Raw genomic sequence first — 72089 nt, 5'->3', positions numbered from 1 at the left:
TGCAGTGTTATTGCTTTCTATTGCACAGTTGATGTTAGGCTTTATCCATTGGGTCTACTACCCAAGATACAATGTTCAGCTCGCCAGTTTTTTCTTGCAGCTGACGACATTTCTTGGCAAGTAACACTGAGATGGGCGTAATACCATCGTCCTTCTTTCCACTTTAAGGATTCTTGATGGTAGAGACTGGAGTTTGGGATACTTTTCTCTTATTCCCTGCTGCTTGCATTACATGTTTTGAACAAGGCACTGTTGCCGGTTTGTGCTTTCACCAAGAAAAGTTTGAAGAATGTCGCAGTGTAGAACAGGTTTTCGTAGCGCATCTATTTTACGCGAATTTTTCCAGTCTGGTGACTTCATCGGACATAAATTCGTCGTCGCATTTGTTTTCTGCGTAATCAGAATATCTACACCACTGGTCATTAAAATTGCTTCACCACGAAGGTGACGTGCTACAGACTCGAAATTTAACCGACAGGAAGAAGCTGCTGTGATATGCAAATGATTAACTTTTCAGAGCATTCACACAAGGTTGGCGCCGGTGGCGACACCTAAAAAGTGCTGACGTGAGAAAAATTTCCAACCGATTTCTCATACACAAACAGCAGTTGACCGGCGTTGCCTGGTGAAACGTTTTGTGATGCCTCGTGTAAGGAGGAGAAATGCGCACCATCACGTTTCCGACTTTGATAAAGGTCGGATTGTAGCCTATCGCGATTGCGGTTTATCGTATCGCGACATTGCTGCTCGCGTTGGTCGAGATCCAATGACTGTTAGCAGAATATGGAATCAGTGGGTTCAGGAGGGCAATACGGAACGCCATGCTGGATCCCAAAGGCCTCATATCACTAGCAGTCGAGATGACAGGCATCTTATCCACATGGATGTAACGGATCGTGCAGCCACGTCTCGATCCCTGAGTCAACAGATGGGGACATTTGCAAGACAACAACCATCTGGACGAACAGTTCGACGACGTTTGCAGCAGCATGGTCTATCAGCTCGGAGACCATGGCTACGGTTACCCCTGACGCAGCGTCACGGACAGGAGTGCCTGCGATGGTGTACTCAACGACGAACCTGGGTGCACGAATGGCACAAAGTCATTCTTTTTGGATGAATCCATGTTCGGTTTACAGCATCCTGATGGTCTCATCTGTGTTTGGCGACATCGCGGTGAACGCACATTGGAAGCGTGTATTCGTAATCGTCATACTGGTGTATCACCCGGCGTGATGGTATTGGGTGCCATTGGTTACACGTCTCGGCCATCTCTTGTTCGCATTGACTGCACTTTGAACAGTGGACGTTACATTTCATTTGTTTTACGACCCTTGGCTCTACCCTTCATTCGATCCCTGCGAAACCCTACATTTCAGCAGGATAATGCACGATCGGGTGTTGCAGGTCCTGTACGGGCCTCTCTGGATACAGAAAATGTTTGACTGCTTCTCTGGTCAGCACATTCTTGAGATCTCTCACCAATTGAAAACGTCTGGCAATGGTGGCCGAGCAACTGGTTCGTCACAATACGCCAGTCACTACTCTTGATGAACTGTGGTATCGTGTTGAAGTTGCATGGGCAGCTGTACCTGTACACGCCATCCAAGCTCTGTTTGACTCAATGCCCAGGCGTATCAAGGCCGTTATTACGGCCAAAGGTGGTTGTTCTGAGAACTGATTTCTCAGGATCTATGCACCCAAATTGCGTGAAAATGTAATCACCTGTCAGTTCTAGTATAATATATTTGTCCAATGAATACCTGTTTATCATCTTCATTTCTTCTTGGTGTAGCAATTTTAATGGCTAGTAGTGTAGTTCCTCCGTGACTGACTTGTTGTTTACAGTGGCTAATGCTTGCTGCCATCTCCACATCCCCATCCACTTCCAGAATCGCACTCTGTTGTTCCTGTTGCTGTACGTTGGCAGTGGGGATTAGAGCAGCTTCCTCCATTGATTTACTTAGATAGTTTGCTACGCCGCTCTCCATTCCATTCCCTTGCTCTGCGGCGGTCGTTTCTGCAACCCTCCCTGTCATCCCCGCCCTCTCTTGACACATTCGCAGTCTGGTCTTCCTCATCATGTCTGTTGTCAGTGACGCCACTACCACCCTGTCGGTTGATTTACTTGCATTATCACATTTAATGCTCACATTTCGGTTCTCTTGCTCGTCGTAGAAGTTATTTATAACATTCACCTGTCTCCGACCTCCAGGTCCTGATGTACCCATAATCCTATAATGGGACCACTCCGCCCTGACAGGAGAGTTGCATATGCCACTACTGCAGGTGGTTTTTCTCCAATACGCAGTTGCACAGGGCGTCTACATTCACCATTTCCCTTAATTATTCAGTGGAATTGCATACGGAGTACGAGCTGGACTGGCTTTCTTACACAACATACGCCCTATGACTGCGTACAGTCATATAAGGTGATATGTGCATTTGTAATTCAACTTCAGTTAATCACCTTCCATTGAGCTTCACATGCCAAAAGGTTTCGGACCACACGTCTTCTCTGATACTGTAAACTGTCCCATGTAAACTAACCGCTTCTGTGATCTTTCCGAGGCAACCTTTGAAAGGTAAATTACAGACACTCGCAGATCACAAGCCAAGAAGTATGTACTGTGCTAACAGAGCCGTTATTATGTGCAAATTTTACGCTACAATTGGTGGTCCTGCCTGTTCGTTTACAAACGTAGCTATTTTTACAGTACAGATGCACGCTATTCACAGTATTGTTGGTATGAATACGTAACACTTCCACATCAAGCAACTTTACATAATTACTCAAAAAATGTTCAAATGTGTGTGAGATATTATGGGACTTGACTGCTAAGGTCATCAGTCCCTAAGCTCACACACTACTTAACCTAAATTATCCTAAGGACAAACACACACACCCATGCCCGAGGGAGGACTCGAACCTCCGCTGGGACCAGCCGCACAGTCCATGACTGCAGCGCCACAGACCGCTCGGCTAATAGCGCGTGGGCGTAATTACTCATCCGATTCCAAGTAAAGAGAGGGATAGTCCTTTTTGTGCTCTATTCATAGCTAAATATCGAGATGTCTCTAGTTGAGAAAGGCATGATGCGCTTCAGTTGACACTTCCCTGCGGTGCAAAAGACACTCCACAGTAAACAAGCGGTCCTCTACACAGAGCCTCAGCAGATTTCCGCCACTCGGCTACGGAAGCCAACATGTTTCCCACAACAAACTTTAAAATCACAGAAAGAGGGAACACTAGTTGCCGATTGTTTAGCATATAAGACTATTCCGCTATAGGCTAATGTCTACAGGAAAGTATAGTGAAAATATGTACCACAACCACATTAACTGTTGTGGGTTGGCAGGAGAACCAACGCCGGTATGAGAGGAAGCCGAAAGGCACGCGTTTTAGCTCACGCAGGCTGGCGTGAGGTCTGGAACAGGACAAGGAAATTAGACTGTAGAAAAAACTGACGTAGCTGGTGGAATACTTAACTTTAATCCATAAATTGTGAACGTCGCTCTTGACGGTACATGTTTTACATATCAATAGTAACTGGTAATGGCGCCTTGCTAGGTCGTAGCAAATGACGTAGCTGAAGGCTATGCTAACTGTCGTCTCGGCAAATGAGAGCGTATTTTGTCAGTGAACCATCGCCAGCAAAGTCGGTTGTACAACTGGGGCGAGTGCTAGCAAGTCTCTCTAGACCTGCCGTGTGGCGGCGCTCGGTCTGCAATCACTGATAGTGGCGACACGCGGGTCCGACGTATACTAACGGACCGCGGCCGATTTAAAGGCTACCACCTAGCAAGTGTGGTGTCTGGCGGTGACACCACATTAACCATCTTCTACAAGTGTAGAGAATAATTGTAGACAGTGGTGTGTGAATGCAGTAATTACAAAATAGAATAACTGCATTCTGTGTAATCTAATATTAGCTTTACAGTTGAAAGCAGTTTTGGAAGTAAACTCATCTCCAGTCGTATATACGTTGTGAACTGATCACCTGAGAATTGTAAAAAATGCATATTTACTTTGTGGCATGTAAAACATTATAATTGTTAGAGTACTGCAAAGTGAAGGGGAAATGAGGGGAAAAAGAAGCAATAACTATCTCGTCACCAAACTGTTCAAGAATTCTCAGTGATATCAGGAACATCAGACACAGAACGGAAAGTGTTAAGTGTTATGGTATAGATATAGAATGTTGATAAGAACGAAATGAAAATAACACATGTGAAAATCTGGGACATGGTAAAGTCAAAATTTAATAGCAGAACGGAAACAAGAAAAAAAACAGAAAGCGAAGAAAGCAGAGGAGTAGGATTTAATAAAGAAATTAGTTTAGGGCTGGAGAGATAACTCCTAATTACATATGTAGTACAGTGGGAAAGGCAATGATAACTGATTAAACACTACAGATATTCGGTGATAGATGAAAAATGGGAGTTATGGGGGGGGGGGGGGGCATTGGTAAGGTAATCTGAATATAAAATAATTGGAATTTCACGGAAAGAGAAGGTGATAGCAGAGAGCAGTACGTAAAGAAATCTTAAAAGACGTTTCAGGAGGAACTACTGTTGGCTGAAAAATGAAAGATAATTCGTGGGAAACAAAGAGAAAATGTGAGACCCACGGCGAAAGTGAAGAAAGGGTCATATTCGAGGAATCTTCTGAAAAGATGGCTCGTTGCTAATCTGCTCACTTCCTCTTTGTCCTGGTTTTTATCCTGCGTTGTTCTGGATTTGGCAATGTTAGTGGTAGAAGGTACACGGGTGCTCTTCCTGTTGCCAACCCTTCCCCACCCCCAGGCTATAATTTGTGTATCCCATCTGTCTGTAAAACTGTGAGAGAACATTTCTTCAAAATGTCTTTGAATCGTGCTACATGATGCATGTGGCTCCCAGACCGGTATTAATCTATTCTCATGTCATTCGTCGGCCGGCCGGATTCGATGGCGAGTTGGCTCTCGTCTCCAAGTCTCGGCTCGGAAGCACCATTTGCTTCTGAAATATGTGTGTAGTTTTCGACATCTCTACGGATGGTTGTAACTGAAATGCAGCTACTCAGGAAAATTTAGTGTGGGCTGTAATTATAGTATAACACTGCACCTTGATAGATATGCTAATACGTTAATACAGAAGCGATTTACGCCGGAAACAATTAGTTCGAGTTTTGTCCACCATGGGAAAATCCGGCGCAGTACACTGTCTGTATGACGGTATGACATCCACGCAGTCATCTGACAAGCCGTAACGTGAGTGACCAACATGGCTAGCGAGAAGAGAACCGTGCGCTGTTAGTGAAACTGTTTTATATGGATTTCAGCAATTACAGTTCTGCATATCGCCGACTGAAAAGTTTGAGGAGAGGCCCGATGTCCTTAAATGGTTTCCAGAAGATTATAATGAAATTAGGGAACACCTAGCATCTGGAAGAGGAAGGCGTTTTGATCTTATTGACGATTTTGCGGTTCCTACAGCTGATCATGCAGCACGTGTGCTCGTATTCGTACAGTGTTACGAGAACTGTCCATCCCATGGTCAACGGTACAGAACTTCTTTACCGGCTATTTTACACTGGTACCGTACGATATCCAGACGGTACATCATATGAAACCTCACGATCCACAGTAACGCTATGAATCTGCACTTCGGTTTCTGGCAGGGATCGGAGTTGACGACATGTGGCCGTGGATCGCAGTTGATGACACGTGGCTGGGGAATATTCTATGGAATTAAGAGGCCCTTTTTACACTACAGAGCGCCGTGAGTACATAAAACTGCCAAATCTGAGGTAATGTTAAACCCGGTTTGTGCACCAAGCACCACAGCACTCGCCGTATGTAGCTGTGTGGTGTGGGTTCACGAGGACCACCACTCATGGTCCATTCCTCTTTGAAACGAATGCACGCAGGGGACCTATTAGTGTACCGTGACGTTTGCGCGTCATCGAGACATAATTGCACAGCGTGTGATTCCTGCTCTGAAAAAGCGCAACTGTGTGGAAAATACTGTTTTCATGGAAGATGAGGCAACACCTCATGTCCCTCGCCCAGCGAAATAGCTGCTTAATGCAACTATCCACGAACGTGTTATCTCCCGATGTTTTCCATATAATGACTTGCAGGATCACCTGGTCTGAATTCATGTGGGTTTTGGTGCTGGGTATATTTAAAACAACGCGTTTGCCAGGGATACATGGAGCCTTTACCTGATCTGAAGGCCAGTAAATAGGAACACATTGCTCAGATTTCACCGAGACTACTGCTAACATCTGCTGATTGCGTAGTTTTACGGATGCAGCATCTCGTCGACGTGTCCATTACTCATACACAACAAATTGTGGAAGCAACGGTTAATAATAAAATTAGCGTCATGCCTTTGTCACTCGTTTGAACTTTTCTGTCCACGTCTTGTTCCTAATGTATTGCATGTGGAAACATTTCTATACGTCGTCCTAGCATTCATAGCGCCAGATTTGCACGTGGTGGTCAAAATGGGAACTAATTTCTTTTCAGCGTAAATCGGCTCCATATTAAGGTATTACATTATCCACCATGTTTCGCTGCCATAAGATAAATACAGCCCATACTGGACCGGGATGAGTAGCTGCACTTTGATTGTAGCCACTGGGATGAATAACAAAGCAGAAACACATGCGAGGTTTAACAAAAAAGAAAAGAAAAAAAAGTGCGATAATGCCGATGAAGTTATAAATTTCGGATTGAATACTAAAATCCCTAAATGCATTCACAATAATATTCAAAGAAGTGTATACCGGTGCTGGAGATAAATTACGAAATGTTAAACGCCTGTAGTATCCAAACGTTATCTAGCGAATAGACACGTGTGAAATCCCTCGGAGCTACACTGGAATGCCGGTATGACACAGAATTGATGAGAGATACGGAATGCGGGCTTGCCGAAGTGGTAAGCTAATGGAGATTCCAACTATGTGCGTCCTGTGTTGGCAGGTGACTGATGGCTGCCATTTATCAGGCCAATAAATGAAACGCGCCTCTAAAGAAATTTATCCACTTCTGGGCTATAAAGAAAGGAAAGTTTTCCGTGCACTTTGTGAGGCCATTCGCAAATGAGAAACTGTCTACGGCTCCCTCGGGAACTGATTGTTTGTTCCCTTTCCAGGAGCACCGACTTCAACCCAGAAATTTACTGCTAGTAATCCACGTCGAAAACAAGCTACATTTTATCTCACTATGCTTTTATCGATATATTTATTCCTGTCCTGCTTAAAAAGCAACACATGTCTATGGAACACTAAGTGCCAAGTTAAGCCAATGCGTTGTTACTGAAACAACACGTACTGTCCAAGCAGAAATATTGTTTAGGAATTAATAAGAAGGATAGAATCTTGTGATTCAGCTGAGTATTTTGTGGAATTCTAAGGCAAATCCTAGTGCGTATTCCACCAGAACCGATACCAGTCACTCGCTGCCATAGCGCTAAATCTTGAAAATAAAATTGTGTCGAAGGCTCATATGCAATGCGAGAGAAGAGTACAATGTTAATGCCTCATCAACATTTAAATCCTTGTCAGGAATGCGACATTGCACGGTTACCATGGGGCCCATGAAATACCACGGTACAGTAATTCAAGCCACCACCGAAAACCCGCCATGTTTCAGTATTGCTACGTAAACGTGGCCAGAAGTTTCGAACAATGTGAAAAAACGCCCTTCCGACCGAATGAGATCCTTCCATTGTTCCATAGTCCAGTTTTTATGCTCTTGTCACCACGTTTTCCTCTTAGGGGAAGTTTGCATTACTGATAACTGGTTTTGGAATTCCAGATCGCCCTTCAACTCCCCGCTATTGGAGCTAATGTTGTTTCTTTTTTTTTTTTCAGTGACGGCTGCAGCTGTTAGCTTCGTACTTTTCCCCCCTAATTTTCGACGCACGCAACACACACTTTCGTGCGCGCTGTGACTTGACGGATGACGGTTTACGACTTTCCCTGGCTGGGGTATAAATCTTCGAAACGGTACCGTCGGAGACAGCAAATGTTTCGGTCATCTTGCTCACGGAAGCCCACTCCATACGAGCACCAACAATTTGCCCAAATTCGAATTTACTTAGCTCCGACATAATGCAGTGCCGGCCGGGGTGTCTGAGCGGTTCTAGGCGCTACAGTATGGAACAGCGCGACCGCTACGGTCGTAGGTTCGAATCCTGCCTCGGGCATGGATGTGTGTGACGTCTTTAGGTTAGTTAGGTTTAAGTAGTTCTAAGTTCTGGGGGACTGATGAGATCAGAAGTTAAGTTCCATAGTGCTCAGAGACATTTGAACCATAATGCTGTCACAGCTACACAGATCACTATGATATATATTTGCAACGTGTTGAGAACATTTCAGTGGTGTCGTTTTTGTCAAATACGACAGCTCCACATTCAGGCTTGGCTGGCATCTGTGTTTTTGTTCAAACTCCCATTTCTCACGGGGTTTCCATGTTTTTGTCGAATTCCTGTACTCCGAACTGTGATTCCTTCTGCCCTGCTAACAGCCCACGTGGTATTTGGGTGCAAAAGGCCTTCACCCTTTAGTGGGACATTGACGGTACAGCCTGCTCTATCTTTTAGAGTAAGGAATGGAAAGTAATTTTCTGGCAGATTAAAACTGTGTGACGAACCGAGACTAGAACTCGGGACCTTTACCCTTCGCGGGCAAGTGCTCTACCATCTGAGCTACCCAAGCATTACTCACGACCCGTCCCCACAGCTTCAATCCTGACAGTACCTCGTCTCCTACTTTCCAAACTTCACAGAAGTTCTTCTGCGAACCTTGCAGAACTAGCACTCATGGAAGAAAGGGTATTATGGAGACATAGCATAGCCACAGCCTGGGGGATGTTTCCAAAATGAGATTTTCACTCTGCATCGGAGTGTGCGCTGGTACGAAACTTTGGAAAGTAGGACACGAAGTACTGACAGAATTGAAGCTGTGAGGACGGGACGTGAGTCGTGCTTGAGTAGCTCAGATGGTGGAGCACTTGCCCGCCAAAATAAAGGTCCCGAGTTCGAGTCTCGGTCCGGCACACGGTTTTAATCTGCCAGAAAGTTTCATATGAGCGCACACTTTCGCGGCAGAGTGAATATCTCATTCTGGAATGGAAAGTAGTTTGAAGAAAGAGAAAAGGGATTTGAAGTTATGTCGTCCTGCATTCCATGAGAAGTCCCACGAGATTATAGAGCAGAATGGAATGAAGAGACAAGGAATCTTGCTGCTGTTACAGTAACTGCCATGAAACATTTCTAAACCGATGAATACTGGACAGAATGTTGTTATGGGTCAGTACAGTTCGCTCACATGTAGTATATCTATTTATTTAGTTACTTATTTTCTCTCTTTATCTTTGCATTTCCTTACGCTAACAAGCATTGGTCCCCACTCAAGACTAGGTTCTGTTAAGTGGTTTCTTTTCCTTTCATGAAACCTACGTGACTCGTGCCGGCCAAGCAATAGAAAAAGGAACATTCTAGTGTTGGCAAAAACTGTAACGCCTAGTGGAAACCAAGAGGAGATGGTGTGTTCAGAGAGCGACAGATATCAGCAAGTTAACTTATTGTAAAACAGCGAAATAAATATTACACTTAAAATGAGTAAACTGTGAGGTAACGATTAATATTTTAATGCAAATTGGTGAAATAAAATGAAGAATTATAAAAAATGTGTATACATCGCTGTTGGCTGTTAACGTAGAATGGCGTAATGTTGTAAATGTTTTGCCGTTCTCTGATGATGAAGGAGGTACATAATTATTGGTAATAAATGTGTTTTTAAAAATATAAAATGAGTAATTAAAAGGTGATGTTTTAAATGAAATACACTCCTTCTTTATAATGTCTCTTATACTATTGAAGAACACAGCGTAAGAAGTATAAGAGAGCGTTACTAAAATTAATTTCTCTCACACTCTTGTAGATATCATTTCAAACATTGGTAATTATATCCATTCGGTGTCAGTCATAAGGATAAATTTATTCGGATAAAGATAGTGTTACATAAGTGCTCAGTTTTGCTTTCTTGTGGAAGTTATGTCTTTGTGCTTTACCAGAAAACAAATAAAAGAATGAATTACTCCTCCACATTTCACACTTGTGATAAAGGATACATTTGAATGTAGTAAATTACTTCAGCGGTAAGATTTTCTTTTCGTTTTGCTGGCCAGAGCCTTGCACAAAAATCTATAGAAACAAGTATTTCTTGATTTAACTTTACTAAGACTAATTAGATACTTTGGCCTGGAGCTGGGCTAAAAAAATGTCAGACCACAGAGTTTGGTCTCATATTAATAGAAATGTTACAAATATTAATCATAGCAAGGGATTAGTTAGATTGGAATATCATTATAACAAATATTAATCGTAACTAGTAATTAGTTATATTGGTAAATCAAGTAAGAATTCAGTGAAGTAAATGTACTGACCCAGTGAGACACAAAAAGTATAGAAATTATTTTTCTTTCTTTATATTGAAACTGTTACTGAGCACGATGTAGGGTGACCACTTTTAGCTTCGATAATACTCTGTTGCTTGTCTTCTAGGCGACAAGTGTTAGAATATTAAATTTGCAGTGCAGTTTGCGAGTAATATAGACACCATGGCGGAAAACCTTATCTTAACTTCCTGGTTAACATACGATTAGAAATTCGGTAAAAGGGTCAAAACTAAAACGCGTAAGGGGAAAAAACCACTCGGAGACATGAGGACTATTCTCAACCACTTGCATCTTCAGAAACGCAAAAAAATTTAAACTACCTACAAAGTGAAAAAGTTGTAGGCTTCAACAGAGTATTCCCAGAAATACTCAAATCCTGTGGACATGTTTCCTTACTTAGTTGCATATTATAATCAAAGCTGACTGCGGCCAGTCTTCAAAAAGATTATAATTACTGGGCTGCTGACACCTGTGAAAGATTTAGGCCTTTCACAAAACTGCTGTCAATCATACACCTGTGCCAAATACAAATTACTGGTAAGGTTGCTCCTAAAGAAAATAGCATCGACAGCTGAAGTGATAATACCACCATAATAAGGTATATTCAACACTAATGTTGATTGCAGTAACCAGTTCCTTTCCTTAGGTATGTATCTGGAGCTGACTTTGAGAAGGTAGAGAAAAGTATTGTTGTCTTTGCTAATTTGCCAGCAGCACATGACACAGTCTGGAGAGGACACCTAATGGGACTCGTCAAGGAATTTCCCTGGAGAAACATAGTCTGCTTATTGGATAATATGCTTAATGATTGCATGTTTTATGTTTACTCAAACTAAATGGACAGTAAATTCCTAAAACTATAAAACAGGCACCCTTAAGGTTCAGTTCTCAATCATACACTGTTCAATGTATATATCCTCGACCTGCCAGAAACTCTCTCTCAAAATTGTATCGTCCATGATATCTAAAATAGGGGTCCAACGGAACATTGTCCCACAAACAGAATATGTAGTGAAAGAGCACCTGACTTTATTAGACGAAATTCATGTAATCGAAGCCAAAGTCGAACCCCCTTAAAAGACAGAAGTTGCACCATTTCATCCGAACAACAAATGTTCATATTACTGATCACAGGTTATATCCAGAGACAATGTACTATTACGCAACAACATAAAGTACCTTGGCGTCTCCCTGTATAGAGCACTTACTTAATGGTACCAGCTTTGGAAAACACTTCCAAAAGTGAATAGCAACATTGATTTACGGAGAAAGCCAACTGCAACTTGCGGGATAGCCGATACAAACACTTTGAGAACAACAGCGTTGGGTTCACTTTATTTATCAGCTGAATATTGTTCAGCGTTGTGGGTCCACACATCCCACAATCATTTCCTGAATGTTGTTTAGTCTCAACAGGCCATGCTCAACTTATCTAGCAGGCCTTTGTCTACTTCGACTGGTGGCTCCATGCTAAGCAATATCACCTCACCTTAGAATGCAGCAAGCTCTCACTCGTTTGTGGACAAAAATACGAAGAATCAATCTCTTGTCCTACACAATATCATGCAGCAGGTTTCTACAATCCGACTGAAATGCTATCAGGTAGCCCCGACGACCGACGTGAGACTTCAATTTTTTGGCTCCCTCGAAATCTGAAGTGATATCTTCACGCCATCAATTCTTCTTTCTTGTCGAATATCCAACTAGAAATATCCCTTTTATCAATCTTCCAAGTGTCACTTAGTCTAAATGGAGTGGTGTCAGAGAGAACAGCTTCTTCTCTCCACAGTGAGGCATGATGAGGCTGTCCAAGTTGTGACTGTAGCTAATTGGTGCAGACGGTGTCACATATTGTTCAGGGCTGCCCCTTACGTGCTTTCACAGATCGCTGGAAGAACTACATCAAGTTGGTACCAGATCAGTTGATTAGTTCGAAAATGTGGAGAGTCTTCTTAAATTTTTCCTTTTCTTTATCTAACTACTAATTGAGTACGTGGCGTAGCCAGGTATGAATTTATTAGAATCGCCTATCAGTTCATCTCCTTCAACCCTTTTCTTTCTCCTCCTCGCATGACTATTCGTCCATTTCCGCCTACCCCTTTCTCTGTTCGTCTCCTCCATTCACCACTTTCTCTCCACCTACCCCTGCCTCTCTTTCTGCTCATTTCCTCCTACTTTTCTCTCTATCCATCTCTTCCTATCCCTCTCTATATCCATCTGCTCCTCTCCCCCTCTCCCTCCATCTATATGCTCCTTCCCCATCTGTCTATCAGTCTCATTACCTATTGTCCATCTCCTCCTCTCCCCTTTCTTTGTATATTTCCTCCTCCGATCTCTCTCTGACCACTTCCTCCTCCCAATCTACCTGTTCATTGTCTCCTCTGCCCTCTCTCTCCCTCTGTCTTCTTCTTCCGCTATCGCTGTTCAGCTCCAAATCCCTCCTCTTTCTGTCCATCTCCTGTCCTTACTATGTCTGTTTCCTTCTCCCCCTATTTCTGCACATCTCCTCCTCCCCCTATATCTGTCCATCCTTTCCTCTCCATGTCTTTGTCCATCCCCTCCTTTTCCCTTTCTCTGTCCATCTCCTCCTGCCAGTCTCTCTGTCCATTTCCTCTACTCCTTTCTTTGGCCAGCCCCTACCTTATTATCTGTGTCCATCTTCTTCTACCCACTCACTGTCTATCTCACTCCTCCTCCTCCCTTCTCTCTCCATGTTATCACCCCTTCCACAGTAGGAGGCTTGTGGTTCTTACCCAAACAGTATTTCTGCATTGTAACTAATATTTTTAACCAAATTTGTTGGAATTCGTTCCAAGAGTTTAGTATCAGCCTTTTACCCATGCCTTTATCCGTGTACACACATGTCAAATATATTTCATATACATTTAACATCTTTTGCAGTGTTTGCACACATATTTTACCTCTACCTCTAATGAATATCGCCCTGCAGTTCCATTTTCTCGCAGCACAATATCTGACGTCATTTGTCCTGAAGTAGGTGCTATACAGTGATATAATTTTGCAGGTACATCTAATGGCAATTGTGGTTACTGTCTACTGAATTTGTTGTGAATAGAGCTCGTAGCAAAAAAAATAAAGACCCAGATTTTTTTCATGCATTTCAGTATTTATGAAGTCATACCTCCTGAACCGAATGTCATACAATGATATATTTTTCTGGATTCATTGAGCGGCATACGTGGAACTGTCTGCAAAACGTGTTGCGGATAGAGTTAGTAGTAGAAAAGAAATAAAATGGGAAGGACATGCATAATGCGACAGTTTTTGACGCATCTCAGTATTTGACGTCACATCTCCTGAACTATCTGTCGTACAGTTATACCAATTTGTTGATACATTTTGTAGTATATGTGAAAATTGTCTGCAAAATTCGTAACTTATACAGTTAGTGGCAAAGAAATAAAAAATTAAAACGTTAAGCATCATGTGGCAGCGCAAATGCAATAAGCAATCAACTTTTCTTCTTTCATCATTTTTAGGTTTCTTAAAGATTTGAAACTGTTTGTGAAGTTTGTTCCAAGTCACTAAGTCCTCTCATTGTTGACTACTGGATGGATAAAGTACGTGTATTTGTGCGTCGTGGACTGCACTGCATTTTAACCCCCGTCCTCACCCCTCTGGTAGGTAGGTTGTTAGTATCCCCACAGCGATTCTTTCCAGACAGTAAGTAATATGTTTACCAAATGTGAATGAATTCGATCCATTGATTTAGGAGGAGATGTGGTACATACATACATGTGTACATACATACATACAGTCATACATATGCACATCCATTTTTATAACATGTATGGATTCGACCAATATTGTTTATCGTATGTGTAAACGACCTTCAGTATAATATACAACAAGGAGAAACAGGTCTTTTTCCTGATGGCACTAGTAATGTAATCAATCCAAACATACAGATAGCAACAGGATTATTACTAAATGGTTTTCTGGTAATGGTTTCATTTTAAATTTTGAAAATACATAACACAATCTGTTCTGCTTATCTAGAGGCGCTACAACAACGAAAAATGAAACACATATTAAGGAAAGTTGAAATTCTAATGAGAGAAGACACTTCATATTTTAGGTGCACATATTGGTGAGAATTTAAACAGTAAAAAACACATTTTTTGACTCCGAATAGATCAAGTACATTGTTCTCATGTTCTCAGAGAGGTAAATTTGATAACTCAGAGTAGACGAAAAATTCCTGACCTTTTGCTATGAACATTTGTCTTACCTGTAGAAAACTACGAAGGAGAATAATGGAACTTTTGCTACAGTAGAAAAGTCAGAAATGAGAATTATGAAGCACAAATTGAAGTAATTTCTGTTAATCTCCTGAGATTCTCCCGATCAAAATCCAAAACAGTTTTGTGGTAAGTGAGAGTTACTTAAAGTGCACTTATACAGTGCCTGTGACAAATAACTGCCGTAAGTACATGACGTGAGGAATACTATTCAGAATCGTCGTCATATTGAACTGATCTGATTCATAATATCACTTCTGGAGGGCAGACTTGGATTTGGGGAAGACCATGGAGAGCATAAACTGTGCTGAGGCCAAATCAAATGAACGTAGGTGGTAATCGAACATTGTGGCACCTCTTTTGGCCGAAACCAGACGCACAAAAAACAACTGCAGGCCTGAAATCAAGACAATGAATAAAAACACACCATAAAGGAAAACATCACATGCTGGGTTTTAATATAGATAAATGTGTTTGTCAAAATATCATTTGCAGAATAAATTATATACTGATGAAAAGTAATCAATTCTCGATGTTAAAGAATTTGCGTGTACCTTTCCTTACGATTACTGAAAACGACCTTGGCTATATTATTACACATTTATTGTGTCACGACCGATTTCGTCCGTTGAACATCTTCAGGTTGTCAAGTTGTGTAAAATTATGACACAAATCGTCCTGATGTCATATGTTAAGTTGGAGACGAAACCTAAAAACAATGATCATAAACCTCGTACGAAATGCTCTGCTGTAAATCTGAATTGTTTACTTACAAAAACGTAGAAGTTACAAATCAATAAAATTAACAGAGTTTAATTTTCCGTTGATTTTACGGTAGAACGAATGCAGAATGGAATTTGGAAAACGAAGAAAAAGTGAATTGCTGTAAAATGAAGTTATTACTAATCAGATACAACCAATAAGCAGTGGTTTCATTTAGGCTTTATTCTGAAGATCACCTACCACTCTCAGTTCTTCACACACGACGGCTTGTGTTTCTTTCCCTCCAGTATTCCTCCATCCTTTCGCACTGTTCTTTTCCCTCTCCTCGGTTTATTTCGAAGACGTTTTCTTTTATTTCCTGCCTTGTAATACTTGGAGCAGAACTTTACTTCCATTAGACCGATGAACAAGGTACTCGTATTTTCGTAAAGCAAAATTATTGCGCTATAAGAGACAAGATATTAACACAAAAACTTAGACTGAGAAGTCGTATCATTACCTGAATGTGCTCCTTAGTTCCGCACGTGCTCTGCTTAACTGTTGAAGAAGCAGTTACAAAGATCCTTGCTTACCCAGACGACACCATCCGCACGTACTTAACACCACTTGTAACTTTCTTTTAGCTATGTTTTTCTGCGATTACCTGCCATGTGAACAACATAGTGATGTAATGTTTTGAGTGTTTGGGCAGAACAGACGACAGTGAAAGTAGGTAATACCAAAAAAAGTTTTGTAGGTAGTTCATTCTTGAATATTGCCTTATTTAGAGTGCTAATGATAGTGTCTCAGTGCTACATAAGAGCACTCTGGAATTATTTGTTTATTTCGCTACCGGTCGTAGTTCAAGTTTTCACACCAATTCGGTAACGTTTCCTGTGAATTGTTCTGAACTGAGATATATTTGGTCGTAGCAGGCCATGAAAGATTTCGTATAACCAAAAGGTTTTACATTTACCGTAGAGGAAATTTTTCAGTGTCTGCAGCCGGGGAAACGAAGAAGGCATACGCATTGATGAAACAATCTGTAACACCTTCATGTCACTGAGGACACGGAACTGTTTCCATCTAATTAAGACAGTCTTCCACAGAAGAAGTAAAAGTAAAATGGAGAAAATTTAAAATCACAGTAGGCGTTAAAAATAACTGTTGTAAAACTAAAGTATTGTGCAAAGCGCACTTCGAAAAGAAAATTCTACAACTGCACAAATAACAATGAACTAGTAGAATGACCTGAGGAGTTTGTGTACTTAAGACAATTGAAGACTAAGAATCGACGAAAACTGGACATATTTGTCTCAGGAAGTTGTCCGCCATCCTGTTTAGTACCAAACAGGCTTATTATATGGCTTCCGATCGCTGTTTTTATTACAGAGTGACTGGTGTCGTGCAATGTAGCTGTATTTCATTAGGTGAAACAATAAAAATAAGTTACAAATTGGATCTAATTCTGTGTTTACAGTATTACAAATCATAAATATCTAATTACAGTACAAAATTTGTATAATGTACCATATTTCGTAGTTAAAGAGTAACCTGTCTTAAGGGAACTATCTGTTCACTGTCATATACTAAAGCGGTTGGTGCATTAGACTTATAAAAGAAATTCGATTGGTGTGAAGTGCCTGTACCGTTAAAGGATGCCCCCTACAGGTCCTAAAGGATTTAAAATGTAATATTGAAATAATTTATGCATAAACCATTCCAAAGCATTATACATAAATGTTTTCTAAGAGATACGACACTTAATGTACATTTTGTATTGTAACTAGGTAACGTTTTTGATAGCTTTGTAATATTGTAAACACAGGATTAGATCCCCACTGTAATTTATTTTTCTTTCACAGATATGATGATCGACAACATTGTCCACAACTAAAAATTTTGAAATAAAAACAGTAATCAACGGACAGAAAATTAACCTGTTTATTACGAAATGATCATTAGCAGAAGAGTTCAAATTGCAACAAGTGTTTATAACTAACTAATTTGATTTTTCAAACCTAAGGATCCATTGTGTCTAAAAACAAGTGTTTACTTGTTGCTTTTATTACCAGGTATTACTAACACCAACGAGGCATGAGTTTTTAATGGGAAAATCATTTAAAAAGTGAGGAACGGAGAGATGTATTTTGTTAACTATTAGGAGGGACAGGGAAACAAATGCATTGATCGAGAGGGAACACGCTGTTGTAGCGAAAGACATAATTCTGACCGTACTGAAAATAAGGAGGTGAGGACACCCTGTAGCTAGGCGGATGGATGTCAATTGAACCGATGTAGTTCTTCGCTGGATTCCAAGATATGAGTAATGATCCTGACTGTCATCAAATGAAAATACGTAGATGATGTTAGAAAAAGTTCAAAAACACATTTATGCGTGTAGCAGAACAACGTGATGTATGGAAAAGTTTGCACAGCACTGAATGTCAAATTTTAATTTCATCAGACACACCAAACAACTCAGAACAACAGCTGATGTGTGGTAATGCTACGTATTAATACTCAGACTGGAATACACTCTTTGAAATTCTAAAGATAGTAGGAGTAAAATACGATGAGCGAAAACGTATCTACAATTTGTGCAGAAACCATATTGTAGAAATACGAATGGAAAGGCACGAAAAGAAATCAGTAACGCAAGGGAGCGAAATATGGATGTAGTCTCTCTCTGATGATATTCAGTCTGTACCTTGAGAAAGTAGTAAAGGAAACCAAGAAGAAATTTGGAAAGTAGATTTAAGTTCAAAGAGAAGAAACAAAAAAATCGGCACGAGTAGAATTCGCGCACTGAGGCTTTCGTACAAACTTAACTGCATGTATGGAATGTATAGAATGTTTATCCATTCCGAAAATGTAGGATTTTGACGACTTGTTCTAGGTATCGAAAATGTTTTAATTTCAAGTTCGAAATTACAAAACAAACACCGAAATTGTTTTCGTGTGACCTATAGTTTTATGATTTTTTACTTTACTTGCACTGAAAAACCATGCTGCTTATCAAATTTCATGATTCTGAGTCAACGGGAAGTACCATTTACGTTCTAATGAGTGAGTCTGGGAGTATCAAAATATGAGTCATATATGGCTGTATCTTTTGATTTTGGGGACCGACAAGATTCACGTTTTTGCATTGCCAAGAAGCCGTAGACCTTAATATGTGAAATAAATTCAACTTTATTTGTCAACCCATTACTAAGAAAAAGGAATTCGACCAGTCAGACAGACAGACAAACCGACGAATAACTAAGTGATCCAATAAGGGTTTCGTTTTAGCAGACTCATGTAGGGAAACCTAACATTTGGTCAGGTGTAAGTAGAACTCACGGTCTGAGGGTTCCACACAAACTTGATTATGTGCATAGACAGATCCTCCATCCCGGGAATCGAAAATCTTGGTGATTTTGGCTTTTATCGACATTCACACTGGAAAGACTTCGGTCTCGAGGACTCCAAGATTTTTGTGAATGTTTTAATTTTAAATTTGAAGGAGGATAATAGATGGCAAAATAAATATATTTCGTGTGATATAATTACAACAAACAATTTACAATTGTTTTTAATCCACTTTTACTACGAAACCTTGCTTCTTTAAACTTTCGTGGTTCTGGGACATGGGAAATACCTTACAGGCTTTAATGAGTGAGCTTGCGAGTATCAAAATAATGGATTTTTACGATCATATCCTTCGAGGGCAATGGCATAGGCGCTCAATCTTTTTAGAACAGGTACAGATATAGAACTTGGAACGCGGCATAAATTTCAGCTTCTTTACATATGCCCCTTCCTGACAAAAACGATTTTTAACAGAGACACAGGCTGGCAGCAAAGTGTTTGCATAACGGTCCGCTTTTACCGATTTAGGTACAGAACCCTAAAAAATGAGGTTTGACAATGAAATTTTAATTACGTCAGACACACCAAACAACTCAGAACAACAGCTGATTGTAATGAATAGTGTCTGGAAAAGACGTTATAAGATGAATATCATAAAATGTAAACAACGATAATAGAATGTAGTCGAATTTAGTCGGCTAGAGGATACTAAACTGGATTTGGGTGAAAAAATCGATTTAGTTTCTTTGGTTTATTATATTCCTCCAAGCTTCCTCTTTAAAATGACATACGTGGCTGTATTGAAATTACAGCTATTTCATTTTTATAGATGTGTGAGTTCAGGTGTTGCACTTTTGTGATGCACTTCTGACATGGATGAGAATAAGCTTTTTGGCAGTATATTGATGTGACATGAATTCAAATAGCCCGCTTTCCCTTGGCTCATTGTACAGTATTTTTGAGAAATTGTTTGTCTGTGATTTCATAAAGTTACTCTTTGACTTTTGCCTTTGGATTGTTTGTGAATGGTATGCCACACGAAAGTTGTTCTATCAAGTTTTTTCGTATTTAGCGCTTCATCTTCCGCAGTGAGAGCTAGGACAAAAGAGTTGAAAACTCGTGTGAACAGGTAAAAGAGAAAAAACGATGATTCACTAGCAAAGCGAAGCATTCTTCCATCATCATTTTTGTAAAATGTGGACATGTGGACTCACTTTTGATTCGCTTTACGAACTTACGCCAAATGAAAATAGTACTTATCACAGAAATTCAGAAATTTGGAAGAGAAATACAATTTATTTGATGAAGGAAACGAAGTTTTTTAACTCATTGATACAAGAATATTGTGTGAAGCTCCTGAAGGCAGTGTGTGCTGCAAGAAAACATCAAGGAAACGTTTCTCTGAAAGTAGAGCCCCGTGTTGGCTTGGCTACACAGTTAAATTTAATATGCGGTGCTTGTAAATACAGTTGTAAGTTTCCAAATTCTGTTTCAGTAACTGTAAAAATGGATACAAGAAAACTAAACTTTACAGTGTAAATATTAGGTTAGTGTATGGGTTGCGAGGAATTGGTAAGTGCAAATCAGGAGGCGATATTCTATGTGGTGCTCTAAATCTTCCCAGTGTACTTTCAAAGTTTGAAGCTTATATCTATATACTAAGATATGCGTTTCAATATGAGGCACAGAAGTAAATGCAGGTAGGTATGGAAGAAGCAGTGAAAGAAAATGAGATAGCTGGGACCTCACTGTAGCTTCTGATGGCACATGGCAAAAAAGAGGTCACACCTCCAACAATGTCGTTGTTACACGAACTAGTGTTGTAATAATGTCCAAATACTGTAGATGCATAGACAGGCCAGAAAATGAACATGGTGATAACTGCATTGATAATTATTATGGTAGTACTGGTGGCATGGAGGTTGCTGGGATGAAAAAAAAAAATTCATCACTCTCCTGCGTGGTATAACATTCGGTATGTCCAGTATCTGGGAGGTGGCGACTCTAAAGGATTCGAAGAAGTTTCGAGAGCAAACCATATGCGAACAGTGTAAACATAAGCAAACTTGAATGTATAGGAGATGTGGAGAAGAGAATGGGTGCCATGTGGATTAGGTTGAAATCAGTTATGAATGGAATAAAACATGATGATGGGAAAACCTTGGATGGGAAAGAAAGATTGACTGATTCCCTGCTAGACCACATTCAGAATTGCTATGGCCGAGCAATGAGGCAAAATACAGGCAATATTGAAGAAATGGGGAAAGCTACATGAGCTTTGTACTTCTACTCGGCATCCACATATGAGCAACTGGAACACAGTTTGGGCCCCAAAGGCGGAAAGAGTTGGTGCAAATACAATAGAGGACCAATAATTGGGGAGAAATAAGTTCATCACCACAGTCTACCAGAATCCATCGTGGATGAAATAAAGCCATCTTCAGAGGTCTGGCTGACAGAGAAGTCTTCTGATGAAATATCTTCCCGAAAGAACGCAGAACCACAATGAATGCGTGAATAATCTGATATGGGATCACCTTCCAAAAATAGTGTTTGTTGTATTTAATCCACTGAATATTGGATTGTATGATGCTATGGGAACTTTTAGTCTTGAGAATATTACTAAATGACAGGTTCTTCAAGAGTTGAGTTTGCTTGTTGGTTCCCGCATACTACATGCTATGTTGATTTTTGGATCTGGACAGACTAAGGCATGCAGACAACGTAATGAAGACATTAGTGACAAAAGGAAGGTAGGTGCAAAACGGTGCTAAAAGAAGACCAGAAGATGATTATGTAGGCTGTGAAAGTGGTATTAACAGTGGATCAGGAATGTTTTAAGCTTCTTTCTGCTTTTCCGGTAAGTTTACTTTTTACTTCTGCTAGGAACATTATCTCAGCTACTGTTGAAGCTAGAAGTCTGAAACTTTTACTACATAGTCACATGGGTTTCTTGTACATACTGAAACAATTACTTGATTTACAAAAGATTTACAGGTGATAACGTAATGACAAGTAATGAAAACATTTACTGTCAGGCAAATATAAAATATTTCTGTAAGTAAATATTTTGACAAAAAAAATTTGGGCATTATCTGTTGAGTAAGGTTTCTGGAATCCTAATGGTGATATGGCAAGTAAATTGTTTCTGTTTAAGTGTGAGACCACTCTTGACTACATTCCTTTTTCGAAAATTTCTCAAAAGACGTCAGTAAGGAAGTTCGATGATAATTGTCTAAGTCTGTCTTTCCTGCTTTATTATGAAGAAGTTTAACAACTAAACTCTTCATTTGTGGGGCCATATTGTCCCGAGTTGCTTTACAATTCAACAGGATATTTTTGTTCTGACGTTACAACTACAATAAAATGCGTGATTTTCTCAGCAGACGCGTTTCTCTTTAGGGAAGTAAAACAGCACCAGCGGTCTGCAGTTAATAAAACTGCACACATTTTTAATCATGCCCCACTGACGATGTTTTACTTCAATAGAACGAAATGCGTCTAATGGGAAAAACATGCATTTTCTTTTAGTTGTAACGATAGATCAGAAATTCCCTCCGAAGTTTGAGAACTGTTTGGTTTAAGCTACCTAGAAAACTTCGCTGTGGCAGCGATGGACTATATGTATCACTAAGGACCTTACTTATTTAGATGGAACTGCTTTTCAGAATTCAGTTTGAAATGCCATGAATATCACATGAGCTATGGTTTGTCGAACTTTTAGAACTCCATTAGTTTCAGTGGAGGACGTTGGTGTTATTTCGAGTTCCTTTAAGTTTTGTGGCACAAAATTTTAAATAGATTCTCTTGCTTTTTCAACTGAACCATTTAATCCTATATTTCCTGTTACATTGTCAAATGTAAATGCAAATTTTGAATTATCAGTCAAAAAATTGTCATTTACTTAAATTGTTCTGGTACCTTGTACATTGACTGACGGTCCTGTGTCCCATTTGACAACATCCCATACAGTTTTAATCTTAATAACTGCAATTTTCTTTCTCTTAGGATGTGCACAGTCCCGGACCCTCTAATGACGATCTAAAAAAGCTACACTATTTTATGTAAGTAATGTCAGATCTTCACTTACTGTGACCTTTATATAAATTTCCCCATTTCCCTTACATGAGGTTTCAATTCCCTTAGTTATCCACGACTTACTTGTGCTTTTGATAGATCTTATGGATAATATTTTAGGAACGCAGCTTTTGAATGTTCACACAGATTTACTATGGACTAAACTGAATTTTACAGTAGCATGTCTTTCTATGTATACCCCGTCCCATACCACCTATTTTTAACTTATCCCAAAATCACTTTAGCCTTTTCTCGTTCATAAACATAATTGCTTTGTTGGAATCTGCATCAGCGGTGTAAGGTGCCACATTGTTTATTTCTTCTAATTATGCATCATGATCAAATAGTTCATTAAAATAGGGTAACACATTAATTGTGTCTATAAAAGTGTTACCAATTAATGTTCTACTACGTATATTGCTGCACAAGTTGGAAAACTACTGAAATTCTATTGAACACCACAACGATGGTTCTAGTTCACTTTTCCTGTCTGTATCTTCTAAGAAATATACTTTTAAATCTTCACTAACTTCTGACTATTACGTCTTGTCTGACAGGTTGCTCAAAATTCATTTAGATTTCTCATAACTACCTGAAAGTTTCCTAGAGGATACCTGTACATTGTTAGAATTACTAGAGAAGTATTCTACAGTAACAACTCACAAGCACATGGTTGTAGGTTCTGATCAACACAAAAACTGTCTGTTTCAACTTTTTTGACTTCGTGTTCAACCTTTACATGTTTTCCAAATCCTTTAATCCATGTAAACTCCGCAGGAAATAATTAATGTCCGTCCATAACCCCGCATATAAAACTTCTTCATTCCTGTGATTACATTCAACGAGTCAGTCCACTTAGTTACGGAGTGCCTCAGACTAAACCTCGTCTGAAACATCTTCCCCTTGTCCGGCATTACACCATTTTCTATAACACGTAGAGTGGCGGAAGAAATAGAGCAACCAAACTGAAAACCCAAAATACTTGATGTACAGTTACACACTTTCCGCTGGTCGCCTTAAGCGTATAAAAAGTTTTTTGCACCGAACGTTACCATTAGTCGTGAATATCGATTTGGAGAGAAAGCGCTTCTAGGTAAGCGAACCTCACACCGAAGACAGAAACTAACTGCGGATACCACATAGTCTGCAATATTTGGAGAGCTCTTAATAGGTTAAGAACACGAACCTGAAGATGCAGTACAAATCTGGTGTCTTGGAGGTAAGAGGACGACGTTACGTGCAGCCATGGAGCAATCCAGACACATTTATACCGACTAGTATGCCCAAACATGGACGAATTCATTGCCTGGGAAGACGATTTAAATACCGCCCTAAAGGGTGTAAAATATGCGGAATTCTGGAACGAAGAAGCGTGAAGCTCCTCTACCGGACACAGAAAGTACAAAGAGTCCTGCATTTTTTACGTATTGCACTGTGCACTGACGGAACAGATAGTGAACCTCGTAATAAAAAGTCTACGATTTCATCCTGATGGTTGTTGTGTTAGTCTGTGTTTGGTGTTGTACATTATGTGAATGCACATTACAGCTGTTTTTACTGTTGTCAAAGTATTTTCTCACAAATGAAGATAACCAAGGTAACAACAGTTATGTCAATATTCATTACATTTTATTTGCAGAGTTCGTGTTCATGCAGTACACAGCGCAGTATGGTAAGTCTAACAGAGTCCCGGCATTATCCATCAAATCATTAATATATTTCGTAAAAATTGCAAATTTGTGGTAAGGTTTTATGGGACTAAACTGCTGAGGTCATCGGTCCCTAAGCTTACACACTATGTAATATAACTTAAAGAAACTTACGCTAAGGACGACAGTTACACCCATGCCCGAGGGAGGTCTCGAACCTCCGACGGGGGAAGCCGCGCGGACCGTGACAAAACTCCTGAAACGGCGCGACTACCCTGGGCGGCAATATATTTCGTGAATCGTAACAGCAATATGGACTAAACCCGAAGCTGCTTTCGCATTCGACGGTTTTTCCTCTTAAGAGAAATGTCTTAACTGCAGTTGATGGTGATACAGATTGAGGTGATAAAAGTCATGGGAATCTCCTAATATCGTGACGGACCACCTTTATCCTGGCGTAGAGCTGCAACTCGACATGGCAAGGACTCAACAAATCGTTGCAAGTCCCCTGCAGATATATTGAGCCACGCTGCCTCTATAGCCGTCCGTAATTACGAAACGGTTGTCCATCCACGATTTTGTGCACGAATTTACCTCTCGGCTACATCTACATCTACATCCATACTCCGCAAGCCACCTGACGGTGTGTGGCGGAGGGTACCTTGAGTACCTCTGTCGGTTCTCCCTTCTATTCCAGTCTCGTGTTGTTCGTGGAAAGAAGGATTGTCGTATGCCTCTGTGTGGGCTCTAATCTCTCTGATCTTATCATCATGGTCTCTTCGCGAGATATACGTAGGAGGGAGGAATATACTGCTTGACTCCTCGGTGAAGGTATGTTCTCGAAACTTCAACAAAAGCCCGTACCGAGCCACTGACCGTCTCTCTTGCAGAGTCTTCCACTGGAGTTTATCTATCATCTCCGTAACGCTTTCGCGATTATTAATGATCCTGCAACGAAGCTCGCTGCTCTCCGTTGGCTGGATCTTCTCTGTCTCTTCTATCAACCCTATCTGGTACGGATCCCACACCGGTGAGCAGTATTCAGGAAGTAGGCGAACAATTGTACTGTAACCTACTTCCTTTGTTTTCGGACTGCATTTCCTTAGGATTCTTCCAATGAATCTCACTCTGGCATCTGCTTTACCGACGATTAATTTTATATGGTCATTCCATTTTAAATCACTCCTAACGCCTACTCCCAGATAATTTATGGAATTAAGTGCTTCCAGTTGCTGACCTGCTATATTGTAGCTAAATGATAGAGTATCTTTCTTTCTATGTATTCACAGCACATTCCACTTGTCTACATTGAGATTCAGTTGCCATTCCCTGCACCATGCGTCTATTCGTTGCAGATATATAATTTTGCAGGTACGTTAGGTCGTATAGTGGATACTGTCTGCAACATGTGTTGTGAATAGAGTTAGTAGGAAAGAAGTAATAAATTAAAGAACAGTGCTTGAAACAGCAGTTTTACTGCACGAAAGGCGAAAATTTAAGCGATAGCCTTTTGTTCCTTGATGCTGAATGATTACAAGGTGCGATCAGAAAGTAACTTGAACGTTTCTTTTTCTTGAAGAATTTTTATTTATTCATCATGATCAGCTTTATCTCTTTCAAAGTAATCTCCCTCAGACATAATACATTTGTGCCAGGACTTTTTCCACCTCCGGAACTCACTTTTCATTATGGTGTTCACTTCCTTGAGCGATTCTGTTTTACCTTAGCAGTGGTGGCAAAACGACGTCCATCCATGGTTCTCTGCAACATCGCGAATAGAAATAAGTCGCAGGGGGCCATGTCTGACGAATATGGTGGCCGGGGTAACAAAATGGTTTTGCGTTTTGCCAAAAAAACATGGACAAACATTAAGGTGTGAGCGGGAGCATTATCGTGATGCAATTTTCCTTAATTCTGGTCGTTTTATTTGCATTGCTTGATGCAAACGACACATAGTTTCCAGGTAGTATTTCTTATTGACCGTACGACCATTATTTTTCGGTCTTGGTTCTTCAGGCAGTTTCCGTTGGGTTGGGTCTTCGCTTCGATGTCATGCCCGTACATCCATGTTTTATCATCTGCTATAACCTTTTCTAGAAGTTCTGGGTCGTTGTCTACTTCGTTCAGCAATTCCTGAGCGATGTATACGTCGAGTCGTTTATGGTCAAAATCCAACAATTTCGGAACACTCTTTGCTGCTACGCCTTTCATGCCAAAGAATCCTAAAAATTGCTTGGCATCAGCCGAAGGATATACCGACGTCATCAACAATCTCTCTGATTGTGATTCAGCGATTTTCCACAACCATTTTATTTGCTTCTCCCACGTTGTAATCAGTAATTGATGTGCTAGGGAGTCCAGGGCGGTCGTCGTCTTCAACGTCTTCTCGATCCACAATGAAGCGCCTGTCTGCTCCATAACAGGTTCGCGAGAAGCCAATTAACATTTTAAATGCGGTGCTGCACATAGTTCCATTTTTGAAGCAAAATTTAGTGCAGATTCTTTGATCCATCTTTTTTGAAAGTCAGAATTCACCGAGCTGTCGGAAACAAGTATAACCTTTTTGGACTTTCAGTAATAAACTAAATATTCAAATCAACTAAATATGAAAACATATATAAGGAACACCCACCCGCATGAACCATCGACCTTGCCGTTGGTGGGGAGGCTTGCCTCAGCGATACAGATAGCCGTACCGTAGGTACAACCACAACGGAGGGGTATCTGTTGAGAGGCCAGACAAACGTGTGGTTCCTGAAGAGGGGCAGCAGCCTTTTCAGTAGTTGCAGGGGCAACAGTCTGGATGATTGACTGATCTGGCCTTGTAACAATAACCAAAACGGCCTTGCTGTGCTGGTACTGCGAACGGCTGAAAGCAAGGGGAAACTACGGCCGTAATTTTTCCCGAGGGCATGCAGCTTTACTGTATGATTAAATGATGGCGTCTTCTTGGGTAAAATATTCCGGAGGTAAAATAGTCCTCCATTCGGATCTCCGGGCGGGGACTACTCAAGAGGATGTCGTTATCAGGAGAAAGAAAACTGGCGTTCTACGGATCGGAGGGTGGAATGTCAGATCCCTTAATCGGGCAGGTAGGTTAGAAAATTTAAAAAGGGAAATGGATAGGTTAAAGTTAGATATAGTGGGAATTAGTGAAGTTCGGTGGCAGGAGGAACAAGACTTCTGGTCAGGTGACTACAGGGTTATAAACACAAAGTCAAATAGGGGTAATGCAGGAGTAGGTTTAATAATGAATAGGAAAATAGGAATGCGGGTAAGCTACTACAAACAGCATAGTGAACGCATTGTTGTGGCCAAGATAGATACGAAGCCCACACCTACTACAGTAGTACAAGTTTATATGCCAACTAGCTCTGCAGATGACGAAGAAATTGAAGAAATGTATGATGAAATAAAAGAAATTATTCAGATAGTGAAGGGAGACGAAAATTTAATAGTCATGGGTGACTGGAATTCGAGTGTAGGAAAAGGGAGAGAAGGAAACGTAGTAGGTGAATATGGATTGGGGCTAAGAAATGAAAGAGGAAGCCGCCTGGTAGAATTTTGCACAGAGCACAACTTAATCATAGCTAACACTTGGTTTAAGAATCATGATAGAAGGTTGTATACATGGAAGAACCCTGGAGATACTAAAAGGTATCGGATAGATTATATAATGGTAAGACAGAGATTTAGGAACCAGGTTTTAAATTGTAAGACTTTTCCAGGGGCAGATGTGGACTCTGACCACAATCTATTGGTTATGACCTGTAGATTAAAACTGAAGAAATTGCAATAAGGTGGGAATTTAAGGAGATGGGACCTGGATAAACTGAAAGAACCAGAGGTTGTACAGAGTTTCAGGGAGAGCGTAAGGGAACAATTGACAGGAATGGGGGAAAGAAATACAGTAGAAGAAGAATGGGTAGCTTTGAGGGATGAAGTAGTGAAGGCAGCAGAGGATCAAGTAGGTAAAAAGACGAGGGCTAGTAGAAATCCTTGGGTAACAGAAGAAATATTGAATTTAATTGATGAAAGGAGAAAATATACAAATGCAGTAAATGAAGCAGGCAAAAAGGAATACAAACGTCTCAAAAATGAGATCGACAGGAAGTGCAGAATGGCTAAGCAGGGATGGCTAGAGGACAAATGTAAGGATGTAGAGGCTTATCTCACTAGGGGTAAGATAGATACTGCCTACAGGAAAATTAAAGAGACCTTTGGAGATAAGAGAACTACTTGTGTGAACATCAAGAGCTCAGATGGAAACCCAGTTCTAAGCAAGGAAGGGAAAGCAGAAAGGTGGAAGGAGTATGTAGAGGGTCTATACAAGGGCGATGCACTTGAGGACAATATTATGGAAATGGAAGAGGTTGTAGATGAAGATGAAATGGGAGATACGATACTGCGTGAAGAGTTTGACAGAGCACTGAAAGACCTGAGTCGAAACAAGGCCCCCGGAGTAGACAACATTCCAGTAGATCTACTGACGGCCTTGGGAGAGCCAGTCCTGACAAAACTCTACCATCTGGTGAGCAAGATGTATGAAACAGGCGAAATACCCTCAGACTTCAAGAAGAATATAATAATACCAATCCCAAAGAAAGCAGGTGTGGACAGATGTGAAAATTACCGAACAATCAGTTTAATAAGCCATAGAAACCAGATGGCAATTATACGAGTCGAGGGGCATGAGAGGGGAGCAGCGGTTGGGAAGGGAGTGAGACAGGGTTGCAGCCTCTCCCCAATGTTATTCAATCTGTATATTGAGCAAGCAGTAAAGGAAACAAAAGAAAAATTTGGAGTAGGTATTAAAATCCATGGAGAAGAAATAAAAACTTTGTGGTTCGCCGATGACATTGTAATTCTGTCAGAGACAGTAAAGGACTAGGAAGAGCAGTTGAACGGAATGGATGGTGTCTTGAAGGGAGGATATAAGATGAACATCAACAAAAGCAAAACGAGGATAATGGAATGTAGTCGAATTAAGTCGGGTGATGCTGAGGGAGTCAGATTAGGAAATGAGACACTTCAAGTAGTAAAGGAGTTTTGCTATTTGGGGAGCAAAATAACTGATGATGGTCGAAGTAGAGAGGATATAAAATGTAGACTGGCAATGGCAAGGAAAGCGTTTCTGAGAATAGATTTAAGTGTCAGGAAGTCATTTCTGAAAGTATTTGTATGGAGTGTAGCCATGTATGGAAGTGAAACATGGACGGTAAATAGTTTGGACAAGAAGAGAATAGAAGCTTTTGAAATGTGGTGCTACAGAAGAATGCTGAAGATTAGATGGGTAGATCACATAACTAATGAGGAAGTATTGAATAGGATTGGGGAGAAGAGAAGTTTGTGGCACAACTTGACCAGAAGAAGGGATCGGTTGGTAGGACATGTTCTGAGGCATCAAGGGATCACCAATTTAGTATTGGAAGGCAGCGTGGAGGGTAAAAATCGTAGGGGGAGACCAAGAGATGAATACACTAAGCAGATTCAGAAGGATGTAGGTTGCAGTAGGTACTGGGAGATGAAGAAGCTTGCACAGGATAGAGTAGCATGGAGAGCTGCATCAAACAAGTCTCAGGACTGAAGACAACAACAACAACATATAAGGAACATGTGTACGAACAAGATGAAAAAACGAAAATCTGATGTAACGAAATTAAAAAGTTCCCGTTACTTTTTGATCATACCTCGTATAGTTTGCCTTGGGAAACACAATGTTTCTGTTCCAATACTCAGACATGGTTTGGAGAAGTTGCTTCACCTTCAGCGGGTTAATTTGGGTTATTTGTGCGCCGTGGGTTATGCTGCCCCTAGACAACACAATTTCTAATATACAGGGTGTTACGAAAAGGTGCGGCCAAACTTTCAGGAAACATTCCTCACACACAAAGAAAGAAAATATGTTATGTGGACATGTGTCCGGAAACGCTTACTTTCCATGATAGACCTCATTTTATTATTTCTCTTCAAATCACATTAATCATGGAATGGAAACACACAGCAACAGAACGTACCAGCGTGACTTCAAACACTTTGTTACAGGAAATGTTCAAAATGTTCTCCGATAGCGAGGATACATGCATCTACCCTCCGTCGCATGGAATCCCTGATGCGCTGATGCAGCCCTGGAGAATGGCGTATTGTATCACAGCCGTCCACAATACGAGCACGAAGAGTCTCTACATTTGGTACCGGGGTTGCGTAGACAAGAGCTTTCAAATGCCCCCATAAATGAAAGTCAAGAGGGTTGAGGCCGAGAGAGCGTGGAGGCCATGGAACTGGTCCGCCTGTACCAATCCATAGGTCACCACGTTCGTGATGAACACTAACCCGTTGATTCTACGTACTGATGTATGTCAACGCACGCACCGAAGTCAACATTACCTTCCTTCAATTGGGCCAACTGGCGGTGAATCGAGGAAGTACAGTACATACTGAAGAAACTAAAATGAGCTCTAACATGGAAATTAAGCGTTTCCGGACACATGTCCACATAACATCTTTTCTTTATTTGTGTGTTAGGAATGTTTCCTGAAAGTTTGGCCGTACCTTTCTGTAACACCCTGTATAATACTTGGCTTATTGTGTTAAGCATTTAAGGTAAGATTACGGCTTTTAATGTGTATATTATAAGAGCTATTGAAAATTATAAATTCAAGGTTTTGTTGCCTATGGAGCCCGTTAGATAGGCAACCTCTAACAGGGACTGTGTTTCCTTTCTAGCCCATAGTGATACAGACGAGTTTGTGTGAGGCTAACGACCAAAATCTGTGTACTTTATTTTTAACGGCAGTTGATGGTGTTTTCACAAGGAGAAGATGAGACTGACTAACGATAAAGGTCAACATTGGGTAGTGAGTTCCAGTAGAGTGGTTTGTCAGTGTTCAAACAAAAAGAATGAAACAAGGGGCTGCCCCATTAACACCGCTACTAGGTAGATCCAGTATCAGAATGTGTTTAGGCGTCGTTAAGCGTTGTTTGCTATCAGACCATTTTGTTTACGGTCCCCAACATGAAGTGAATCTTGCAGGCGTTTCGTTACCTGGCCCTGAACGGTAAGAACACCGACCGTTCATTTCAGTGGTTAACTACAACAAGCAACCGCAGCGTCACCTGCCATAGTAGGATAGGAATCCTGTTCTGATGGCGGCGCGCGCTTTCGGAAAGCAGTGTCAGCCGGTCTGGAACAACAAAACGCTTTGGAAATCTTGAGAGTAGAAGCGCGTGCGTCCTTCGCCCTTATAAGGGGAAGGCAGCTGCTTATCGAATTAAACTGGTTTCCACCGCAAGGAGATAAGCGGAGGAGGGCCGGCTAGCGTGATGTACGGGACGGCGCGACCCGTGGAGGCAAAGCGAGCAGCACGGGCCGGGCTATCGACTGCCGTCAGCCCTAAGTCTTGCGGACAAGCGGCAGATAGGCAGGCCGGCGCGCCAGATATCTGCCCGCACCCCGCGGCCCCTCTCAGCTATCAGCACGACGGTGCGTCTCCTGGCATCACCAGTTTATCTGGACGAAGTCAAAACATTTCTGCCGTTCTCCTCGTCAGGCAGTGCCAGAGCGGAAGGCGCTGTCGAACCTCGTTGCAGTTCACTGCGTAAGGGTGGCATTTCCTTTGCCATACTAAAGATCGATATTAGCAACTCGTTTTTGGTGACTTTGATGTCGCTGATATTCTGAAAGGTTGTGAAAGTTACAGTTACGCGCCAACGGTCCGGATGTCACAGGTAGACTGCGCGCTTGTACGAGGTGTTGGAATGCGCAAGTCAGGGTCTAGAGGTGAAGTGTGACGGCGGGGTTTCCGGCTCGGAAGTGCGGACAAACTTTTAGTATTGACGCATAATGAGTTCGAAACTGACACACCCATCCTGATAACTGTACGTGTCAAAACGCCGCTTCCGGGACGAATTTGTTGGACGGATTCACAACGCAGGTTGGGGTGCCAGTTAGCCTGGATGTGGTTTTTAAGCTGTTTCTCACATCTCACTAGGTAAATACAGCGCTGGTACCAAACTTCTGTATCAGATACACGATTAAAAAATTCATGGAGTAACGGGTATAAGTGCAGATACTTTTATATGTGGGCCGGCTGCTGTGGAAGAGCGGTTCTAGGCGCTTCAGTCCGGAACCGCGCGACTGCTACGGTCGCAGGTTCGAATCCTGCCTCGGCCATGGATATGTGTGATGTCCTTAGGTTAGTTAGGTTTAAGTAGTTCTAAGTCTAGGGGACTGATGACCTCAAATGTTAAGTCTCTTAGTGCTCAGAGCCATTGAACCATTTTATATGTGGTTTCTTAATATGCACACACGGAAGTGTGTTGATTGTTTTTTCCCTGTGTCGAACAGTCTTCCCACGAGAAAGCCACAAGCGTTAAATGTTGTTTTCCCCATGGCTGAAACTGCACCACTAAGTGGACAACAACTGTCAGTGTACATGGATTGCTCCAGTCCCTTGTTCTTCGAGGTACTAACCAACCTAAAAAAATACTTCTCCTAGCAGGTAGAGCTATTAGTCTGCAAATCCAGTAAATATTGCCGCCATGATGTTGAGTACACTGTCCTCAGTCGCCAATATAAATGTCCTCAATTATACCCATTACACCCTGTATAGATGTGGGTGTTGAAGAACTGTGAATAGCACTACACATAGAAAGTTGGGACACATATATTACGTCTCGGACGGAGGGGGTGTAACTGGACGGCGGCAGAAAGGGTACACGGCCACCTCTTAAATTAACCATGGCCATTCTATTGACAACCATGCCACCCCTGCGCTGATGCGGGAGAAAGGAACAAGAAAAAAAGAAGAAGAAAGTGACAAGGTGAAGTACGAGTATTTGAGTCGTTTTCGTGCTCGGGTATTCATAACAAATAATTTTGTGAAGAAAAAGTGTGTAAGGTCGTGCGTTTTGCTTAGTTGAAGATAGCGGAGAGATACAAGTAGCAACCATTAGTAGCAGACAGAAAAGTAATTTCTTGGGCAACCGTGTTAGGCTGAAGCCGGCCGATGTGGCCGAGCGGTTCTAGGCGCTTCAGTCTGGAACCGTGCGATCGCTACCGTCGAAGGTTCGAATCCTGCCTCGGGCATGGCTGTGTGTGATCTTCTTAGGTTAGTTAGGTTTAAGTAGTTCTAAGTTCTAAGGGACTGATGTCCTCAGATGTTAAGTCCCGTAGTGCTCAGAGCCATTTGAACCACTTGTTAGGCTGAATGTCGGAGTAAGTCTTGAATAATTTCAGGTGAACTAACCAGATAACTGAAATATCTGTGTCGTAAAATAATTGACAGAAATTGATTTATGTCTCTAAACAGAACGACTGAAACTTGACGGAAGGTGACTGAGGAGGCACTACGAACTTGTTACAATTCAAAAATTTGAGCCAGTATTATCATTTTAGAATAACAATAAACACCTACTGTACAGCACATTCTGGATACTGGCAAACTTTCGTAACCTACAAGTGCATATACAGGGTGTTACAAAAAGGTACGGCCAAACTTTCAGGAAACATTCCTCACACACAAATAAAGAAAAGATGTTATGTGGACATGTGTCCGGAAACGCTTAATTTCCATTTTAGAGCTCATTTTAGTTTCTTCCACCTACACTCAATGGAGCACGTTATCATGATTTTATACGGGATACTCTACCTGTGCTGCTAGAACATGTGCCTTTACAAGTACGGCACAACATGTGGTTCATGCACGATGGAGCTCCTGCACATTTCAGTCGAAGTGTTCGTACGCTTCTCAACAACAGATTCGGTGACCGATGGATTGGAAAAGGCTGACCAATTCCATGGCCTCCACGCTCTCCTGACCTCAACCCTCTTAACTTTCATTTATGGGGGCATTTGAAAGCTCTTGTCTACGCAACCCCGGTACCAAATGTAGAGACTCTTCGTGCCCGTATTGTGGACGGATGTGATACAATACGCCATTCTCCAGGACTGCATCAGCGCATCAGGGATTCCATGCGACGGAGAGTGGATGCATGTATCCTCGCTAACGGAGGACATTTTGAACATTTCCTGTAACAAAGTGTTTGAAGTCACGCTGGTACGTTCTTTTGCTGTGTATTTCCATTCCATGATTAATGTGATTTGAAGAGAAGTAATGAAATGAGCTCTAACATGGAAAGTAAGCGTTTCCGAACAACCTTTTTGCAACACCCTGTATATGTATTTTGCGAAGAGTGAGTAATATATGTTACTAACTGTTGATCACATTGGTAGCTGATAGATGGATACTAACAATAAAGCCACTCATACTCTCCCTGTAACTTCAGAATTCATTTTTGGATCCAAATCACCATACAAACAATACTCACGGCGATACGTCAAAGCATATTCCATCTTCTTCTCACAGACCCAGCACCCAGCATTTCTTTAGGCAGTAGTCTCATAACTTCCAATGCACCATCTGCAGATGAGCCTAAAAACGTTCGAATCCATTTTATGGAATAAACTCAAACTCCGGCCGAACAAGCCTTAGAGGATGCAACGGTGCCGACCGACTGCTCTGCTAGCCTCAGCTGATAAGCGTCAGTAGATGCGGACATGGAGAGTCATGTGGTCATAAGACCCCTCTCACGGTCGCTGTCCCCTTTCGTGACCGAAGCTGATACTTCTCGTTGAAATAGCTGTTCAATTGACCTCACAAGGACTGGGTGCACGCAGCTTGTCAACAGCGCTCGGCAGATCCGGACGGACACTTATCCAAGTGCTAGGCCGACAGCGCTTAACTTCGGCGATATTATGGAAACCAATTTTACAACTGTGATTGGTTACAGTTTTTTGAACTTATATTTATACTAGTAATAAATTTAAAATATTTTCCTATAATATCAGGATGCAAAGCGCAGATTGGTTTAGGCACTGGTTCAGGCGTGTTTTTAAAGTAAGTACCGTTTTGAACTTCAGCCGCTGCAGCACCGTGGTCGGCATTTCGGCATGCGTGCTGCTTACTGCTCTCTGTTGGCAACCACCAGACACCTTTACAGAGTCATTCGGTGTGTTTACGTTTGTTTGTGAATATCTGAGACGCTTCATCCAACTGAGAATTCCGCCGACTGTGCAATGCATGGTGTGAACCAAAACAAAAGGCATGGCATGCCGTTAAAGGGACTGTTTTGCTTCGTGACAATGCCAGTTTACACATCGCCAATAGCACTCAAGAGCTGGGGACAACTTGAGCACCCTCCTTACAACCCGCTGCGGAAACGATCTTGCTGCTGGAGGAGACGTCTGCGACTGTGACCGTGGCTGCCGCATGCCCTGGCTGCGTGCTGGATTTGTGAACAGAAAGGCGGCCGCAGAATCTCCCGAATGGATTAGCCAAAGCTGTTTCCGATGCTGTCTGTGGAACCCCGTCGGACCGTGGATGATGTAGGTGGAACAGGACAACACCTCAGACATCACACTCCGTTCCGATCTGCTACTCCTGCCAAACAGAAGAAAGAACACTGGTTTCTGAAGCCGAAAGGAGGAATATAAGTAACTACAGCAGGCGTAGGCAATGGAGCAGAGTCCTAGGTGTCGAACATGTAGGAGCTTCGCTGGCAGCTTTCCATCTTTGGGCAGGGAGCGATACGACGATAGAAAATCTTTCAAAGCCTGGTTCCATGTACAGGTGACTCGAAAATTGTCCATCTGAGATTTAAACGTACTTACAAAGCGTTCAGTTTCACTATTAGACTGCGGATGGAAAGGCGCTGCAAGAACGTGCTGAATACCATTGTCTGCTCAAAACTGTTCAAATACTCGAGACACGAACTGCCGCCCTTTATCTGACACTGTCGTCTCAGGCAAGCCTTCAACGCAGAAGAACCACGTAAGAGCTGATACTGTGACTGATGTGGTAGACTTCATTGGAACGACGAAGGGAAACTTTCTGTACGCATCGGCAACCACTAGCCAGCGTCCTTTTCAGTATGGTCCAACAAAATCTATGTTCAGGCTTTGCCAACGTCCATCATCATGTGACCACTCAAAACACCACTTTGTGGGAGCACATTGACACTCTGCATACATGGTACACTGTGACGTTATGGCCTCTATTTGTGTATCCATTCCCAGGCAAGTTTAATGGCACCTTGTCAACTGTTTGTTGCGGAAAGTACCCCAATGTCCTTGGTGCAACAATCGAAAAACTTTCCACTGGAGGGACTGACGGACCATGACCCATGTATCGCCACTTTCGGTGTGCATCAGTAGGACGCCCATCTGTGCAGAGATGTCATACCGATGAGCAAAGTAGCGACGAACCGCCAGGTGGTGGATCTCCTTCAGACACCGTGGCTACCCACGACGAACAGACTCGAGCACCATCCGCAACGTCGGGTCCGATACCGTATTCTGTGCCACACGGAGGAAGTTGACTGGAAAATCTTCCAAAATCCGATTTCTCCTGAAGAAATGTCACGATAGTAGACCTTGGAGGAATCAAATGCAGCATCAGGGCCAGTAGGGATCCGTAACCTGGGGTCGGTGTGGTAGAGTTTTGTAGTGGGCTATTATGCTAACTCGTACTGGTGATTGAACAAGAGAAGGGACCACTGTTGTTGTAACTTCTGCACTATACATCCTGACAGAGGATGGGACGACCCAAACAGAGCTGTCCGTGGTCTGTGGCCCATCAATAGAGAAAATCGGCGGCCGTACAGGTACTGATGGAATTGCATGACTCCATAAATGTTAGCCAACACCTCCTTTTCCAGTTGGTTGTAGTTGTGTTGTCTTGTCACTCTGCATGATAACACAGCACCAGTGCCATAAGATGAGGAACCTACTACAATAATGACTTTCTTGCTGGGACTGAAGTGGACAAAACACCGATCACATAGCAGTGGGTCTTTCAGCCGCTGGAAAACGGTCTGACATTCGGTCGACCACATGAACAGAACGCCCCCACGGCGCAACCGATTTAGAGTGTCTGCGAACTGAGAAGCATTCCGGATAAAACGGAAGTAATAGGTTAGCTTCCCAATTACAGCGTGCTATTATGATACACTGGTTGGCGCAGGTATATCGAAAATGGCCACTAAGTGTGACCATGGCAGATGGATGCCGGGCACATTTACCACGCGGCCGAGATACTCAGTTTCAGTGAGAAAGAGAGAACACTTAGAACGGTTGCACGTCAGTTCCTCTTTATAGGCAAAACTTGAAACAGAGCATCTAAATTTTGTAAGTGTTCTTTTGGCGTACAACCATAGACAATTATATCATCTAATAGTTAGAATAAAAGGTACTCGCTACATCAACTCCTCAAGGTACCTACGGAAAATAGTTGGGGCAGATGGACTATTGAATGGTAGCCGCTGAAACTGGAATAATCTCTTGTGTGTGTGTTGATCACAAAAATCTCCTTTGGCTCTTCATCTGAAGGCAGTTGCAGGTAGTTTTCCCGGAGATCGTTTGAAAAGAAATCATCTTGACGTAATTTGTCCATCAGAACCCTCAGGGATGGGCAACGGAAAAGGATCAACAACAATTTGTGGGTTGACTGTTGATTTAAAATCTGCTTAGAGTCTCAACCTGCCCGACTGTTGACTGTTGATTTAAAATTTGCTTGGAGTCTCAACCTGCCCGGCAGTTTAGTAAGGACCACCAGAAGTGTAGCCCATTGGCTGGCCGACATTAGTCAGATGACGTTATAGTTCTGCAACCACTGCAACATTGCGGCAGCCCCATCGTGTAACGCATAAGGGACAGGACGAGCACAATAACCTTGGGCTGCGCATGTCTTAATGTCACATCGGCCTCGGCGCCTTCCATGACCACCAGCGGCGTACGTCGGCCCCACATAATGCCACCCCCAAATATCAGAGAACCTCCACCTTGCTGCACTCGCTGGACAATGTGTCTAAGGCGTTCAGCCTGACCAGGTTGCCTCCAGACATGTCTCCGACGATTGTTTGGTTGAAGGCATATGCAACAATCATCGGTGAAGAGAACGTGATACCAATCCTGAGCGGTCAATCCGGCATGTTGATGGGCCCATCTCTACCCCGCTGCATGGTGTCGTGGTTGCAAAGATGGACCTCGCCATGGACATCGGGAGTGAAGTTACGCATCATGCAGCCTGTTGCGCACAGTTTGAGTCATAACATGACGTGCTGTGGTGCACGAAAAGCATTATTCAACATTGTAGCGTTAATGTCACATCGGCCTCGACGCCTTCCATGACCACCTGCGGCGTACGTCTGTCCCACATAATGTTGCAATATTGCTTGCAGATAGGAGGAAATAAATTTTGGTGTAACTATCGTTGGTTTCATGAGAGGCGATTTGTAAAATCCATGGAAAATGCCGCCGAAACAAGTGAGACCGCCCGATGCTTTGACGTCTGTTATCCGGCATATGGATCCACGCCTGCACGGATGGATCTGCTCCACTCGAACCGTTCCTACTGTCGTCACCTGACCATGTTGGGCTTGTTATTTCCACGGAAGATACGGAATCCAGTTAATTTTGGTCCGCTGCATACGATTGTGGTCACTGCGCGTGAAAAGGCTTGTGGATGGCATGTTACGCTTACGGCCTGAAGATGACACCATTTGGTGTCGAAACTGGTAGCATGTTTCAAAAGAATAAACGACATTGGATTCAAATACAGCCGCTGGTTTTGTCTATTCAAGTACTTCGTATCCGGCTACAGTCGCACTTTCCTTGATGGATTACCAAAGATTACGTAAGTGAAGGACGATCACGCGACGGCCTAGTACAAGTCATACGCCATCTGCACCGTTCCTAAGCGAACGGTGTGCTATTTTATAGGTTGACTAAAATTCTAATGCAAACGATTGTGAAGTGCATGCCGGAGGGTACTTCTCTTTCTACCTGTTATTCCACTTACATTCACGTATTAAGCGTTAGAAGATGGCTTAAAAGCCTTTGTGCACTCTGTAATTACACTCCTGGAAATTGAAATAAGAACACCGTGAATTCATTGTCCCAGGAATGGGAAACTTTATTGACACATTCCTGGGGTCAGATACATCACATGATCACACTGACAGAACCACAGGCACATAGACACAGGCAACAGAGCATGCACAATGTCGGCACTAGTACAGTGTATATCCACCTTTCCAAGCAATGCAGGCTGCTATTCTCCCATGGCGACGATCGTAGAGATGCTGGATGTAGTCCTGTGGAACGGCTTGCCATGCCATTTCCACCTGGCGCCTCAGTTGGACCAGCGTTCGTGCTGGACGTGCAGACCGCGTGAGACGACGCTTCATCCAGTCCCAAACATGCTCAATGGGGGACAGATCCGGAGATCTTGCTGGCCAGGGTAGTTGACTTACACCTTCTAGAGCACGTTGGGTGGCACGGGATACATGCGGACGTGCATTGTCCTGTTGGAACAGCAAGTTCCCTTGCCGGTCTAGGAATGGTAGAACGATGGGTTCGATGACGGTTTGGATGTACCGTGCACTATTCAGTGTTCCCTCGACGATCCCCAGAGGTGTACAGGCAGTGTAGTAGATCGCTCCCCACACCATGATGCCGGGTGTTGGCCCTGCGTGCCTCGGTCGTATGCAGTCCTGATTGTGGCGCTCACCTGCACGGCGCCAAACACGCATACGACGATCATTGGCACCAAGCAGAAGCGACTCTCATCGCTGAAGACGACACGTCTCCATTCGTCCCTCCATTCACGCCTGTCGCGACACCACTGGAGGCGGGCTGCACGATGTTGGAGCGTGAGCGGAAGACGGCCTAACGGTGTGCGGGACCGTAGTCCAGCTTCATGGAGACGGTTTCGAATGGTCCTCGCCGATACCCCAGGAGCAACAGTGTCCCTAATTTGCTGGGAAGTGGCGGTGCGGTCCCCTACGGCACTGCGTAGGATCCTACGGTCTTGGCGTGCATCCGTGCGTCGCTGCGGTCCGGTCCCAGGTCGACGGGCACGTGCACCTTCCGCCGACCATTGGCGACAACATCGATGTACTGTGGAGACCTCACGCCCCACGTGTTGAGCAATTCGGCGGTACGTCCACCCGGCCTCCCGCATGCCCACTATACGCCCTCGCTCAAAGTCCGTCAACTGCACATACGGTTCACGTCCACGCTGTCGCGGCATGCTACCAGTATTAAAGACTGCGATGGAGCTCCGTATGCCACGGCAAACTGGCTGACACTGACGGCGGCGGTGCACAAATGCTGCGCAGCTAGCGCCATTCGACGGCCAACACCGCGGTTCCTGGTGTGTCCGCTGTGCCGTGCGTGTGATCATTGCTTGTACAGCCCTCTCGCAGTGTCCGGAGCAAGTATGGTGGGTCTGACACACCGGTGTCAATGTGTTCTTTTTTCCATTTCCAGGAGTGTAGTTTAATGCAGTCTTCACAATCCCTACGGGAGTGACAGGTAGGTAGTTAAGTCTGGGGTTATCAATAATATTTTTTGCCGGGTCACTAATATACAACTTGAACAGCAAGTGTCCCCACACATTTCCCTGGAGCACACCTGAAGTTACTTCCTCATCTGTTGATGACTTTCCATCCAAAATAACACGCTACTTCCTCCGTACCAAGAAATAATCAAACTAGTCAAAAATTTCGCTTGCTACACAGTCCCATCTACTTTCTATTAATAAGCATAGATGCATGTACCATCTGAGATTGTTTTCGGATAAAGATGGAGAGGCACACTGCAGTCAGTCCCATCAGCTTTATTCTTGCGAAACTAGATTTCGGCTATAAATAGCCATCTTCAATGAATTTTCGTTACAATTCGACAGACTCGCGGCAGTCAATGTCACCATATGTTTTTGCAGATGTGTAGGCAAAAGGCCACTGACCGTCTCCAATGAGGTAAGGTCCCCAAATATGAGCCCCTTTTTTATTACCGCTTGTAAACCCACCAAGTTTCTAGAAGAAAGACAAGTGAATATTTCATTATACACCCAAGTATGTTTACTATATGTTCCAAGGTCAACTTCCTAATAACTTCATGAAGAATGTACAAAAATTATGATAATACAAAAAACTTCATTCCTTTATTTATGAGAAAGGTGATCCGTATATGGCCCCGTGTATTCACTTTGACAATTGGTAATAAAATCGCAAAACACATAAGAACTTAAAATAATGCATTAATATTGGATAACTCACGAGTATTAATATTTAGGTTTCCAACAAAGAGTGTAAAAAAATACAGTTTTACGTGAAATTCGTCTATTACATTTTTCATGGCTCCACAAAAAGAGCTGTACGCTTCGAATCCATTTTTGTCCTTTGTTGTCCTGCGAATACAGTTTGTTGCACACTGGGCATTTTGCAGCTTCACCGCCGTCACTTTCATCACTAACATCCACGCCATCAGAAGCTGAATCGAAATCTTCTTCAGCAAACAGAATCTTCAGAGGTTTCAGAGGAAGTAACTTTCCTTTTCCTCCTTCGCTTTGCCCAACCTATCTTCTTTCTTGCAGCTGATTCCACCTTGTCTTGCTTCCTCTGATGTGACTTCACAATGATATTTTTCTGAGGTGAGCCGTTGATAAGGGTAGCTGAACCTCGTCGGCTGGAAGTGCTCGATTCGATGACAGACACAGATCGGATATCCTTAGCTGATATGGTGCGATTATCAACTTTTGGAACAGGGTGTGGTTGCGTAAAATGTGAGTCGAAGACATTTTCATCCATGGGAAAAATTCTCATGTAGAGTATGTCGATAGCCGTTGAAATATATTCAGCTCTTGTGTAGGTACCACCCATTAGAGCACCTATTTGATAATGAGTATCAACTCTGTTTTCATAAGCATCCTGTAGTTTTCCAGTTACTTGAGCATAGTATGATTTTAATGGGAAGGTAAAAGAAACGTCTAATGGTTGCATTTTATGATTGCAGTGCGGATGCAGGCAAACTATGGAAACACCATTATCTCGGCCAAGTTGAATAACGTCGATGATAAGAGTGTGTGTTATGTGGCCATCTAAAAGCAGGGCCATTGGATCGTCTTTGGACTGTTTGACAACGTTGATGAAGTGCTGGAACCATTTCGTAAGCAAGTCCAGCTGTATCCATCCAGAAGGGAGAGTTGCTCCGATTGTACCTGGAGGAGTTCCGTCTAGTAGTTCAGCCTTGAAGGTCTTGTGTGGAAAAATCATCATGGGCTGAATAAACCGTCCAGACGTGGACATGCGTTAGAAGTGAACCAAGTTCAGCAGGAGACAATCGCTGAACAAGATGTTTGACTCTTACAGCAATAATTTTTCTTGATTTATGCAGAACTATCGTCAAGCCTCTTTCATCAGTATTAGAGACTTTCATAGGATTGTGTTTTATTTTCTCCATTTCCGGTTTTAGAATAGAAAAAATTTGTCTACGTTCTCCTTTGAAAATCCCTGGATTCTAGCTTAGATAGCAGTTGCATTGTTCAGAAGGAGATATCGGATGGTGTCTAATAAACAGTTGCAACCATTTCTTACTTGCAAGTCCTTGTTGAGACTTAAAAGGATGCACAGTTTTATTTCTAGTGGCTAGCTGAAAAGCCATACGTTTAACATCATGTGCATGTAACCCATAATAATTGTTCTCCATTGTTTTACAGTACTCGACGAGCTGAGCCTTTATCTTGGGAGGTAAAGTAGCTTTACGTCCTAGTGCAACATCAAAACATCTGCAGATTCAGGGTTTTGCCACTTTAGAATGTTCAAATACGTCCTCAGTGTTGTTTAACAGGCTTATTTTCCTATTGAAAAGCTTTAATTGCGCTGAACATTGCTTTTTAACCAGTTTCCTCTTTTTGTCATGTTAAAATGCTAAGAGAAACTATCTGATTATATGCTAAGCTATTTACTTAATATGGCCTCGGGGCCATAATTAGATTCGGCATGGGGGCCATATTAGGATGACGGCAAGTTATTAATTAAATAATTATTTTGTTTTACCGTAAGGCAACAGAAAGTTTATTAAATAAATTGGAGAACAGATGAATCGCACATAGCAGTATGTCGACATGGGGATCATGGATTAAATGAATATAAAATGTGTATAAGCCAATAGTTAAGAGGCATGCTTAAAATAACAACAAGCATCCAAACTGCAATTTAAAAATTTCTTGCCGCAGTTATGTGTTTTCCAAAGAAGGTGAAAAAGAATTGGAAGAGCATTTTCCTACATCTGAAGACACGACGTTCGGTTTGTGTGTCAGACGTAAGAAAACTTGCTTTAGAGATTGCAGAAACAAACGGGTTGCCCAATAATTTCAGTGCAGAAGAAACCATGCCTGCCAAACAATCGGCTAAAGGGGTCCGTCCAAGAAATGCCATGGAATCTGAGAGAAATGATGAAAGTTCCATGCAAAACATCAACGGCTACTCATGGAGCTTGTGAAATAACGAGTAGCCTATCCAAAAAGAAACAAAAAGTTAACCGGAACAAGAAATATCGAATTACAGCTTCAGCTGTAAGAAGGAAGTGTTTTTGAGACTCTTTGAGGAAGCCACCATAAAAATCCAGACGTGTAACACAGGAATGGTATTGTGAGTTGTGGTAGGAAGGCCGAACGGAGAAATTATACGATACATGAAATGTAAGACGTAGCTTCATGGAAAATGTGTAAGGATGGGAAAAGGAGAGGAACAGTTATGGTTCTATGCTTGCAAATAATGACATAGAACGAAAATATGAAACGTTTCCTTAAAGTTAGATTAGTATTTATCTTAAAGCTCAGGGACATAGTTTTTAATGGTGGTACAATGCATGCACCCACTGGTACAAATTAAGAAACCATATTCTTAAATTGTATCACTTCCAAATATTTAGAAAATTAGATGCAGTGCCCTTACTTTTCTCAGAATTTCCATTCTTTTAATTAGATGCCAAGGACAATTCCGTACACTTGAGGATGGCATCATTTAAATAATTTTGTAACGCATTGTTTAAGTTACAGTAAATAAAATCTCAAAGTCAGTACAATTTTAGCAACTCTCCCGTACATGCTCTTACACAACACTAGTGTAAGGGTACAGAAAGTGATGGAGACTGCATAGAAAAAATTGTATACGTGAGAGAAATATTGACAGATACTGACACCAAATTCTAGCTCTTAACAGCAAGTATGTCCGGAGAAAGAAATTGTGGGCTGTAATTTATTGAATGACGCTCACTGCCTGAGGCAACTACTACCACCTACTCCATTTGTTGAAAATAACTATTCAGAAACACATATAACCTAAATCAAAGAGGTCTGACTGGAACTTGTGCGCTGCTCTACCCGAATACGAGGCACTTTTTTCAGATACTTCCATGCATCTTGTATACTGAATTATCTCTTATATCCATTAAACTTCTTATTATTCTGATGCCTGATGCAGATTTCTCTAATTTTATAGGCCAATAAACAAACTGTGTACTATGAGGAATGAGCTAGGGCGTTCTCGTGGAGCAAACCCGTCTCCTTTGACAGCTTATGGAGACACTTCGTCTTAACACCCTCCCGTTACATTGTCTGGAGATTTTGGTAGTATCCTATTTTCACGATTGCCACATACCAGATTAATGCGTTTGCACCACAGCATGGTAATCCCCAAAAACACTCAGTAGCATCTAATATTTTTTGGCGATGGTGAATACACACGTTTTCACTTCTTACTTTGCTTTTGTCTGGCAGCCACGGTATGATGTGACCTCAAGTCACATAGCCGCAAATGTACTGCAGGTTAGCCTTCCCCCAAGTAATGCTCGTTCCACGGGCAGCCTACACGACAGGTGGAGCGAGAATGCTAGCAGCTCGAGAGCTGGCCTGCATAACAGGAATCACGTGCGACAACTAGTGCGCAGTTTCATATCACTGAGAAACCCTGAAATGCGGCTTAACGGGCAGTACCGGTTGCATTCCATCACAACTCACCTGCTGATATTCATCGACCCGTTCGTCTCAGGAATCGCCCCCACTCGTCGATAAAGACTCCGATGTGAATTCAGGAGCCCAGCAAAAAGCTACTTTTTTATGGAGTTCCTTTTACGCTGGGAAAAAGGTAGTAGCACTCACCGATTTCAATTTAGTCTATAATTGGGACACTGGCACAGGTTAAGACTAACTTTCCAAAAAGTATTGCTTTTGTGGAGTTCTTAATTGTCTCCGACTGCGACGCATAAGTTTGAAATTAGGCTCAAAGGTGCGCACAACATTCATATTTAACGGGGAAAAAGCGTGGCGTCATACGGCGTCATTTTCGAGCTCAGCAACGCTTCAAACAGCGAAGTACCGACACATGCAAAATAAAGGCCATAGCTCAAAAGGTCATTTGAGGTGTAAGGTGAATTAAAGATATCACACTGGCAACAAATTTGACCACAACTCTGACAACTGTCATCGTGGACGTGTCACGCGATAGGAAAGTCGTCACACTCACTCTCGCCTACATTCCATCCCTTCTTTTGGATCCTCCAGATGAGGTCTGAATCGCGACACTCATCCTTGAAATCAGGCAGTTTTCTTACAGGTAGCCGAGAAATACATTTCAGACTCACCGCCGCTGAGAACTGATAGGTCAGGCAACCTCCTCGACTTCCCCAACGGGGGGTTGCCTGCCCTCAGGCACTAGAGCAGCTGCGAGGCACCAGACAGTTGAATGGGCGTCCAGGTCTCTGCGTGGCACCGAGAAGGTTGCTGAATTAGAGGTCTTAGAGGGTCCCTTTGTCGTTTTATTCACCTCTCTGTGATCACGCAGAGACGACCACTAAACAGGAGGACTGAGAAAGCATGAACACCGTTTGTTGCTTTGTATTCATTGAACGTTTTTGAACTCCCTAGTGGTTTCGCCCTGTATACAAGAGGAAAAATTGTGGCCGCATTACACTTATAAGGGCTGACATTATATTCTTCGGTGTTGCATTCTCACGATGTCCTCAGAGTGGTGTTGAAACAACCGGTGACGGCAGCAGTGTCGAACGTTGCCAAGAACGTCGTCCTGTTACTCATCACACTGCGACCTGTCGTTTTAGACTGCCAAACTTGTGGGAATGAGCACCCCAAAGCAAAATGGTACCATTAACGCACTTTATGCCACCTCTTTACGGCTTTCCCTGTCAATTCTGAGCGGCGATCTGTCTGAAATATTTTCCTCGGCCACCCATAAGAAAAAACCCTTGATTTTAAATCTGGGTGTTGTGGTTCTGACCAGCATCTGAGAGGCGTCGAAAGGAGGACTGAAGTGTAGGTGACGACCTTACTGTCGTGTGACACGTTCACGGTAGCGTTGGGCAGAGTTGTGGTGAAATTTAGTGCCAATATAACATCATTAAACCTTCTTACACCTCACGTGAACTTCAAAACTCTGGCATTGTTTTCACATATGTCGACATGTTGAAATTTGAAGCATCGCCAAGCGCGAGAGTGACATACGAATGTATTTGCACTACAGAGAAAGTTTGTAGGCTCCTTTGAGCCAAGTTTCAAACTAATGCGTCGCAGTGGGAGACAGTTACTGGGGTTCCAACAAGTGATACTCTTTTTCGCCGTGTATTTTCAGAATAATTACATGTAGGACGAGAGTTCGTATTTCTGAAGAGATCGGTGCTTTTGACATAGATATTTTTAATAATATCAGCAGCTGTAATGTTTATGGGTATATAATCCCGATGCTATTTCTTGGCAGCAGCATCGCTGTTCGCGCAGACATGTCAGTGGCATCTCGTAGGCTGTTGCCATTGTGCAGAAGACACTGTAGCACCATCAGTTGGCAACGAAGCGAAGCTACAACATAGTGATACACCCGCTGCTGCCCCACATCAGTAGGCTCTCTGAAGTGGTTTGAGCAATCGCGGAACCTAGCAGGAAGCTATATTTGTCTCGGCAGAATGTCGTGCAGGTTGTTGAAAACTGCTGCTTGACTCCTTTTCATTTTTTCAATCATCGCTTCGATTGTAATGCGTTTAACTTCAAGCACCCGAGTCCTCACTTCTGGTTCGATTCCCGGTTCTTCACAGAGAGACGATCTGCTACTGCGTACTTCGTCACTCAGGATTTCTTTGACCACTCCCTGGAAACACCTGCACCGTCCTCACTATGGACTTTTACAACGTCATGTCATATAATGGTGCGTTGTTCAAGTACACTTCTCCCTCTTCATTATCGATTTTTACAACGTCGTTCTTCTTCAACTGCAGAATATTAATTACTGGTTCCCCTCCATACTCTATCTATGGGCCGTACCATTTTGTTTGGGCACTTGTAATGGCATGCTACGATACAGTGGCGTCGGGACCTTACTGGGAATATAGAGATGTGCGTGAAAAAAAAGTAACTTTATATTTTGACGGTTAAAACTAGAAATTTATGACCTCCCTTGTCGATGAATTGTTCGCTTAAAAAGTCTTGAAAGGTGACAGCTGTCGTATTATGATTTGGGAAATAGTCTGACTCGGGAAGGAAACATTCGAATTACACAGTGTCTGTCTGTAGGGTAGTATGTATGCTCACAATGATTTCCTTGCCTCCCATGACCTTCGGTGACTTCACTAGACAGATGACATAAATCCTTTGATGTTTATGTCCTGATGCAATAGGTGCTGACAATATCCTACATAGCGACAATACACATCCTCATAGAACTTGCTATTCACCAGCGGAAAAAAATATATTGGTATGCGAAACTGAACGACGAAAGCACAAAGGTAACTTTGGCACGACGTGTCTCTCCTATGTAACACGGCATGATTAAACTCAGACAATACTTAGAAAGAACTGCTGCGGTATAGTATTTTATAGCATAATATAGTATATTATAGTGTAGAAGGCAACTCAAAGAAATATGCAATTTTTGGAACACAAATAACACTTTTATTCAAAGGCAATAAACACACTGAAGTCAGCACGAGGTATGATGGTACCCTGTTCATTAAAAAGGCTGAACATGCTTCTTAATTCAGACGGCAAAGCGTGCTGTGCAATGTGCTTTCATGTGGCCGCAAGGTTGGTAAGGAGTTCGTGTAGTAGGACGTTCCATTCCACCTTCAGCATGGTTGACAACAAATACGTGATCGTTGGAGCACATGGATGTGCTACTATACGTCTCCCAATGCTTCCCACACGTGCTCGATGAGATTTAAGTCGGGGGAACGAGCAGGCCAGTCCATTGCCGTATATCCTCTTATTACCACAGCTCCCCCACTTGTGCAGTTCGATGCGGTCGCAAAATTTCATCCATAAAAATGAAGTCAGAGTCCAACAGTATTGGAAGCATACTCGTACGGTATGAGATTTGAACATGCAATGTACCCAATAACATAGTGAAACATTACCTTTTTGCTGGTCCAGCTATTATGATGTGGGGAGAAATAAAATTGTATGGCGTACTGACTCCAAATCTGACCAGTGTACATTATTGTGACATTGTACTACTTCCCCATGTGCGTCTTTCCAAGGGTAAATTCGGCCCTGACTTCATTTTGATGGATGACAATGCTCGACTGCATCGAACTGTACAGGTGAAGGAGCTCTTGCAACGAGAAGATAGTCGGCAAATGGACTGACCCGGCCGGTCCCCCGACTTAAATACCATCTAGCTTATCTAGGATGCGTTGGGAGACGTATTGTCGCACGTCCAAGTGCACCAACGACCATACAGCAACTGTCAACCACACTGGTGGAGCTCTTGATGCAATAATTTACCAACAGCCGTATGTATTGTAGAAATTTATTTTATGAACTTCTTATGTGCTACCAGTTTCGGCATCACATTGATGCCATCTTCAGGCCCCACACGTCATAGTCGTAAAAACGCTATAAACGGAAGGATCCATATAATTGGATCCGTGAATCAAATCGTTATGCAACAGCTCTTGGTGGCCAGGCGACACAGACAGAGAGAAGATTAAGGTACTGGTGGAGGTACACTACCCTCCATAAGTTTGGAAACACCTAGTAATTATAGACAATGGAAAGGAAATACAGTATAAAAATGCATTTTGTTGTTTTCCAAATGTTTATTAAGCTTAAATAATACACAGGAAGATGCAACAATTAAATTTTCGATTCCTCAAAATAGCCACCCTTTGCTTTCATCACTGCCTTGGACACTCTCGGCATGCGCTGCGTCAGTTTTGCCAAGGTTTCAGTTGGAATTAATCTCCATTCTTGCCGCAGGACCTCCACCAATTGTGACCCACTCATGATTTCCGGTTTTCGGATCCTCCTGTCCAATTCATCACATAGAAGCTCGATTCGTTTACAATCCACATCTACATCTACATCCATACTCCGCAAGCCACCTGACGGTGTGTGGCGGAGGGTACCTTGAGTATCTGTGATGATGATGATGATGTTTGGTTTGTGGGGCGCTCAACTGCGTGGTTATCAGCGCCCGTACAATTGCCCAACCTTTGCTCAGTCCAATTTCGCCACTGTCCTGGATGATGACGAAATGATGAGGACAACACAAACACCCAGTCATCTCGAGGCAGGTGGAAATCCCTGACCCCGCCGGGAATCGAACCCGGGACCCCGTGTTCGGGAAGCGAGAACGCTACCGCGAGACCACGAGCGGCGGACATTGAGTATCTCTATCGGTTCTCCCTTCTATTCCAGTCTCGTACTGTTCGCGGAAAGAAAGATTGTCGATATGCCTCTGTGTGTGATATACGTAGAAGGGAGCAACATAAGTCCGGGTCAGTCCATTTGCCGACTATCTTCTCGTTGCAAGAGCTCCTTCACCTGTACAGTTCGATGCAGTCGAGCATTGTCATCCATCAAAATGAAGTCAGGGCCGAATTTACCCTTGGAAAGACGCACATGGGGAAGTAGTACAATGTCACAATAATGTACACTGGTCAGATTTGGAGTCAGTACGCCATACAATTTTATTTCTCCCCACATCATAATAGCTGGACCAGCAAAAAGGTAATGTTTCACTATGTTATTGGGTACATTGCATGTTCAAATCTCATACCGTACGAGTATGCTTCCAATACTGTTGGACTCTGACTTCATTTTTATGGATGAAATTTTGCGACCGCATCGAACTGCACAAGTGGAGGAGCTGTGGTAATAAGAGGATATACGGCAATGGACTGGCCTGCTCGTTCCCCCGACTTAAATCTCATCGAGCACGTGTGGGAAGCATTGGGAGACGTATAGTAGCACATCCATGTGCTCCAACGATCACGTATTTGTTGTCAACCATGCTGAAGGTGGAATGGAACGTCCTACTACACGAACTCCTTACCAACCTTGCGGCCACATGAAAGCACATTGCACAGCACGCTTTGCCGTCTGAATTAAGAAGCATGTTCAGCCTTTTTAATGAACAGGGTACCATCATACCTCGTGCTGACTTCAGTGTGTTTATTGCCTTTGAATAAAAGTGTTATTTGTGTTCCAAAAATTGCATATTTCTTTGAGTTGCCTTCTACACTATAATATACTATATTATGCTATAAAATACTATACCGCAGCAGTTCTTTCTAAGTATTGTCTGAGTTTAATCATGCCGTGTTACATAGGAGAGACACGTCGTGCCAAAGTTACCTTTGTGCTTTCGTCGTTCAGTTTCGCATACCAATATATTTTTTTCCGCTGGTGAATAGCAAGTTCTATGAGGATGTGTATTGTCGCTATGTAGGATATTGTCAGCACCTATTGCATCAGGACATAAACATCAAAGGATTTATGTCATCTGTCTAGTGAAGTCACCGAAGGTCATGGGAGGCAAGGAAATCATTGTGAGCATACATACTACCCTACAGACAGACACTGTGTAATTCGAATGTTTCCTTCCCGAGTCAGACTATTTCCCAAATCATAATACGACAGCTGTCACCTTTCAAGACTTTTTAAGCGAACAATTCATCGACAAGGGAGGTCATAAATTTCTAGTTTTAACCGTCAAAATATAAAGTTACTTTTTTTTCACGCACATCTCTATATTCCCAGTAAGGTCCCGACGCCACTGTATCGTAGCATGCCATTACAAGTGCCCAAACAAAATGGTACGGCCCATAGATAGAGTATGGAGGGGAACCAGTAATTAATATTCTGCAGTTGAAGAAGAACGACGTTGTAAAAATCGATAATGAAGAGGGAGAAGTGTACTTGAACAACGCACCATTATATGACATGACGTTGTAAAAGTCCATAGTGAGGACGGTGCAGGTGTTTCCAGGGAGTGGTCAAAGAAATCCTGAGTGACGAAGTACGCAGTAGCAGATCGTCTCTCTGTGAAGAACCGGGAATCGAACCAGAAGTGAGGACTCGGGTGCTTGAAGTTAAACGCATTACAATCGAAGCGATGATTGAAAAAATGAAAAGGAGTCAAGCAGCAGTTTTCAACAACCTGCACGACATTCTGCCGAGACAAATATAGCTTCCTGCTAGGTTCCGCGATTGCTCAAACCACTTCAGAGAGCCTACTGATGTGGGGCAGCAGCGGGTGTATCACTATGTTGTAGCTTCGCTTCGTTGCCAACTGATGGTGCTACAGTGTCTTCTGCACAATGGCAACAGCCTACGAGATGCCACTGACATGTCTGCGCGAACAGCGATGCTGCTGCCAAGAAATAGCATCGGGATTATATACCCATAAACATTACAGCTGCTGATATTATTAAAAATATCTATGTCAAAAGCACCGATCTCTTCAGAAATACGAACTCTCGTCCTACATGTAATTATTCTGAAAATACACGGCGAAAAAGAGTATCACTTGTTGGAACCCCAGTAACTGTCTCCCACTGCGACGCATTAGTTTGAAACTTGGCTCAAAGGAGCCTACAAACTTTCTCTGTAGTGCAAATACATTCGTATGTCACTCTCGCGCTTGGCGATGCTTCAAATTTCAACATGTCGACATATGTGAAAACAATGCCAGAGTTTTGAAGTTCACGTGAGGTGTAAGAAGGTTTAATGATGTTATATTGGCACTAAATTTCACCACAACTCTGCCCAACGCTACCGTGAACGTGTCACACGACAGTAAGGTCGTCACCTACACTTCAGTCCTCCTTTCGACGCCTCTCAGATGCTGGTCAGAACCACAACACCCAGATTTAAAATCAAGGGTTTTTTCTTATGGGTGGCCGAGGAAAATATTTCAGACAGATCGCCGCTCAGAATTGACAGGGAAAGCCGTAAAGAGGTGGCATAAAGTGCGTTAATGGTACCATTTTGCTTTGGGGTGCTCATTCCCACAAGTTTGGCAGTCTAAAACGACAGGTCGCAGTGTGATGAGTAACAGGACGACGTTCTTGGCAACGTTCGACACTGCTGCCGTCACCGGTTGTTTCAACACCACTCTGAGGACATCGTGAGAATGCAACACCGAAGAATATAATGTCAGCCCTTATAAGTGTAATGCGGCCACAATTTTTCCTCTTGTATACAGGGCGAAACCACTAGGGAGTTCAAAAACGTTCAATGAATACAAAGCAACAAACGGTGTTCATGCTTTCTCAGTCCTCCTGTTTAGTGGTCGTCTCTGCGTGATCACAGAGAGGTGAATAAAACGACAAAGGGACCCTCTAAGACCTCTAATTCAGCAACCTTCTCGGTGCCACGCAGAGACCTGGACGCCCATTCAACTGTCTGGTGCCTCGCAGCTGCTCTAGTGCCTGAGGGCAGGCAACCCCCCGTTGGGGAAGTCGAGGAGGTTGCCTGACCTATCAGTTCTCAGCGGCGGTGAGTCTGAAATGTATTTCTCGGCTACCTGTAAGAAAACTGCCTGATTTCAAGGATGAGTGTCGCGATTCAGACCTCATCTGGAGGATCCAAAAGAAGGGATGGAATGTAGGCGAGAGTGAGTGTGACGACTTTCCTATCGCGTGACACGTCCACGATGACAGTTGTCAGAGTTGTGGTCAAATTTGTTGCCAGTGTGATATCTTTAATTCACCTTACACCTCAAATGACCTTTTGAGCTATGGCCTTTATTTTGCATGTGTCGGTACTTCGCTGTTTGAAGCGTTGCTGAGCTCGAAAATGACGCCGTATGACGCCACGCTTTTTCCCCGTTAAATATGAATGTTGTGCGCACCTTTGAGCCTAATTTCAAACTTATGCGTCGCAGTCGGAGACAATTAAGAACTCCACAAAAGCAATACTTTTTGGAAAGTTAGTCTTAACCTGTGCCAGTGTCCCAATTATAGACTAAATTGAAATCGGTGAGTGCTACTACCTTTTTCCCAGCGTAAAAGGAACTCCATAAAAAAGTAGCTTTTTGCTGGGCTCCTGAATTCACATCGGAGTCTTTATCGACGAGTGGGGGCGATTCCTGAGACGAACGGGTCGATGAATATCAGCAGGTGAGTTGTGATGGAATGCAACCGGTACTGCCCGTTAAGCCGCATTTCAGGGTTTCTCAGTGATATGAAACTGCGCACTAGTTGTCGCACGTGATTCCTGTTATGCAGGCCAGCTCTCGAGCTGCTAGCATTCTCGCTCCACCTGTCGTGTAGGCTGCCCGTGGAACGAGCATTACTTGGGGGAAGGCTAACCTGCAGTACATTTGCGGCTATGTGACTTGAGGTCACATCATACCGTGGCTGCCAGACAAAAGCAAAGTAAGAAGTGAAAACGTGTGTATTCACCATCGCCAAAAAATATTAGATGCTACTGAGTGTTTTTGGGGATTACCATGCTGTGGTGCAAACGCATTAATCTGGTATGTGGCAATCGTGAAAATAGGATACTACCAAAATCTCCAGACAATGTAACGGGAGGGTGTTAAGACGAAGTGTCTCCATAAGCTGTCAAAGGAGACGGGTTTGCTCCACGAGAACGCCCTAGCTCATTCCTCATAGTACACAGTTTGTTTATTGGCCTATAAAATTAGAGAAATCTGCATCAGGCATCAGAATAATAAGAAGTTTAATGGATATAAGAGATAATTCAGTATACAAGATGCATGGAAGTATCTGAAAAAAGTGCCTCGTATTCGGGTAGAGCAGCGCACAAGTTCCAGTCAGACCTCTTTGATTTAGGTTATATGTGTTTCTGAATAGTTATTTTCAACAAATGGAGTAGGTGGTAGTAGTTGCCTCAGGCAGTGAGCGTCATTCAATAAATTACAGCCCACAATTTCTTTCTCCGGACATACTTGCTGTTAAGAGCTAGAATTTGGTGTCAGTATCTGTCAATATTTCTCTCACGTATACAATTTTTTCTATGCAGTCTCCATCACTTTCTGTACCCTTACACTAGTGTTGTGTAAGAGCATGTACGGGAGAGTTGCTAAAATTGTACTGACTTTGAGATTTTATTTACTGTAACTTAAACAATGCGTTACAAAATTATTTAAATGATGCCATCCTCAAGTGTACGGAATTGTCCTTGGCATCTAATTAAAAGAATGGAAATTCTGAGAAAAGTAAGGGCACTGCATCTAATTTTCTAAATATTTGGAAGTGATACAATTTAAGAATATGGTTTCTTAATTTGTACCAGTGGGTGCATGCATTGTACCACCATTAAAAACTATGTCCCTGAGCTTTAAGATAAATACTAATCTAACTTTAAGGAAACGTTTCATATTTTCGTTCTATGTCATTATTTGCAAGCATAGAACCATAACTGTTCCTCTCCTTTTCCCATCCTTACACATTTTCCATGAAGCTACGTCTTACATTTCATGTATCGTATAATTTCTCCGTTCGGCCTTCCTACCACAACTCACAATACCATTCCTGTGTTACACGTCTGGATTTTTATGGTGGCTTCCTCAAAGAGTCTCAAAAACACTTCCTTCTTACAGCTGAAGCTGTAATTCGATATTTCTTGTTCCGGTTAACTTTTTGTTTCTTTTTGGATAGGCTACTCGTTATTTCACAAGCTCCATGAGTAGCCGTTGATGTTTTGCATGGAACTTTCATCATTTCTCTCAGATTCCATGGCATTTCTTGGACGGACCCCTTTAGCCGATTGTTTGGCAGGCATGGTTTCTTCTGCACTGAAATTATTGGGCAACCCGTTTGTTTCTGCAATCTCTAAAGCAAGTTTTCTTACGTCTGACACACAAACCGAACGTCGTGTCTTCAGATGTAGGAAAATGCTCTTCCAATTCTTTTTCACCTTCTTTGGAAAACACATAACTGCGGCAAGAAATTTTTAAATTGCAGTTTGGATGCTTGTTGTTATTTTAAGCATGCCTCTTAACTATTGGCTTATACACATTTTATATTCATTTAATCCATGATCCCCATGTCGACATACTGCTATGTGCGATTCATCTGTTCTCCACTTTATTTAATAAACTTTCTGTTGCCTTACGGTAAAACAAAATAATTATTTAATTAATAACTTAGGGTAAGGAAAGCATTGGGGGTTTCCCCACACCGCTTATAAACATTTTGCTGCACTCGTGTTTTAATCCTCATCATATGAGAAAATTGTTACGGTACCATACTGTAAAATTATAGCCGACATTATAGGCAATGTCGCCATTTTCTCTTTGTCAGTTTTCTGCAAACGAACCGCCACGAACACGAACTTTCTGAAACTAAGGTTACTTCTTATGTATTCACCCATAAGGAAAATATTATGTTGCAACTTATGACTGTAATTGTCTTTGCCAGGTACACAAAACGCTAGATGAAAATACAGCATAATCAACGCTGTCTCCAGACGATCTCATCCTCAACACACAGACCTCATGGCTGACAGTATGGCTCCAAGAAACACTTCATTCATGCTGACCTCTTTAAATGTCAGATAGTACGAGAGGTACGAATTTTATAAAAGTATTACTATGTAGAAAGCGTTACAATACAGGCGACTTTCCCCTACTCCCTGTTGGTAAAAGCTCTTGTCTTGTGCTCACCTTCAAAGTTAGTTCCGCATAGAGAATCCTTAAGTTGACTAAAAGTATGGAAATCTAAGGGCATCAGGTCTGGACTATAGGGTGGATCAGGCAGAAATATCCAGCCCACTTTGGCGATGTGTTCCCAGGTTGTGAGACTTGTGTGAAGGCATCCATTGTCGAGTCGGAAGAAGATTTCTTTTGGGTTCTTGTCAGAACCAGAAACAGCTCTTGAGTTTGTTACGATTGCTCACATATGGCTCTGAAATAATGGTTGACCCTTCTGGCAACGCATCCACGAAATGACACCATCACTATCCCAACTGTCATGATGACTTTGGCAGCAGAGTGAGCTACAATGAAGCTCTTCAGTTTAGGTGATTGCGGGGGACGCACGCCGCCGACTGCAATTTTGTCCCCGGCTTAAATTTATGCACCCAGGTCTCGTCGTCTGTAACGACCGGTGACAGAAATGCCTCGCCATTGGCCTCAACCTGTTCCAACAGTTCAAATGAAGTGGCTTAACTCCGAGTCTTGTGGTACGTTGCTTGCATTCGTGGAACACATTTCAATATCCCAGAGTCTCATTAACTGAAAACACATTTCCGACGCTCACTGAGAGCTGTAGACCTATTCGTCAGGTTTTGATGGGCCGGTCTGTAAAAATAATGGTATCAGTTTATCATGTTGGGAGCAGTAGCTTTGACAGGATGTTTCGAACGCAGCCCATTAACAGCATCATTACCATATACAGCAGGAAATATTTATGGATGTTCACCGTGGTGCCTTTTTCGGTTACCATAAAGTTGCTTACATCACGTTGCTTGTAAAGGGATGCGAAGGCAACATTTTGGCGGTTGACTACAGTTGTGTAATCCGTCGGAATTGTTAGAAACACAGAATAAATGCAGAAGAAATGTAAAATTTGAAGAACCTAAGAGGTCGCTTTAATATGTGCGTTAAATGCTGTAAGAAAATGAGATCGGAAGTTATTTAGGAGAAAGACCATCGCACATGGAACGGCGTAACTGAAAATGCAGTCACGCCATTAGGAACGGTATACATCCAGTGTGACGTTTGCTAACGCTTCCTCAAATAGCACTTTGGTGGGAAGAATAATTTCAAGTAAGATTTTACTTAACGTTAGTTGATAAGCTGCTGGTCGACCACACATTTTGAGAAGAGTCTTGCATGAGATATCAGCCATGAACTCTTAAGCTATCACCATAAGTCACGCTTTTTTGGCGAAAGGTCTTGTAGCGAAAACGCAGTCTCTAATGACGTCGTTGCGATGGGACGTTAAACGCTAAAACTTCCCCTCCTTTTCCGTCAGTTCGTGGCTGCCATACGGCTTTTGTGTTGCTTACCGCTGCAGCCTCTGGTACGACACCAGATACCAACGTCAGTCCCGCACACACACACACACACACACACACACACACACACGCACACGCACACACATACAAACATACACTCACACGAGCACGCGCACGCGCACCACTACACGTGTCTGCCTATTGTTCAGAATACGTGTCTGAACTGAAAAATCTTCCAGCGAAATGTGTAATTTATTTAAATATGGATTGATTGTTATCCAACTGCATCGTTTTCAAATGCAGTGCAATCTCAACAGTTTTGTGCCACTAAATCTGGCACCAACGGAATACTATAAAATTTTTCAGCCGTGGCCCTCAGCTACAGGAATCGTCCTCAGGGGTCTTCTGGTGCTCTCAGATGGCTGAGTACCTTCAAAAATCAGTCCGCATAAAATTATGTTTTTCCGCACTTTTTCGAAGAAGTTAAGTTTCTCAATAAAATTCTTGGGGCTAACACTAGTGGACTATCGGCATTAACAGATGGTTGTGAAAGATAAGGGGAAGTTTATTAAAAGGTGATTTTGTGCCGCCGACATTTCTTCCCAATAGTTTTTTATATTTCCTGTTCAACGCAGCTGAAGGAGGGAGCAACAAAGATGGAAGCCTGTAAACACTACAGCTATTGGTTCAAATGGCTCTCAGCACTATGGGAATTAACTTCTGAGGCCATCAGTACCCTAGAACTTAGAACTACTTAAACCAAACTAACCTAAGGACATCACACACATCCATGCCCGAGGCAGGATTCGAACCTACGACCGTAGCGTACAGCTATTGAAATGCACAATTTCTGGGATGTTTAAACTGCTTCCAGGACTTTCTTTCTATGAATGCCTAAACCGTTCTGTCGATTAGTACGATGGTGTATTGGAAAGTAATGCCTGCGATTCTTTTCCAGGAAGACGTTTAACGGTCTTTCAATAAAACAAACGTTACTGTCATTATATATCTTCATTATTCGTGTCTACATATTTATTTCTCAACAGAGTCACTCTGCCAATGAACACATCTCTCCAAACGAGAGACCAGTCTGTTGATAACGGACGCGCGGGATTAGCCGAGCGGTCTGGGGCGCTGCAGTCATGGACTGTGGGGCTGATCCCGGCGGAGGTTCGAGTCCTCCCGCGGCCATGGGTGTGTGTGTGTTTGTCCTTATGATAATTTTGGTTAAGTAGTGTGTAAGCTTAGGGACTGATGACATTAGCAGTTAAGTCCCATAAGATTTCACACACGTCTGATTTTTTTTTTTTTTTTTGATAACGTCACTCCAGATCGTTGTGACGGAGCCACCACCTCAATTACGCTTGCACCAATTCATTACTATCAAAGTGAACTGCTCGAAGATGTTCTAGATGCAAACTTTAATCGGATGGAGCCGAGTCGAAACGGTATGGAGGATGATAGCTGACAGTGAACCCAAGGCGTCCGATGCCACATCGCTCTAGTGTGATCTGGCATTGTGATACTGAAGAAGCAGGCTGGCTGGTAGAGCAACAGTATAAAGATTATTATGAAGAAAAATTTTCGCAACCAAGACTATCTTTCTTCAAAAATAAGATCTAAAACGTAAATAACCTTTGGTTTATTTCATAATATTTAAGAGTTTTCACATAAAAAATTTGGAGGCTTTTTCATTACGCCCTCGCATAAGGAATATATTTTTCTATAAGCAAGAAAAGACAAGTATTTTTCCGACGTAAATGGACGTGTTTGATAGACTTTGTGCTGCAGGAATGAAAGAATGGAAAATTGTATGCATCTGAAAACTGAAAGATAATGAAAGATCGCAGTAAAGAGTACTTACTTCAATAGAGGTGACGGCTATAACCTTCTGGTTTCATAGCTTTCTGCCGTCAATAATGTGACGTATTCAGTTACGACGTCTGATGGCACGAAGCTACCTAGGCAGCACGAAACAATAGTATTTTGGTAGCATTTCTCATCGCTTTTACTTGCAGCTATCAGTACATACCTACTGCCAATGGATCACCATCGGTAGCCTGAGGAATTCAACCCAATAACTCCACTTCTTCAAAAAGTGCGTTAAACCAGAATTCTCGAGAGCAATCGCTGCAGAGTTTTGGAGAATAAGTTTCAGGATGAATATGGCAACACCTAGTTATCGAGACCACTAAACGCTCCCAACATAATAGATGTGTCAGTAAAATTAATTCGGCTGTAGATACATTCCTGTTTCTGGCAACTGGGGCTGAATAGGCCTTTTCGTGTATGACTTCTGTTGCCATACTCGAGCGCAAATTTCATATTCATGATGACGTAGTACGAAGGCTACACGGGAAACGTCCGATAGAACGCGGAATGAAAAGGACTATGAAAATCCGATGAAACTTTGGACAGAATTGTTGCACATTGTTTATAGCATACCTGTCGATCCCATCACGTCGCTCTTTTAAGTTCTTAGCACGCAGTGAGAATCTAAAAGTGCCTAGATGAGTGGTGTCTTCCGCCAAATAGAGGTGCGAGGTTTCGCGAGGTTTCGCCTGGTTTCATGCAACCTCACATTACGTAACTGTCATGCATTTCCTACTTCATGACAATTATCGGCCGCACGTTCCAACGGCAAAGAGGATGCCCCTGCAACGTTTTCGATGGGCAGTGTTTGAACACCCACCATACAGCCCGGACTTGGCTCCCTCTAATGTTCATCTTTGCTCACGTAAACTGCTGATAATGTTGACAACATTTTGGCACGGACAACGAACCGCAGGCCTGGGTAGAGAAGTGATGGGAAGTACAGGTGGATGCCTTATACGACGAAGTTTTCAAAAGACGGAGCGGCGATAATGTAGAGAAGTAGCTGGAAGGTGTAGCAATCTCATGCAACTAAAACATTTTTCATTTTCACTGTCGTTCCATCTCGCGACCGATCTGACACTACTTTAAAAATAGCTCTCACACATTTCAATGCAAGGCTGAAGGCACGAGGTCCACAGTGCAAAATTTCTTAACATCAGTGGACAGAAAAACAAATTTTATCAAAAGCAGTATAAGAACTGATACGAAAAACACAGTGGAATAAATATTTATCGTCTGATGTACCCAATGCATAATTACTTTAGATGGTTTGAAACATGAAGAAAGAGTTGGCTTTGAACTGTGAAATTTGGGGGTCTATACAAAGTCGTAGCGCAGTCATCTTTCAGATTTCAAACTCACGAACGAATGAGAACACATTTTGTCTTAATCTCATATACTGTTCCAATTCAAGTGGAACCGTGCCCTGAGGAACAGTTAAGATATCGTTTACAGAATATGAAGGAGAAAGACAATGTTACTGATACCGATAGTGCAAGTATACAGTCAAGTAGCACACACTATCAAACATGCTCTTAAACATTATCTCTCACATATTATCATTTATTTGCAAAAATTAGACACATAAATACGTAAGGTACCACCGAGTGAGGTAGTGCAGCGGTTAGCACACTGGACTCACGTTCGGGAGGACGACAGTAGAAATCCGCGTCCGGTCAGCCTGATCAAGGTTTTCCGTGATTTCTGTGAATAGCTGAATGCAGATGCAGGAATGGTGCCTTTTGAAGGGCACGACAGATCTACTTTCCCATCCGTCCTCAACTGGGTTTGCGCTAAGACAAGACAACATGAAAAAGAATGTATCTCATAGAAAAAAACTGAATTCTTCGTTTTAAGTGAAAGGGTGCTCTTCAGCATTATAATGTTACACACATCGAAGGAACGTAAGATGGTACCATTGGTAATGAGTCATTCCTGATAGCTACTGGTAATTTAACAACAAGCAAGAAAGTCCTAACCGAAATTGCAGTTATGTACCCATATAAAACTCCTTCATTTAATAATGCATATTCTACGCCAACTTTGACAGTGTTTGTCACACCGAGTAGAAGTTCATATTGAACTGTATTGATGGACTGCCCCACCGGTTCTTGGTGGAATATTTTGTACATTATGAATGAAAAGAAACACAGCACTGGTGATATATTCTTCAACAGTTATTATTTACTTCATTTTTTTATTTGTCTTTGTACATGATGATGAGGTAATAGCCGAAAACCGGTTTGTGAAATAAATAATAAATATTGTAGAATATTAAAAATAACTTCCAATTGGAACTAAATGCCGCCAGAGAAATAGCATCTAACAATGGCTATTCTTCTACCTTGGTGTACTTCACAACATACAAAAAGCAAAAACAACAAGCGTGCGCTCTTCTTCACTCTGTTCTCGAACAACCACCTCAAGAACGCAACAACCAGTAACACAATCCCTTATGCAGGAAAAGTCTGAATGTAGTTAGAAATCTTAAATCGAGAACCTAAGAACATCATTTTATGAGCACAGCACTGATGGACACGTTTTACCCAATGGTAAAGACAACAATGTAACTTTGGTAAAGAGTGGAATATATAGAATTAATTGTAACTTGGGTAAATTCTATGTAGGTCAGTCTGGCAGGGCAGTATAAACCCGTTTGAAGGAACACACAAAAGTTGGAAACTTAGAGAAGTAGACTCTACTTTTCCAGACCAACTGTCTAAAGAAGGCCACAGCTAAAACGTGCGACATGAAATTTTACATCACACCCATAAAGGAAGAAATCTGAACTATCTTGAAATAATGGAAATTGCTAAACATGTGTCCATCTGGAGAGGCTTAGTACCACAGATACTTCCCTTACTGCCACTTATAAGTGCAGATACTATTAGTAATCGCATCCAGGACATGTTATAGATTACGCCTCTTACTCAAATACCCCATTTTTCTTTATTTCAGTTTTTGTAATTTCTGTTGTCGAATGAAAACATTTTTCCTAGTTAATCTCACTAGTATATTTTATCCGTTTGTAATTTAGGACCTATTAAAGACAAGATTATTTTGTTCAGTCACATCCTTCGCATATGTCACCAAAGTTTATCGTTCAGTTCATTCTCCTCTACGAACAATTGTTACAATTTGTGTATATTTCGTTAATTAATGAGTTAAATATTTTATCCTAGTTAAATAATCATACATTGCATTTACACTCAAATAATTCCTCTCTGTTTTCTTTTTGCTAAGTCTAACATTTCATCTCTGGAAATGGAGATATTCTGTATGCACTACTTTAAAATCTTTGAGTCAACAAAATTTCGCTGCACCCTATGTATCTTTGTACCTGATGATAGCGTAACAGCCTGAAACCCGTTTGTGAAATAAATAATAAATACTGTAGATTATTTTTTTTTAAAGTGAGATAAATAATGAATATTTTAGAATGCTACACCAGTGTTACTTGTGTTTTCATTCAGAATCCACACCGAGCTGCCTGTGACCAAGTACCGCATATTAAATTTTACGTGAAAATGCCGAATCTACTGATTTGACTTTTAATCTGCAACATTGTTATGGAACCTCTTAACATTCAGCCTTTAATGGATTATAACTGGAATTGGTTCAATTTAATGCACCTTGTATATATTACTAGTATGATGTTACTATTAACTCCACACATTATATGTGACTATAAGACCCTACAAGACAAAGTAAAGAAATTTCTTTGCCAATTCATTTAGCGATTACATTTGAATGTTCATTTAATGACAGAAAATGAAGTGCTAGTACGCGAATTATTCACGTTCTGTAACTATCACTGCTTCCATCACGCTACGCTTAATGTTGATAACTCGAAGAAATATCATGGGGTACGAAGTTAAAAGATCGTTAAAGGATGTGTAGTGAGTAAGAGGAAATGTCAGTGTGGGACGCTCAGTTTATGCAACAAGCTGAAGCATCTACAATGTGCATGAATTACGTACATTACCTCGGCAAATGAAATAGTTAATTACACATCCCTGGCTCAATTATGCCTCATGTAGATACTAACCAAACCTTAAGTTACGCATACAAGATTAATCCACGAGATACCCCAAATATGATAACTGACAAGTTTAAATGAGATGAATCTTATTCTGTCAACTTCCTTAACTAAACACGTAAGTCTAAAATTACATTAATTACATTTTATGCAAACATCGAATTTGCTCATGACACACTGAAACAGGGTTTATCATAGTGGCAGAAACTTCTCTAAAATTAAAATTGTCAGTACGGGATGACAAACTCTATATTTTTCTCAGTGTATTCTGAGTTATTAAAGAATAAATAATATACTCAGTCCGAATGAAAAACAGAGTGAACGCTGTTATACAGAATGAGTATCGACATCCACAATACATAACTTCATTTTCTGAAAATAATTTGCGGATAACTAGTATTGTTTGCAGTTAATTGTTACATTAATTTACGACCACAGTCCTGCATTGGTAGAAAATCTGATTAAGGGCCTTAAATGGATTTGTAAGAGGATTTATGATAGAAATTAAATTTGAAAATCTTTCAACAAATTTTATGACGGTTGTTAAGAAGTTACAGCTTTTATATCCATAAAAAGGATAGCTGCATTATAGTAAATCAATGACGATGAAGATTTGTAACTAGATGATTCAATTTGGGGAAATAATAATAATAAATTGAGGGGGGCGGGGGTGCTTGGAATGAAAATCACGTGCACTTGAAAAACACGTTTCCAGGAGGAAATCAATATTAAGAAAGGTATACGATTTTAGACGACAGAGTATATACTTGCGCCAACAGCAATTGTCGTTATATGTCTGAAGTTTCCACAACTACAGAGAAGACGTCTGCAGAAACCAGCTGGATATACTGTAATATTTCCTCATTTCTTGCCGTAATACTAGTCCCTATAATAGCAAAAATGTTTAGATGGCTTACCTAGTTTTTGTATATGGGTCTAATGACCCTCCCTTGACCACTAGAAAAATGATTAAATATTCCTGATAAGAGCAAAAAGAACAAAGAGACAGGCAAGCTCGAAACTTTTCGCTGCAAAATTAATTATAAATAATGTTCTCTACTCCTACCAGGTTCTCTTTCCTTCCTAGTATTAAATGATTTAAATAAATCTGTTCTTTGGTGTTATTTTTGAATATGAAAACTAAAATCGACTTTTTCGTCAAAAATAAAATATTTAGTGGTGTGGATCTTAATTACTGCATTTTTGGCTGAAAAAAGTAAATTATTACTTTTGCAGTAATGCGTGGCGTCTCCGGAGTGCAATAGTGCGCACCCAAGGTTAAAGTTCTTCTTAGCAGCCAGCGTAACAAAAAGCCTTTCAAGATGTGCGTCGTAATGTAGCTCTGAAAATTTCTTGACGCTGTTACTGAAGAGCATGTCAGACGGATACGATTCTGAACAACTGTGATAGTCAGTGTCGGTAGAGCAAGTTCCACAAATTTGCTCTTTTCACAAAAGAGAAACTGCTCATTCCAAAAGACTGTGATATTAAACAGGGATCGCACAGTACTACCTAGCATTCAAAATCCTAAGTCTTCTGCTTGCTTGCACTTTGTGTCGTAATTACTAGGAGAGGAAGGATGACCACAATCTACATCTACATCTACATCTACATCTACATCTACATCCATACTCCGCAAGCCACCCGACGGCGTGTGGCGGAGGTCACTTCATAAATGAGAAAAATTTTATCTTTTGAATTAACATTTATTATTTCATAAAAACGTTCTTCTCAGTGCTCTACTACTACAGTATATATTCGGCTTCTTACAAGAGGGTATATGGACAAAAATTAATAATTTCTGATATCTCGCAGCAATGGTGGCTGTCGTATCTTTTTCTAACAATAAAAGTACACCTCATTTGAAAATGCGTCCTTCCGTAAAAAAAAGAAAAAATTATTAGTAAAGTCACGGAATACACCAGTTCGTCAAAATTAATCGTTATCGAAAACGATGATTTAGTTATTTACATGTTATGATGTCATACCATAGGTGCTTGAATATGGTGTTAGTGACGTACCGAATCTGTCACCTACATGCCTCCATCGCAAAAGACGAAAAGGGGTACAGGACAAGTGAACGAAAGGCAGCGGCACTGTAACTCCCCCACCAATCGGCAACCGAGTAAACGATTGTGTCAGGCATCGCCACACGATGCTTAGGAAATGGGCAGGTGCCCCATATGCTGTGCACGAACTGCTGCTCCCCCCCACCCCCCTTCCCCCCCCTACCCCCAATCGCCCACTCGCGAAAGCTGCCTTGCCTGAAGCTGCCGAAATAACCTGCAAAACACATCCTTAGATGGATCGCGACATTGGGGATGCCGTGCGGAGGGTATGACGCGCATCTGTTGATTAATTCTGATGTCTAAACCAGTGCAGAACGCCATGTCTGCCATTTACCGTATGGAACAATCGGAAACCATTGCACAAGGAATCACTAATCATTTTCTGATCCCAGAACAATCTCTAAACGATATGTACAGAATGTCTAGTCTAGGTGGCAGCTATGAATTCCGTGCCTGACAAAAACACAGCTAGGGGCTAAATACACCACTGGCCATTAAAATCGGTACATCACGAAGGAACGCAGATGATAAACGGGTATTAATTGCACAGATATATTAAATTAGAACAGGCATGTGATTACATTTTCACGCAATTTGGGTTCATAGATCCTGAGAAATCAGTACCCTGAACAACCACCTCTGGTCGTAATAACGGCCTTGATACGCCTGGGCATTGAGTGAAACAGAGCTTGGATGGCGTGTACAGGTACAACTGCCCATGCAGCTTCAGCAGGATACCACAGTTCATCAAGAGTAGTGACTGGCGTATTGTGACGAACCAGTTGCTCGGCCACCATTGACCAGACGTTTTCAATTGGTGAGAGATATGGAGAATGTGCTGGCCAGGGCAGCAGTCGAACATTTTCTGTATCCAGAAAGGCTCGTACAGGACCTGCAACATGCGGTCGTACATTATTCTGCTGAAATGAAGGGTTTCGCAGGGATCGAATGAAGGGCAAAGCCACGGCTCGTAACACATCTGAAATGTAATGTCCACTGTTCAAAGTGCCGTCAATGCGAACAAGAGGTGACCGAGACGTGTAACCAATGGCACCCCATACCACCACGCCGGTGATACGCCAGTATGGCGATGACGAATACACGCTTCCAATGTGCGTTCATCGCGATGTCACCAAACACGGATGCGACCATCATGATGCTGCAAACAGAACCTGGATTCATCCGAAAAAATGATGTTTTGCCATTCGTGTACGCAGGTTCGTCGTTGAGTACACCATCGCAGGCGCTCCTGTCTGTGATGTAGCGTCAAGGATAACTGCAGACATGGTCTTCGAGCTGATAGTCCATGCTGCTGCAAACGTCGTCGAACTGTTCGTGCAGATGGTTGTCTTGCAAACGTCCCCATCTGTTGACTCAGGGATCGAGACGTGGCTGCACGATCCGTTACAGACGTGCTGATAAGATGCCTGTCATCTCGACTGCTAGTGATACAAGGCCGTTGGTATCCAGCACGGCGTTCCGTATTACACTCCTTAACCCACCGATTCCATATTCTGCTAACAGTCGTTGTATCTCGACCAACGCGAGCAGCAATGTCGCGATACGATAAACCGCAATCGCGATAGGCTACAATCGGTCATTTATCAAAGTCTGAAACGTGATGGTACGCACTTCTCCTCCTTACACGAGGCATCATAACAACGTTTCACCAGGCAACGCCGGTCAACTGCTGTTTGTGTAAGAGAAATCTGTTGGAAACTTTCCTCATGTCAGCACGTTGTAGGTGTCGCCACCGGCGCCAACCTTGTGTGAATGCTCTGAAAAGCTAATCATTTGCGTATCACAGAATCTTCTTTCTGTCGGTTAAATTTCGCGTCTGTAACACGTCATCTTCGTGGTGTAGCAATTTCACTTCAGTAGTGTACAAGGACAAACACACGTAGTGAGAATGGGCGCCTATAGGAAGACAGCCGTCACCGCTGAATATTGTCGGTTCTTTAACACTTTCAACACTGCCCTCTTTACACCTGGCACTTGGCTGTGAACTGGCGTATGTAATGGATGTTTGAAATTAGATTGCAAAGAAAAGAAAAATGATAGGGATATGGTTCTTGCATTATTTAAAAGGAAAAAGTAAGAGCTTAACATGAATGTGAGTTTATTTTGTAATATAAAATACAAATGGTTGTTATAATTAAAAAAAGAAAACACAAAAATATCATGGATAAAAGAATTTTACATTATCTCTCTCTTGAATACTCCGTTATTACTCTATCTAAATTTAAAACAAAATATTACTGGACTGTCTAACTCCAGGTACCTGTAAACTAGGGTATTGTAATACACCGGATTAGTTAGCCTTTGTGTGAAAATCCTGGAAACACTGTGGGATGCAAAGGCCAACGCCACAGTCCTTGCACCACCATCTATTTTCCTTCCTGATGCGCTTACCCGTTTCTTTCTTCTCCCTGTCTGAACATACTTTGCAATACCTAGTAGTATTCACCTTTTTTGGAGTGGGTGGGACCTTCTCTGGAAAGTACCTTGCAAATGTCCTCTCAATTTGTGAGGATGAAGCGGCTTGTTGCTGAAAAATATTTCCGCCTTCTCAGCCAATTTCTTCCCCACTCTGTGAATAAAGTCTACTAGGGATACATTCTTCCTAGTGTTCTCTTCATACAAAATAAAACTGTTCACAGCTGACACGATAAACAAGTAAAAAAACAGCTTTTACCGCCACTTGAAAGTCTTTCGAGCAAACGGATAATAGCTGGAGAACTGATCTGCTCTGTCAACCCCAGCTTTATTCTTGTTGTAATCAAAACTAACGCCTGGCCTTACAATTTCTGCTATTCCACCTTTGGCCCTCACTTGATACTAGTGCTGGTAGACTTATGCTTTGTGGAAAGACAAAAAACATCTCGTTTTGACTTCCACTTCGCCGGCAGCGGTGGTCTAGCGGTTCTAGGCGCTCAGTCCGGACACGCGCGACTGCTACGGTCGCAGGTTCGAATCCTGCCTCGGGCATGGATATGTGTGATGTCCTCAGGTTAGTTAGGTTTAAGTAGTTCTAAGTTCTAGGGGACTGATGACCACAGATGTTAAGTCCCATAGTGCTCAGAGCCATTTGAACCATTTGACTTCCACTTCACTGCCAAGAGATGGTGTTTCCTTTGAAAAACTATCTTTTTATTAGTTTTAGTGTTCTGAATATTCGTCGCAAACCTTTCTTGTTTTTCATTACAGTTTCCACTCCAAGAGCTTTATTTTCCCACAACATGTCCAAAAGAGATGGACTGGTGTAGTACCTATCCATATAAATGCAATGTCCTTTGCCAAAGTACTACACAACCTTTTTACAAGGTCCTGGATACTATTGTCAACAATGCCTGCAGAACCTGTAAATACATCACAGTTTAGCATATAAGCAGTTGATGAATCGCAGAGAGCATTCAATTTTATTCATTATTTATTAGGTTTGTTTTTCATGTATACTCTGAAGCTTGTTCTACCACGAAAAGGACACATTGCCTCATGTATTGTCAGATTCATGCCTGAACGAAAACTAATTTTGCTTTTATTCACAAAGAAATCAAAGGTCTCACTTTGTGAAGTGGGTCGTGCTTTTCTTCGCCTCTGCTAATGAACGAAGCATTGTCATTCAAGTGTAACATCGACAATGTAGCGCAAAATCGATCGCGATTCAACAATTTACTCGCAAATCCTGTCTGCGGAAACGGGTCTCTTGACTAATAATCACTGATTTTCGGAAATCTGACGACGCACATATGCAAAATAATACTGAGAGACCAGTAAATCTCTTGCAATTTTACTGCAGACCACTTATGCGAAACAGAGTTTGCTTTCAGGCTACCTCTACTTTCCATTGTCGTAATAACGTTACCAGCGTACAGATTCGTTTCACTTTTGATGCGCCGAATGAGGTCGTCATCAAAGAAATAACTAAGCTGCTCAGTGGCATCTGAAAAATGCGATGCTACGCCGACTACTTCCTGGAAACCCGGCAGTGCTGGCTGATCGTCTAGTTCCGACCAATCTTGCTCTTTGTGCTCAGTGAGGCACACAGGACCAGGTACCACAGATGGTGACTGATGGTCTGTACCATTGTCTGCATAGAAAAAAAAATAATGCTGAGATTGGTACTAAAAGGTACTAAATGCAAGTGAAGTGATGAACATTACTCAAAATACAAAATGCGGTAATGAGCTCCTCACTTTATGAGCAATTGAGAAATATACATACCTGAATGATCACTTGTACTTTCGTCTGGAGAGTACGAATCCTCTTTGTCAGAATCATCAATTTCAGATCCTGCATCTCCATAAAGAATATCTATGATCTCTGCCTCCGTCAACTCGCTGTGCGATATTTTCACGATCGTGAACACCTGTGAATGAACTGCAGGATGAGAACTCCCAGGATGAGATATCCGATAAGTGCTTGCCTCTTGTGGAAGAAGAATGAAATACCTCCACATTAGTTGACGAAACTGCTTCGGAGACGCGCTAAACGCGCTTACGGAGCCAAATAAGGGCTCGCCCGTACGGTATACGGGCGCCGTCGCCAACGTCAGGGCGGCCGCGCCCGTATTGCGTACGGGCACCGTGCTGTAAGTGTAAACAGATCGAACTCCCATTTATGAAACAGTTTCACAGATCTATTTTTCTACACAAATGAGTTAATGTGAAGTTTTTTAGAAGTAACTCACGCCAAACCATTATGGTTGAAGAACCTAAACTCTACAATGGCTAGCTTTGTTAGTTTTGGATTATTCACCAATAGACTAATGAGCACCGAAACTGTAGAAAACCATAAACATTTTTACTTTCGTTATTTAGTGGTGGGTCTCATAGATAAAAAGTTTTGATAAGGTTTGAAGTTATGTGTAAAGTTCGTTGGAAATAGCTCAGTGCTGTTATTCTGAAATATTGGTTGAATATGAGCTGGGTAAATTACGCGCCGTGAATTACACTGCCTCAAAATAAATACACAGTTTCCAACTTTAAAATTTGTCTTCGTCCTGTTGTGAATTGGCAAGACAGCCAACCCACTATGACAGGAAGCCGAAAGGCACGCGTTTAAGCTCACGCACGCTGGCGTAAGGTCTAGAATAGGACAAGGAAATGAGACTAGCATAAAAGGAGGTAACTGGTAGAATACTTAACTTTAATCCATTATTGGTGAACATCGCTCTTGACGGTACATGTTTTACAGCATCAATAGTAACTGGTAATGGCGCCTTGCTAGGTCGTAGCAAATGACGTAGCTGAAGGCTATGCTAACTATCGTCTCGGCAAATGAGAGCGTATTTTGTCAGTGAACCATCGCTAGCAAAGTCGGCTGTACAACTGGGGCGAGTGCTAGGAAGTGTCTCTAGACCTGCCGTGTAGCGGCGCTCGGTCTGCAATCACTGATAGTGGCGACACGCGGGTCCGACGTATACTAACGGACCGCGGCCGATTTAAAGGCTACCACCTAGCAAGTGTGGTGTCTGGCGGTGACACCACACTTCCATTAAACCTTCCCTGTAAAATTATACATCTTAATCACTGGACTATGATAGAATTTTAAATTAGGTCGATAATCGTATGAAAAACTGAAAATCAAATTTCGGTTGCCCCTGCAAGCTGACAGATAAGCAGACTGCCACTGAACTGACAACTAAACCTCCAGACGTCAGACACTCAGATTGGTAAAAAACGTTGTATTTCGATCAAGTGCCAACCAAAACTCCGACTTAGTTCGTAGTATGTGCTGTCGTGCTACGTAACGGGAGTAAACATTAATTAAAAGTAATACAAGAAGTATGGAGCACAGCTGTGAGTAACTAACATGCATAGCTTCCGTTAGATCGTCTTTCTGAGGATCTTGGATTTTTATACCAATGATGACAATTTTTTTTACTATATTATGCGTGGAAGTCTTATATGGGACTACTAACTTTCCCACGCGTGTGATGCAATTCCTTCTTTATTCTACTGTTCCGATTGTTTATGCTTATTCTGTGAAATTACATATGTACTAGTTACCTAATCACGAGTGGTGTCTGTTCTGTCGCACATTGAAAAGTGGCTACACTGAGCCACAGCGCCAGAAATCGCGCCAGAGAGTATTGTTCCGCCGCCTCCACTGGCAGTGATTATTGAGACGCAGCGACAGGCAGTTCTTGCCGAGAAGTTGTGGTGGACACTGCTTGTAGCTGAAGTTAGAGTGAGATGCGGTAGTGGAGAGTGTTGTTCCATGTTTTATGCAGTGGTTTGATGGGAGAGATAGCAGATGTTGTTCTAATGGAGATATTGTAACGATCTGAGTGCTTTTCGTCAATATATATGAAGGTAATAAGTGTTATGTTGTTTTATTATTTGTGTGTCCTGAATAATGTCATTACAGGTTCAGTCAACAAAGCATCTGGCTTGTGTTCTTGTATTAGAGTGTAATTTTGATTTTCTTGCACAATTATAGTATTTCTAATTTTCTTTTATCACGTCAGTATAATTGGTATTTAAAAATTCTTGTCTTGTTGAAGAAGAACCGTGCCAGATGTGCGTTGAGTCATACTACCACATA

The sequence above is a fragment of the Schistocerca cancellata genome, chromosome 8 (assembly GCF_023864275.1).
Source record: "Schistocerca cancellata isolate TAMUIC-IGC-003103 chromosome 8, iqSchCanc2.1, whole genome shotgun sequence".
Lineage (NCBI taxonomy): Eukaryota > Metazoa > Arthropoda > Insecta > Orthoptera > Acrididae > Schistocerca > Schistocerca cancellata.
This window is presented reverse-complemented; position numbering follows the sequence as displayed.